The 52,442-nt window shown below is 39.1% G+C and overlaps 1 pseudogene; it reads right to left on the minus strand.

The window, feature by feature from the left end:
- Window positions 1-12,747: 12,747 nt before the first annotated feature.
- On the minus strand, window positions 12,748-48,499 carry LOC129368133 (cGMP-dependent protein kinase 1-like; annotated as a pseudogene).
- Between the last annotated feature and the right edge of the window lie 3,943 nt (window positions 48,500-52,442).

Here is a 52,442-nt window from a genome sequence, read left to right on the forward strand (position 1 = left end):
ATACTTCAAAGCACTTATATTTTATAAATAATTAGAGCATTCAGACATTTCAAAATAGCGAAGAATTCCTAATATTTTCACAAAAGGCCTTTGTTTACGAGCTGTTGCTAAGAGACGAACATGCTTTTTGGTAACGAATTGAAACAAGTTAACGTTTGTTTGTTTTTCTAAAATTTATGTACTCTCTTTTATCTTAGCTTTTAAGGAGTGCTTCAAAAGCGTTTATATTTTATAATAAACTACAGTGTTGACACATTTTAAAATAGCTAAAGAATTCCAATGTTCTTTCATCAATAACCATTATTTGTTGACGAGGTGTTGCTAAGAAACGAGCCTGTTTTCTTGTAACGAATTGAAACAAAGTTAACGTTTTTTTTTTTTTTTCGTAAAATTTACGTACTGTGAAGCTCTTGTATCTAAGCATTTAAGGAATACTTCAAAAGCACTTATATTTTATAAATAATTAGAGCATTCAGACATTTCATAATAGCGGAAGAATTCCTAGATATTTTCACAAAAGGCCTTTGTTTACAAGCTGTTGCTAGGAGACGAGCATGCTCTTTGGTAACGAATTGAAACGAAGTTAACGTTTGTTTTTTTTTTTCTAAAATTTATGTACTGTTCTTTTATCTTAGCTTTTAAGGAGTTCATCAAAAGCGCTTATACTTTATAATAAACTACAGTGTTGACACATTTTAAAATAGCTAAAGAATTCCAATGTTCTTTCATCAATAACCATTATTTGTTGACGAGGTGTTGCTAAGAAACGAGCCTGTTTTCTTGTAACGAATTGAAACAAAGTTACGTTTTTTTTTTTTTCGTAAAATTTACGTACTGTGAAGCTCTTGTATCTAAGCATTTAAGGAATACTTCAAAAGCACTTATATTTTATAATAATTAGAGCATTCAGACATTTCAAATAGCGGAAGAATTCCTAGATATTTTCACAAAAGGCCTTTGTTTACAAGCTGTTGCTAAGACGAACATGCTTTTTGGTAACGAATTGAAACGAAGTTAATTTTGTTTTTTCTAAAATTTATGTACTGTTCTTTTATCTTAGCTTTTAATGAGTGCTTCAAAAGCGTTTATATTTTATAATAAACTACAGTGTTGACACATTTTAAAATAGCAAAAGAATTCCAATGTTCTTTCATCAATAACCATTATTTGTTGAGGTGTTGCTAAGAAACGAGCCTGTTTTCTTGTAACGAATTGAAACAAAGTTAACGTTTTATTTTTTTTCCGTAAAATTTACGTACTGTGAAGCTCTTGTATCTAAGCATTTAAGGAATACTTCAAAAGCACTTATATTTTATAAATAATTAGAGCATTCAGACATTTCAAAATAGCGGAAGAATTCCTAGATATTTTCACAAAAGGCCTTTGTTTACAAGCTGTTGCTAGGAGACGAGCATGCTCTTTGGTAACGAATTGAAACAAAGTTAACGTTTGTTTGTTTTTTATAAAATTTACGTACTGTTCTTTTATCTTAGCTTTTAAGGAGTACTTCAAAAGCGCTTATATTTTATAATAAACTACAGTGTTGACTCATTTAAAATAGCTAAAGAATTCCAATGTTTTTCATCAATAACCATTATTTGTTGACGAGGTGTTGCTAAGAAACAAGCCTGTTTTCTTGTAACGAATTGAAACAAAGTTAACATTTTATTTTTTTTTCGTAAAATTTACGTACTGTGAAGCTTGTATCTAAGCATTTAAGGAATACTTCAAAAGCACTTATATTTTATAAATAATTAGAGCATTCAGACATTTCAAAATAGCAAAGAATTCCTAGATATTTTCACAAAGGCCTTTGTTTACGAGCTGTTGCTAAGACGAACATGCTTTTTGGTAACGAATTGAAACGAAGTTAACGTTTGTTTGTTTTTTCTAAAATTTACGTACTGTTCTTTTATCTTAGCTTTTAAGGAGTACTTCAAAGCGCTTATATTTTATAATAAACTACAGTGTTGACACATTTTAAATAGCTAAAGAATTCCAATGTTCTTTCATCAAAACCATTATTTGTTGACGAGGTGTTGCTAAGAAACGAGCCTGTTTTCTTGTAACGAATTGAAACAAAGTTAACGTTTTATTTTTTTTTCCGTAAAATTTACGTACTGTGAAGCTCTTGTATCTAAGCATTTAAGGAATACTTCAAAAGCACTTATATTTTTAAATAATTAGAGCATTCAGACATTTCAAAATAGCGAAGAATTCCTAATATTTTCACAAAAGGCCTTTGTTTACGAGCTGTTGCTAAGAGACGAACATGCTTTTTGGTAACGAATTGAAACAAGTTAACGTTTGTTTGTTTTTTCTAAAATTTACGTACTGTTCTTTTATCTTAGCTTTTAAGGAGTACTTCAAAAGCGTTATATTTTATAATAACTACAGTGTTGACACATTTTAAAATAGCTAAAGAATTCCAATGTTCACATCAATAACCATATTTGTTGACAGGTGTTGCTAAGACGAGCCTGTTTCTTGTAACGAATTGAAACAAAGTTAACGTTTATTTTTTTTCTAAAATTTACGTACTGTGAAGCTCTTGTATCTAAGCATTTAAGGAATACTTCAAAAGCACTTATATTTTATAAATAATTAGAGCATTCAGACATTTCAAATAGCGAAGAATTCCTAGATATTTTCACAAAAGGCCTTTGTTTACGAGCTGTTGCTAAGACGAACATGCTTTTTGTAACGAATTGAAACAAGTTAACGTTTGTTTTTTTTCTAAAATTTACGTACTGTTCTTTTATCTTAGCTTTTAAGGAGTACTTCAAAAGCGCTTATATTTATAATAATACAGTGTTGACACATTTTAATAGCTAAAGAATTCCAATGTTCTTTCATCAATAACCATTATTTGTTGACGAGGTGTTGCTAAGAAACGAGCCTGTTTTCTTGTAACGAATTGAAACAAAGTTAACGTTTTATTTTTTTCGTAAAATTTACGTACTGTGAAGCTCTTGTATCTAAGCATTTAAGGAATACTTCAAAAGCACTTATATTTTATAATAATTAGAGCATTCAGACATTTCAAAACGCTAAGAATTCCTGATATTTTCACAAAAGGCCTTTGTTTACGAGCTGTTGCTAAGAGACGAACATGCTTTTTGGTAACGAATTGAAACGAAGTTAACGTTTGTTTGTTTTTTCTAAAATTTACGTACTGTTCTTTATCTTAGCTTTTAAGGAGTACTTCAAAAGCGCTTTATATTTATAATAAACTACAGTGTTGACATTTTAAAATAGCAAAGAATTCCAATGTTCTTTCATCAATAACCATTATTTGTTGACGAGGTGTTGCTAAGAAACGAGCTGTTTTCTTGTAACGAATTGAAACAAAGTTAACGTTTTATTTTTTTCGTAAAATTTACGTACTGTGAAGCTCTTGTATCTAAGCATTTAAGGAATACTTCAAAAGCACTTATATTTTATAAATAATTAGAGCATTCAGACATTTCAAAAGCGAAGAATTCCTAGATAATTTCACAAAAGGCCTTTGTTTACAAGCTGTTGCTAAGAGACGATGCTTTTGGTAACGAATTGAAACAAAGTTAACGTTTGTTTGTTTTTTCTAAAATTTACGTACTGTTCTTTTATCTTAGCTTTTAAGGAGTACTTCAAAAGCGTTTATATTTTATAATAAACTACAGTGTTGACACATTTTAAAATAGCTAAAGAATTCCAATGTTCTTTCATCAATAACCATTATTTGTTGACAGGTGTTGCTAAGCGAGCCTGTTTCTTGTAACGAATTGAAACAAAGTTAACGTTTTATTTTTTTTCCGTAAAATTTACGTACTGTGAAGCTCTTGTATCTAAGCATTTAAGGAATACTTCAAAAGCACTTATATTTTATAAATAATTAGAGCATTCAGACATTTCAAATAGCGTAAGAATTCCTAGATATTTTCACAAAAGGCCTTTGTTTACGAGCTGTTGCTAAGAGACGACATGCTTTTTGGTAACGAATTGAAACGAAGTTAACGTTTGTTTGTTTTTCTAAAATTTACGTACTGTTCTTTTATCTTAGCTTTTAAGGAGTACTTCAAAAGCGCTTATACTTTATAATAACTACAGTGTGACACATTTTAAAATAGCTAAAGAATTCCAATGTTCTTTCATCAATAACCATTATTTTTTTACGAGGTTTTGCTAAGAAACGAGCCTGTTTTCTTGTAACGAATTGAAACAAAGTTAACGTTTTATTTTTTTTTCGTAAATTTACGTACTGTGAAGCTCTTGTATCTAAGCATTTAAGGAATACTTCAAAAGCACTTATATTTTATAATAATTAGAGCATTCAGACATTTCAAAACAGCGGAAGAATTCCTAGATATTTTCACAAAAGGCCTTTGTTTACGAGCTGTTGCTAAGAGACGAACATGCTTTTTGGTAACGAATTGAAACGAAGTTAACGTTTGTTTGTTTTTTCTAAATTTACGTACTGTTCTTTTATCTTAGCTTTTAAGGAGTACTTCAAAAGCGCTATATTTTATAATAAACTACAGTGTTGACACATTTTAAAATAGCAAAAGAATTCCAATGTTCTTTCATCAATAACCATTATTTGTTGACGAGGTGTTGCTAAGAAACGAGCCTGTTTTCTTGTAACGAATTGAAACAAAGTTAACGTTTTATTTATTATTTTCGTAAAATTTACGTACTGTGAAGCTCTTGTATCTAAGCATTTAAGGAATACTTCAAAAGCACTTATATTTTATAAATAATTAGAGCATTCAGACATTTCAAAATAGCGGAAGAATTCCTAGATATTTTCACAAAAGGCCTTTGTTTACAAGCTGTTGCTAAGAGACGAACATGCTTTTTGGTAACGAATTGAAACGAAGTTAACGTTTGTTTGTTTTTTATAAAATTTACGTACTGTTCTTTTATCTTAGCTTTTAAGGAGTACTTCAAAAGCACTTATATTTTATAATAAACTACAGTGTTGACACATTTTAAAATAGCAAAAGAATTCCAATGTTCTTTCATCAATAACCATTATTTGTTGACGAGGTGTTGCTAAGAAACGAGCCTGTTTTCTTGTAACGAATTGAAACAAAGTTAACGTTTTATTTATTATTTTCGTAAAATTTACGTACTGTGAAGCTCTTGTATCTAAGCATTTAAGGAATACTTCAAAAGCACTTATGTTTTATAAATAATTAGAGCATTCAGACATTTTAAAATAGCGGAAGAATTCCTAGATATTTTCACAAAAGGCCTTTGTTTACAAGCTGTTGCTAAGAGACGAACATGCTTTTTGGTAACGAATTGAAACGAAGTTAACGTTTGTTTGTTTTTTCTAAAATTTTTGTACTGTTCTTTTATCTTAGCTTTTAAGGAGTTCTTCAAAAGCGCTTATATTTTATAATAAACTACAGTGTTGATGTAACACTCACGACGTGTTAACAGTTAAAACAACAATAATAGGACCAGTGTTAGGTTCGGCTGCTGGAGTGGAAATTGAGCTAGTATATAAATGACCACAGACAAGGGAAAGTAAGTTTAACTGCCGGCTTATTATTAGTTGAAAAAGGGAAAAAAGAAAAAAAGAACAATAGACAATATAAATACAAACAATTGACAAACAATGACACAAAATCAATTCAAAATAATTTCCTGTTCTTCCAGAATAATCCCTGTTTGAACTTTTAAACCTAATGTTTGGTTTTAAGGGATGTTGTTTATTCAACCTAAATTATAGTTCTAATTTAGTTTGAACTAAGGAGGTTAATCTAATTAATTTTATTCTTTTGAAATCTATTTTAGGTGTTTAGTTTTATTTTAAGAGATTATGATATATAAATATATTTTTAATCTCCTATTTTAACTAACTCTGGTTTCTAATTTTACCCAACAAAAAAAATGTACAATCCACACCATTAATGTGCGTGAATACAATTCAAAAGGAAAAAATAAAACACAATAATAATAATCCAGTAAAACACTGAACAACTTGTGATCCAATCAGTCTTTCCTTATGGTGATCTTGAAGGAAGGGTTGATTCTGGTTCTCTGGATCCACTTTTCTGGGTTCCTGGGTCAACGGCTCGCCATCATAGTCCAATTCGGCAATTTGGCTCGGAGATTCCCGGTCCGGCTTGAGTAGGACTTCATAAAAAGGCCTGGTTTAATAACCACAAGCACAAAAGTTCCTTTTAACTTTTCTGTGTGTCGCGCAAAGCAACACACTAGCCAACTCGGCTCATTTGTTACATCAACGGCTTCCAACGTATACTAACGGAAATACGTTGCTCCGTTTTTTCCGTTTCAGTCAATAGATTAACTTCACAAATAACATTTATCACAGAAATAAAATACAGTCTTTCACTCACCAAGTCCAACAGACAACACTCTTAAAAAAAAACTCCTCCTCCAAAAATGAGGAAAAAGTTTCCAGCTGTTCGTAGCCTTGCTAATCGGCGGTTCGCTTTGATCTCCCTTAGCTTGGCACGACTCTTCACTCCTTCGCTCTCTCTCTCGGTCTGTCTCTCTCTCTCTCGGTCTGTCTCTCTCTCTCTCGGTCTGTCTCTCTCTCTCTCGGTCTGTCTCTCTCTCTCTCGGTCTGTCTCTCTCTCTCTCGGTCTGTCTCTCTCTCTCGGTCTGTCTCTCTCTCTCTCGGTCTGTCTCTCTCTCTCGGTCTGTCTCTCTCTCTCTCGGTCTGTCTCTCTCTCTCGGTCTGTCTCTCTCTCTCTCGGTCTGTCTCGCTCCCTTCCCCTAGCGCAGGGATGGGGCTAGTCACCTTGACTACACAGCCATGTGACCCTTCAGAATAAGATACTTTTTTCTTACACTTGACCGTTCTAACTGCTGACAAAATAAATGAACTTCACACAGTTTCAAATAAAACAAAATAAAATACATGAATATAAATTACACTGTCTGTAACTTTTATTTTATTCTTTTATTATTATTTATTTATTTGAAACTATTTTGCCCTATTTATTCTTTCCTATTTACGCATTTTATAATTATTTATTATGAAATAGTAATTAGTTAATTCGAATGAAGGCTATTTTAACCTGGGTTACATTGACACATTTTAAAATAGCTAGAGAATTCCAATGTTCTTTCATCAATAACCATTATTTGTTGACGAGGTGTTGCTAAGAAACGAGCCTGTTTTCTTGTAACGAATTGAAACAAAGTTAACGTTTTATTTCTTTTTCCGTAAAATTTACGTACTGTGAAGCTCTAGTATCTAAGCATTTAAGGAATACTTCAAAAGCACTTATATTTTATAAATAATTAGAGCATTCAGATATTTCAAAATAGCGGAAGAATTCCTAGATATTTTCACAAAAGGCCTTTGTTTACGAGCTGTTGCTAAGAGACGAACATGCTTTTTGGTAACGAATTGAAACGAAGTTAAAGTTTGTTTGTTTTTTCTAAAATTTATGTACTGTTCTTTTATCTTAGCTTTTAAGGAGTACTTCAAAAGCGCTTATATTTTATAATAAACTACAGTGTTGACACATTTTAAAATAGCTAAAGAATTCCAATGTTCTTTCATCAATAACCATTATTTGTTGACGAGGTGTTGCTAAGAAACGAGCCTTTTTCTTGTAACAAATTGAAACAAAGTTAACGTTTTATTATTTTTTTTGTAAAATTTACGTACTGTGAAGCTCTTGTATTTAAGCATTTAAGGAATACTTCAAAAGCACTTATGTTTTATAAATAGAGCATTCAAACATTTCATAATAGCGGAAGAATTCCTAGATATTTTCACAAAAGGCCTTTGTTTACGAGCTGTTGCTAAGAGACGAACATGCTTTTTTGGTAACGAATTGAAACGAAATTAACGTTTTTTTTTTTTCTAAAATTTATGTACTGTTCTTTTATCTTAGCTTTTAAGGAGTACTTCAAAAGCGCTTATATTTTATAATAAACTACAGTGTTGACACATTTTAAAATAGCAAAAGAATTCCAATGTTCTTTCATCAATAACCAATATTTGTTGACGAGGTGTTGCTAAGAAACAAGCTTGTTTTCTTGTAACGAATTGAAACAGAACATTTTTTTCCCGTAAGATTTACGTACTTTGAAGCTCTTGTATCTAAGCATTTAAGGAGTACTTCAAAAGCACTTATATTTTATAAATTAGAGTCTTTAGACATTTTAAATTAGCGTAAGAATTCCAATGTTCTTTGAACAATAAGCGTTATTTGTTGACGCGCTGTTGCTAGGGGACTATCGTAATTTCTGGTAATGAATTGAAACAAAGTAAACGTTTCCTTTTCTGCTGAAATTCATGTACAGTGATGCTCTTGTGTCTAAGAATTTCAGGAGTACTTCAAAAGCAATTATATTTTTTAAATAATTAGAGCATTCAGACATTTCAAAATAGCAGAAGAATTCCTAGATATTTTCACAAAAGGCCTTTGTTTACAAGCTGTTGCTAGGAGACGAGCATGCTTTTTGGTAACGAATTGAAACGAAGTTAACGTTTGTGTTTTTTTGTAAAATTTTCTTACTGTAAAGCTCTTGTGTCTAAGCATTTAAGTAGAATTAAAAAGCACTTGTATTTTATTAATAATTAGTGTTTTAAAATTTTAAAATTGCGGAAAAATTCCTATATTTTTTCAACAAATATGTTTACGAGCTGTTGCTAAGAGATGAGTTTTCTTGCAACAAATTGAAACAGTTTCTTTTACTGTTATATTTACCTACTGTAACGTTCTTGTGTCTTAGAAGATAAGTAGTATTTCAAAATCACTTATATTTTAATAGAGTATTGAGACATTTCACATGTTATTTATTAATTTATATCTAGTCGTCATGAACTTGTCACTCTTATATACATATACTACAAACTTTTTATTAATAACATAATAGCAATTTGACCTTGGTTATCAATAAGGTATATTCTATTTATGTCGTGGCACCAGAAAATGCGCTCATGTCTTAGCAACAGATTAACAGCAAACATTGTCATTTTAAAAAAAACACACGTTTCTTCTGCTCTTTTGAAATACTTATTATCTCATGCTACTTACGAATTGTACTGTTGGGAAATTTTGAAGAAAAGTGAAAATGTTTTTTTTTTTTTTTTTTGTCAATTGTGGTAAATATATTATAAAACAGGGATTCAACAGAGAAGTAAAAATCATCTACATATGCTTCGTGTCATTTCGTTACCAGAAAAAAGGCACTCATCTCTTTACACCAAATCAATATCAAGAATTATTGTTTCTAAACCATAAGTTATTTTGAAGTACTGCTTTTCTGTTTAGACACAAAAATTTATAATTGGTAAATTTTGTAAAGGTAAAAATTTAATGTTTACTTCGTGGCACTTGGTTACCAGAAAGCGCGCTCATCTCCTAGCAAATGTTAATAAAAACATAACATTTTCTCTGCTCTTTTTAAATTAAGAATTATGCAGATGGTGAATTTTGTAAAAAAGTGGAAATGTTTCTTTTATTTGTTTTGGGGGTTTTTATTCACTGGTGGTAAATATAAAACAGACAATCAACACAAAAGTAAAAATCTGATTTATTCTCCATGTTATATATTCATTGTGAAGAATTACAACCATGTTGACTAACATGGACTTATTCAATTCAGTGTGCTAAAATTTGTATTTAACCAAGATGCTTATATGTTAGCCTAAATGCTGTCAGTGGCACGTGAGGTATAACTAGCATGTTGTCTTACTTTGACTTGCTCCATTCCCTTAATTAATAAAAAATAATAGCTAAAATGTTTTGGGGGGGAGGGCAATGAAATGTTACGGTTCCTTATGCAATGGAATGCTAATATATTTGCTAATGTTAATGCATTGGCTCACTGACCTGAGAGAAGGAAATAGCTAAAATGCTTATTTTATGGAAAAGGCTAATATTAAGATAGAAGAGGGATATTTAGCTTGAAATATTTTATCTTATTTTAAAGGGCCACACTAAACTTATTTAACAGTGGTTGGGTTAAACTAGTCCTATATTGCCCAAAACAGGAATTACCTGATGTGAAAAATGCAATGCTCTGGCAGGCCCCAATAATGGCAAAAATTGTACATTTGCAAACACATCGATGGATAATTTACATATTAATCTAAATGGAAATTGTAGATTCGTTTTTCAGTTGGTTATATGGTGAGTAAAACTGATCTTTGATGTACTGATTCCAGACATGCATTCTGTCTTCAAATCTTTTACGTGCTTAACAGTTCTGAACATCTGATTTGTGCTTCTTTGTAGTGATAACTCAATAATGAGAAACTCCAGGTGGTCCTGTTTGCATGCTATGTTGTGACTGCTAGTCTTGGAGAATTAATACTACGTTCAGTTCACTGCAGATCAGCTGCTTACCAAGTGGCTAGCTTATGAAGTGATGCTTCACTCAATATTTAAATTCTGCAGATTTTAACTGTTTTCTGTTCACTTGTTAATATGAATTATGAATATGATTTGACTTTGTTGAGAAATAAGAATTGGCTTTAGTTTATTCTGGAACCTTTTATTTTTAAAACACAATTGTAAGATACAAGTATCAACAAATCATGCTTAAATATATTGAAACTATAGGAACATATTTCTTAAATATACAAATAAATCACCAATAAGCACAAAATACCTTCACTTAAATATACAAATTTTTTTCTTGTGGTCCCAAGCTAAACTTTAATGTTTCAGCATATCCTCACTGACATTGAGGAACATGTGGTTTTATTGTGTCAGTGCCTCTAAAACCTCATGCTGGCTGACTGAAACCACATAAAAGGAACCCATCTATTATAGTTGACTTTTATGAAAAAAATAAAAGTCGCAACATTTTGATTGTACTGATTGACCTCTACCACATCCTCTGGTGTTGCAAACCACGCACCGTTACCACTGTCATCATGCAGAGACGTCACGCCGCTGTTTGATTTACAAAAATGTTGCAGTAAAGTCTGACTGATGATACAAAAGCTTCATACAAAATACATACAGTGTTCACTCTTAAAAACAGCACAAAATACAGAGATCAGATATCCTCAATTGAGGAACGGAACATCAAATTGCACAATTGTTGAAACTATTTCAAATAAACTTTGTTAGCATGCAAAGCTCCTGCACGTAATCGCTTATTTTGCTGTAGCCACAGATTTTTCAACCATGATCTCAGGCTTAATGAAGAAAGTTGACTTTCAGTCCTCGTCTCATTTGAAGTGGGATTGTGTTTGACTTTCCTTTTAAAAAAAAAAAAACTGTAGAGTTTATTTAGTGGATGAATTAGGAACTAGTTGATCAGACAGAGAAAGAGAGAGAGAGCAAACCTTATCATCATTTGTGATCAATTTCAGAGAGTTCATTTCAATCTGCAGGAGAAATCTTGAGTTGTGTAAGGAAGCAATACGAGTTAAAGGTACAGCGTTTTGTAAACAAGGATATCTAGTGGCACAAAGTGAAAACTACAGCCAACCAAGTAGATTAAAGTGTCTACAGAATGGAAGAAGGATTCCAAGAGTTTAGTTCATTTCAGTTTGAAGTGAGAGGGCTGGTTGCTGTCACATAATCCACACATCACATTGAGGCACAACGGGCAAAAAAAAACTGATTTTAAAGTTTTCTCAGCACCATTAAAGATCTACAATAGCAACATTTACCCACCAGATGGTAGCAAAAACTGTAATTCATCTGAAATGCTTGAGAACCAACCTGTGGTTTTCTTTTCTTTAATAGTAAGATAATCTCAAGCGCAGCATGGACATTTTAGAGATTTGTTCACAAACAGGAGATCTTTGTGTGACATTAGACTTCCTTTCTGGAATTGTCTGAGTAAAGAGTGATGCATACAGGACTGCTTGTCAAATTCTGTAGATTTCAGAACGAGCAAGATTCAAATTATTGATACTGCCACAGGAGCAAGCATTCTCAAAAGAGATTGCTTCAAACTATTTTACACATGTACTGACCATGCATACCTCCCAAACAACCACCGGAACAGGAAGAGAGACGTGGAACTGCCTGTTTATGTTGGAATACTCAAGACACCTAATATCAGTTTCATGCTGCAACTCAAAGATTCATTGTGTAAAAACCAGCAAAGAGAGAAGTCTCAATGCAGAAACCTGTACTGCATCCTCAAATTTCTTTACTCTTTAGAAAGGAAGTTTTGACTGAAGGCATCAAGGTGGCTGTAAGGAAGTTATTCCTGCCACTATAGGCATCGTATATAAACTGGCCCTCAGTTAGAGAGCTGAATGTGGACTCACTGTTCAGCTACGTTTTGTTAATGCACAAACAGGCTCAGAGACTTTGGGCAGTGTTGTACTTTGGCAGGTTAATAATAAACACATTTTCAGAATTCTATTAAAATCACGTGATGCACCAAGTTTAAGTGTCAGAGCCCTAGAAAACCATTCTGATCTCCGTTCAGCTACCTTTCAATGATGAAGAAAGGAGTTTTTGTAAGAACAGTTTCACATAATCATTTCATTATTATAATAATTTTTTGTTGTTATTTTCACTCTCTTGTAACTGATGTGAAATCAGATCTGATCCAGTCAGTTTTTGCCATACATAGAAAAACAAAAATGCTTAACTCATCAATAAAGAGTACAGCTTATCTGACTTCTTTTCTACTTGGATTGAGTAATGCTCATTATTTTTTCTAATTCTAGGGAGTAAGAAATTCTATGTTCTGAATCTGAATGTTTAATTCCAATTTATTGAATTTAATATGTCAATTATAGATAAAGTAATGCAATTTAACCACAAAATAATATTAAAATAATAAAATATGTCAGTGTTCAAAACATTTATTTGTTTATTTATTAGAGTTGCTCAATTAAACTAATTACACCTCCCAGGAAAAGCAAGCTAAGCCTCGTTTATAACCCCAACCTTGTTGATAAAGAATTTAGAAGGGAAAAAGATCTCCAGATGAGAAGATTTAATGTGAATAACATCTTTCACATTTCAGAGGAAACAGACGGTGATTCTAGTTCTGTGAGCTTTCTGGTGGGATTTTTAAAAGCTGAAAGAGATGCTAGAAATCTGCACTTTTTGACACAAACTCAAGAATCACTATATTTGCAGCCGGTTCTCTTAATTTGCAGTAACAAAGTGGGTTCATAGAAGCCCTCTATGGTCCATGTGATGAAAGAACTTCCTCACAGTTCCTCTGCAGCCTAAACGACAACTCAGATTTCGAGATAATTTCAGCAGCCGTCTATTTGGCTCAACTGTTCATCATGTCCAGTGACTTCCAGAACCAGAAGCGAATCAAAAAAGTAAACCCTGGGAGGCTAACCCCCGGCTCTGGACACTGAGCTGCTTCGTCGTTCAACTCTTCTTGAATGAACAGAGCTGATCCGCTGCATCACTTCGATCTTCCAGAGAACCTGTCTCCATGTGCTTCTGACTACATTTGGCCCCCAGTTCATATTGAGCACAAACCCGCCATAGTTGGCTTCTTCACCTGGAGGGTCTTCAACTTTTAACACCGTCTCAAAGATGCAGACTCAGTTTAGAAGTCATAATCCCATCCTGAGGTGTCATCGGGCGGCGGCTCGTCTGTATCTTCTGGAAAACTGTCAAAGTTACTGGTGTCTATTGGAGAGGACACCTGGAAACAAAAGTACGACTCAAGACCAGGAAAAAAATAGTTCCCAAAAACACAGGCTCATTCGGAACATCAAGATTTCAACCCAAGTGGATATTGATTTCATCCTAACCTACCTTGGGTGTAATGGGTGGAGTTAGTGTTCCTTTCTTCAGTCCTTCCCAGTTGAATCCTTCAAACCACCTGAACACACAAACATTCAATTAATTTCCAAAAATCAAAAGCAAATGTTTTGCTCACTTACAAAATATTTAGCTCTCTTACTTGTGCTTTTGGATGTCCTTCACTCCATTTTTCAGATTTCCTAGTCTCTCCGATGGACTATCCCTGCAGACACAAGGAAGACATGACTAAATAGTTGATTTGGAGTAGGAGTTAGTTAATTATGCTTTAGAAAACAGTCCATGCTACCTGCAGAGCTTCTTGATGAGATTGGCAGCATTCTTGGTGATCTTCTTGGGAACTCAATCATGTCGATGCCTCTCAGTATGACGTTGTACGTTTTCATTGGATCTGGACCTGAGAACGGAGGACTGCAGACGCAAACAGACACCGTCGGACTCCGAACTGGTCATTTCATATTTTAACGACGTCGGGTGTAGGAATCCCTACCTGCCTGTCAGCAGCTCATACATCAGGATCCCAGAGACCAGTAGTCGGCCGACACGTCGTGACCCTTATTCAAAATGATCTCTGGAGCAACGTATTCCGGCGTCCCACAGAACGTCCATGTTTTCTTACAGAATCCAATCTTCTTTGCGAAACCAAAATCCACCTGTAAAAAGACAGTGCTTTTTATTTTCTTTTGTTGAACACTATCATGGAGTTCATTCAAAGGAAGCGGATAGTAATTTTGTTTCCTGCAACAGTAGTCACATGATTGGAGTTTCTTGGGACACAAAGATTTAGATTCACAGATCCAGCTAATTCGCCAAAAGCGGTCAGAGCTTTTGAACATGAGTCACAGGCAGAACCTGGTGGACGTACCAGCTTAGCATATCCTCGGCTGTCCAGGATCAGGTTCTCAGGTTTCAGGTCCCTGTAGATGATGCCTTTAGCATGCAAGTAAGCAAATGCTTCAACCACGCAGCCAGTGTAGAACCTAGTGGTGGAGTCATCAAACGAACCTCTGCAACCAACAGAGATACAGAAAATTATGAATGTGTTTGGAATTTGGAGACATTTTTATACCAATCAAATTCTTCGTCAACACATTCAAAGATTAATTTAAAATACAAACATAATTATAAGATTGCATAATAAAGACCCAATATGTGAAGAATATGTCTTGTTCTGTTTCTTCAAAGTTCAAATAAGTTAATGACATTTGTAATAATTTTGTTTCAGTAGATCCTGCCTATTTGTGGTTCAGAACTTCTGAATTCAAATATTTGTGGATTTTTTTTTTTTTTGTGGAACATTACTCCAAATTATTTGCTGAAAAAAACGCCTATTTCAGGGGTGCTATTATTATATATATATATACACACATAATTGTATTTATTTTTTCTGCTGATTGGTTGTACTCCCTGTAGCAGAGGTAAAATAGACTATTAGCTTCTGTGGTAGCAACAAGATAGCTTCTACTGTGCTTATTAATTTATATTAAGGTATATGTGGTGTTTGAATCATTACAACAGGCACTTCTAGACATTTAGAGACATTCTCAAGTATTCATGGATTTTAAATATACATTTTCACTATAAATTGTAATATTATCCAAAAAAAGACAAAACAAATTTTTTAATTATTTTTCCCGCATTTGCTCTGTAATTCATAGAGTAATTGTAAATAAGCTGAACTAATCTAACACCGATATCAATACTAAAGATCAATCTAATGCGCTCTCAAATAATAATTATGCACCATGTGTCATTACAAAAGCATTAGAGAACATTTTCTCAACATAAATAAGTGAATGATCTTATGCTCAAGAAGTACAAACGTATTAAATAATTTATTTTAATTAGTGAGTAATAATTGTGATGACAGTGAAGTTAAAGAAATCTTTAGTCACTCAGGTATCATCTTGGTGAGCAGCGTACCTGTCTCTCAGGATGGTCCACAGCTCTCCACCCAGACATGCCTCCAACAGCATGTATAAATATTTACTGTCTTTAAACGTCCGGTACAACCTGAACACCAAGAATAGAGTCACAGAGAGAACCTGACATGTCTGCAACTTTATTTACATCAGGACAAATAAACGTAGTCATGTCAAGTTTTTTAAAGCCGAAACCAGTGTGCTTTACTTTTGTCTTTTTTACATGAATTATTTTACGAATCATAAAAACGCAGTTTTCTGACCTGACAATGAAGTCTGAGTGTGCGTCGGTCATGATATGTTTCTCTGCACGGATGTGCTCCTGCTGCCTCGTGTCCACGATGTGACGCTTCTTGAGAATCTTCATGGCGAATGTTTTAGCCTCCTCGTTCTTCAGCTGCACCTACATAAAGACAGTATACGCAGCAGGGCAAGAAAGATCAATTACTACAAAATATTTGCTATGTGGCATCACAGTACAACTGGCAACCTGCAGAGAGTTGTGGGGGGTTTTTTACCCCGCTTTGTGCAATAAGCGATAATGACCAGCTGAACATCTATTTACTTTCCCTGCATGTGGTTCTTCTCTGATTTCTGCTTCTGGTTGAATGTGGCCTGCTTTTTTTATTATCATTATTATTATTCTTTTAGATTATACTGCCGTTTATTTTAGAAACTTTATAAGTGTTATGAAGTTAAAAACTCAGGAAATGTGCTTCTGGGGTGTCAGGTTCTACTGAGGAGTGTTAATGCTGTTAAGACTGCACTGTCTTCTTGTAGGTCATGACACAATCTATTCCTATTCCTGGACGGATTCTCCACTTCAGGATATCTGAGCTCTGACCCCAACCCGTGACGCCCCTATCATGCTAGCACCAACGGAAAAACTCTGGAAACTGGAGCCGGGTTTCCACTCAGAGGTTCCCTGCAAAGACAACTCCAACTATGCACTTTACTTTGGTTTTACTGACATGTTGGAAATTAAATAATTTTTTTTTTAATTAGAAAGAGAGGTGTTTTGACTAGTTGTATAAAATGTCTTTTATTATTTATTATTGTTTATATCTAAAAAAAATATATATATTGTGATGGCAGAGAAGAGCTCAAAATAGAAACATTTCTTGAAGATTTAAGGCCATGCTGATGCAAAGGGAGTAAGGGAACCTGCAGAGTCAGATTTTCAGTTACGGTGATGTCATTAGCAATCCATTTTGGGTCAGACAGGCAGTCTGGAGGTCAGAGTTCACCTTCTTACACTCTGGATGATTAAAAATACTTCAGGAGGACCCAGCCCTCCCCCCCAAGCCTGGAATCTAATCTGTTTTTGGGCAAACCCGCAGTAGGGCTTTCCCTTTAACCAACAGTCACCTCAAACCCCGCCTCCCGTCCGAGAGAAACCTAACACCTTGAGCCGCAGTGCGTCAAATGCCTCATCCCTCCATCCTCTCTGCTTCCCTCAACCCAACCCAGAACATCCCTAAGCCTGTTTTGGTCCAGGACTGCAGGTGTATGACCACTCAACCACATTTGGACTGGTTTCCAGTTACAGATGCTGACACTTTGCTAGAAACAGCGCAAATATCACACAACAGTTCATCTTATGTCTAAATTGAAAATGACTCAACAAATAATTAATGGTCCAAAATTTGTATCAAAGTCTAAACTGGTTCCTTATCCTTGAAGCATGTCTGAAACTTACTCATCACTGTTCAGAAACTGGCGTAGAACAGATAGTTTCTGGTTCATTATTCTGTTAGAACACTGACCTCTTAACTGGCGATCTATCCAGGATGTACAATGAGCAAGGACAATCAGGTATAGCCAATGGGTCAATGGATGGATGTTGACCTCTCAACATATTTAATTAAGGCCATAAACACTTCTGAGCTCCTGAGAATCACTGGCATTAACTAGAAAAACACATAGACATCAAGATGTACCAGCTCAACTCTTCCAAAGCCTCCAACTCCCAGAGTATCAATGATGTTGAAGTCATTGAGCTTTAGACTGGAGAAGAAGGCATTCTCTGCTTCGTACCTGAAAAGATAAACACACAATCATGTGGTGGGAATGTCTTTTTTAAGAAAAGGCTCATTGTGATGGAGAATACATGTGGATAAAACCTGTCCGGTTAATCAAAGACCCTGCTGTCCTACCTGCAGCATTTCACCACGCGAAAAAATGGAAACTTCTTGGAAGTGTGGATGGAGAAGGAAGTGATGGGGAAGGAGTGAGAGGGGGTGGAAGGAAGACTGGGGAGTCGTTCCCGCTGCCGCCTCGCTGGGACGGGAAGCAACTCTCTCATCTCCGAAACTATTTAGAATAAGGTCAGAATAAGGAATAAAATATTCTTCCTGACCCGAGAGGGTAAATCCGCCTTTAATCGGTCGATGAATATTTATGAATGGAACTTTCAGTTTCAGTCGTTACTCTACGAAAAAAATATGTTTTTATGTAAAAATGCAAAGACAAAAGTGGAGCAACTCTGGAACCTCACGAGAATGTTCGGCAGAGCGTCTGCAGCAGAGCCGTCTCAAACGATGAGCTCCACGTCCAGTTTACATGGTGTGAATAGTACCGATGGCAGCAGTGGATCAGCAGGGCTCTGCTGTGGAGGTACCGGCGTGGCGGTGAGGTTGCCGGGTCCTCCAGAGGTTTGTGCATCAAGATAGAGAAAGAGGCTGGTCCGGAAGTGAAGGAACTGCTGTCAGAATCCAGGAGCGTCTGAGAACAGCATCACCTCCAAGAAAATCACTTTTTTGTTTCTCTGACTGATACGAAGAGAACGAGAAGGTCTGAAGCAGAGCAGTTAAACCGAGGACGCTTTAAGGACTATAACCCTGACTGAGGAAAGGTTCTAAGAGGTTTGTCCTTTTGGTCAAATGAGCCTCAGGTCTGCAGCGGCTGGATCCTCCAGGCTGGAACAGCTACTGACAAGACGACCTGACTGGTGGGAGTTGCTGCTGCTAACGGGTATTTTTAGGAGGCGGAAACATTGCTCAGAGGTTCACCCGCTAAAGGAAGGTCAGATATTGAGGAGTGTCAGTTATTGAGGAGGCTGCAGCACAGACTGTCCCAAACTGAAATCTAGAGGACACCCAGGTTTTTTCTTCAGGGATTATCAGAGGCCCTCACACCTAGATGAGTGTTTCCATATCCATGGATCAGCTGTGGAGTTGTGTTCGTTCCTGCCTTCAGTGTGAATGAGGTTCTTTTATGTTTGCATGCAGCACAGGTGTTATACACCTGACATAACTGAGGACTGTTCGTCCTCCAGACTCCGACTTAACCAGGCCAATAACTGTAGCGTTATGTTCCAGCATCGCCATGTCTTCCCAGAATAACTCACTGTGAGCTGACAAACAACAAAAAATATTTTGCCACAATGGCAGCTCTAATCTCTTTGCACATGAGGGTCAAAAAGGGTTTAAGCCAAAGTTCTATATCTGAATCGTATCCAGCCACCGAATCAGGTCACCTGGTTCTCAACAGATCCTATGATCTGGCTGCTAACAACCAACAGCATATGAATTGTTCAGAATAAAATAAAAAGAAGAGTCTTTACATTTTCTGTCAAGTTGACATTCCAGCACACTTTGTGGATTACAGAGTGGATCACTTTGTCAGCATTTTAATTGTTGAAATTTATGACAGAACAATCAGGGAAAGACTAAAACTTGTATAAAATTACTTAGTAAGATCATTTACTGTGAAGCAAGACTCAAGGTACAACGACCTTTGGGCAGATGAGATCAAAAGTAGAGAAGTTTGGTCACAACGCATAGAACCACATTGAAAGAAAACCTTGATAGTGATGGTTGAGGTGTAATGAATGGGCTTTTTTCTAAGTGTTCCTATCTTTGAATTGACCAAGAACCACAACCAAACAACTCTAGAGTCAAATGTGAGGCTGTCTGTCTGAAACGTGAAGCTTGCCCAAACTCGGACAATGATCCCAAATACAGCAACAACTGCAGAATAGATAAACAAGAACAGAAACAACATATTGCAACGGTCTAGTCCAGTTTCTCAGTTCAGTCCTCGGGGACTACAGCCCTTTGTATGTTAGATGTGTCTCTGTTTTAGAACACCTGATTAAATGACTGCATGCCATTAAGTGGTGCAGAAGCCTGTTAGTGACCTACTTATTCAACCAGGTGTGTGGCAAAAGGGAAGGACCTGAAACACGCAGGCAGTGATCCCTCAGGCCTGGTATTGAGAAACACGGGGTCCAAACCTGAAACTAATGTAAACAGCGTGCTGGGACCTCTTATTCTATAAGAGACTAATAGAATAATCATATATCATATATCTTTTGAGAACGTTTCCTATATTTTCATGTCTGGACCAACAGACTGAAGCCTCTTTAGTTCTACATGCAGCTCCAGATTACTTCCTGCAAGCACTGGATTCGCGTTTCTGCAGAAACAGTAGCTGCTACTTGAACAGTCTAAAATTAGTTGGTGGCGGTAAGAAAGGGATTTGGACTTCACGGCACACGAAGGACACACAGGGATAAATCAAACAAGCAACTTCAAAACGCTTAAGCAAAGGGAAGAGATTCTATATCAAAACACAGCACAAGGAGATTTAGCATCGTTTCTGTAGCTTTATCCTTTTCATGTTCTTATCAAGCTCCGAGTGAAATTGTTTGCAGAAAAAAAAAAAAAAACTTTCATAAAAATTGCCCATATTGTCATATTGAACACTTTTTTCTGCAGTTAGGAGATATTTTTAACACCACAAACAAATCCCGCTAAAGATGAACACAAACTCTCCCTTCATGTCTGCGGGTCTCTCCGTCAGCTCGGGTCAACAGAAGTAACCCAAACCAAATTCAGGTTTCTGTATGGAGCAGAGTTCAGCTCAGAGCAGAGCACCAGAAGGGCAAACACACACTCAGGTTGCACACGCTGTTTACCGTTGCCACGGCGACAGCTGTGAATAACAGTCGAGCAGCCCGGTGTGCGAGTGTGTGCCATATCGACTCTATACCATAAGAGGAAACACGAGAGCGTCCGGCTGCACAGTGTCACATGACTGGCAGTCAGTTGACTCCTGACCGTTCATGCAGAATCTACTTGTTTACAGCAGCAGCTGAACCCTGATTGGATGAGTGTCCTCGCTCCACAAAACGCCTCTGATAGCTGTCCTTTCGCCACCTGGTAGAAGTCAGACTGAGTTATATCCCAACTGCTGTACAGATTGATTGAGATGAAGGCTCTCTAAATATTTAGCTGTGCCTGAAAAAATAAGCAGACGCTATCTAATTCAAAACCGGCATGAAGTACAGTTTTATTTTCCAAAAATGGGGTCAAAGTAGATATTAAAGGTATGTTTGGATATGTTCATTGATTCTGATGTTGGTCAGAACTCTAACAATCATTTTTATAGAGTTCAGTAAACACGCCAAAACAATAATCAAGCCTTCTGAATACAAAAAACAAAAACAAATCCACCTGTTGTTCTGGATCTATTTTTAAGGGAACGTCTCGATGTTTTTTATTGTTTTCTTTCCTGTTGTTTAGGTAGCAGAGACACACACACAACGGTCGACCCTTCAAAAGGCCCTGAGTGATGAAGTGGTTGAAGAATTTAAGGTGAAAAAAGATGCAAATTGTTGTTAATTTGCCCAGCAGATCTGGGTTGTTATTAATAACAGTATTAGAGATGTGTTTTTGATGTAGGGGACGCATTATTGACATGTTTTACTCTTTAGAGCAGAATGGATTCAATGCTAATTTTATATGTATCGCTCTGTAACAACCCCCCGGGGTTCCACTCTTTGCCTCCTCTGGGTTCTCAATGCCCACTTCACTTATGAAAGCTCAAATGAGCGCCACGATTAGGGATGAATGCACAGTCGGAGACAGTTTAATGAGGGGATCATCTTCACAAACACAAGAGGGTTGTTTCGGGAGAGAGGTTTCTGGTGCGGTAATGGAGCTGTAAATAAAACGTGTTGCTTCATCAAGTTTTTTTTTTTTAGAAAGCTCAGCTGAAAGCAGAGTGAAAACTTCCAGATAACGCTGTAGACCTGTCATTGTCTGACAGACGTACTTGGCTTTGGCTTCAGCGTCTTCGTAGACTTTATTTGAAACGTCATCCAGCCCACCAATCAGGTGCTTGAATGAGCTGAAGCGAGAGAGAGAGAGAAAGAGAAAAATTATATTAATTTCAATGATCTGAGAATGAACATGATGTTCGGTCCATTTCAGAAACATGCTAACAGGGCAGAGCTCCAGAACAATCTAGACAGGTTTTATTACTTACTTGAAGCAATTAGTATATGTCGTTTGCCCTGAAAGCCAGCAGAGGGCAGTATCAACTCAAGAAAGATGTGCCAGCTTTTTCCACTGTTCAAATCTTAACGTTTAGAAACTGGTCAGCTTTAAAGGAGCAACTTGAAAAGACTAATCTGAACCCAGGGCAGACAGACTTTGTGTCCAGGTCTGTTTGGTTCTGAAGCTACTGAGAAGACTCACTCTCTGTCGATAACCAGGCAGGTGACGGACTCAACAGCGATCACGTTGGCTGTTCTCACATCTTCCCTGTGAACACACACAGACACATGCATGTGCACAGCATTATTGGGGATTAAACCACCAGCCTAGCAGAGAACTGTATTCAGAGCAGTGGAGAGTCTATGACCACTGATAACCACTGAGATCAATTCAGATACGTTCAAAATTTTCCCCAAATCACAATTTTCGAAATATTACATCACAACAACAAACTTTTTCATCAACTTCAAAAATCTTTGTTTTCAAACTCAAGAAAACTTCAAAAACCAAAATGGAAAAGGTGTATGTAAAATATTCTGAAAACTGTGCAGCGCCTCATGCACATGGACATGAAGCCAGACAGCGAGCTGTCCATCAAACTCTTAATAAGACGTTGCGTCCAACAGGCTGACAGACGGACATGGAGGTGTTTGAACGGTCTGTTGTAGAGAAGGATGCTCGGATGACTTGATGGAGGTGAAAGGTGGAGTGACATTGGTTGTCTAGGGCAAAGTGGTCTTACCCCTGCAGCGCTCGCTCTCCGAACCAATCCCCTCTGCCGAGCTCCCTCAGGTGAATGGCCTCCTGATTGGCTGAATCCCCCTTAGTCACATTCACCTACCAGGAAGTGTGATCAATCAGAAGGCTTTCTTAAAGTAAATGATGACGTCACAGTCATTTAATAAGAGGAGAGGGGACTAACCTTCCCCTTGCTGATGATGAAGAAGGTGTCTCCTCGTGCTCCTTGCCGGATGATGTACTCTCCGACGTCATAGTGAGTCTGGACACAGAGCAAACTGTCTGATTGGACGATTCACAGCAGACGAAGGAGAGAAGATGAGTTAGATGACGGACTGACCTCCTCCATGACGTCTGCCAGCTTACTGAGGGTTTCCTCTGGAAGACCCTGGAAAGTTGGAACGCTGCGCAGAAAGAAATCCATTCTTAATTTATCTTCAATCGCAAATTCTGCATTTGAAGTGTTGGCGTTGCTTCAGTCGGTGTTTGTGGTTTCTGAATGCTCACTGAAAAATGTAATAAATATTAAATAGAACATTTCTAAAGCAGCCTGCACATCAGCGCGGAGGGAATGTTTTGCTTTGGAGAACTTTTTTCCTTCCGAAGCAATGAATTTTATGAATTAAGCTGGTTCTGCAGCCGCTGAATGTATCTGTGCGCGTGTTGATGAGATCATGCATGCCTTAAGGCAATCACCTCTTCAGGAAGTCCATGTACTCGGAGTGTTTGATGAGTCCGGTTCTCATCATGATGGTCTGAAAGCACTGCCGGTCGATGGCCCACAGCTTCACATGGATCAGAGCTGAAACACACATTCGAGCTGAAACACGGAGCTGCTGGTTCTGCATGCATCTGTTAAGAGTTGTGTGCATGCGGGCCTTTATGTTCATCTTCAAACTGTGTGTTAGCATCAGATGAGACCTGACATCGTGCCACGTTGTGCGTGCACAAAACACGCACAGGTCGTCATGGAAACCACACCCTCTGTGTGTGTGTGTGTGTGTCAGATGTTCATATCTGCAGTCCAGGTGTAATCAGGCGTTCAGGTTCTGTTTGTGACCAACAGACAAAGTTTAATGTGATCTGGGCTCCTTACTGTGAGCGCTGAGTTGATGTTGTTGCTTAGTAACAAATTTTAGTCTGCTTAACAGCAGGGGGCTTTTTTGTGCAACGAACAAACACCGGACCTTGGTTTCAAATCGCTCAACCTATTTAACGCGTCTGTGAACATTAGTTAGTTTTTGTTTGGTTTTTTGGTGATGGTAGCATATTTCAGGCTCCTGGTGACATCTTGAGCCTGAGAGATGCCGAAACTCATCAAACCTACGTCAGAAACATCAGCCGAAACAGAAATGCTGCAACAAGGAAGCCAAATTCATCACTGAGTAACATGGGTTTTATTTTCAAGTGACAAAATAACTAGAAAACCTTTGGGGAGGAAAACAAACAAGAGAATACTTTAACTTGATGTTGATTCCTAAAACTGACATCGGTTTCATCTTTGCTACTGAAACGATCTCTTTAAAACAATAAGAGATTGTCTTTGATTGAGTGTAGATGGTCTCCTTCTGCGATCTGAGCCCGAATCAAACGATGAGTCGGCCCGAAGTCCTTAAAAACGAATCAATCTCTGCAGAATCAAACTACAGACCGTGGTCTGAATGAAACCAAAATCACCCGACGACGAACCCTCTTGCACCTGTCTGTGACAGAGAGGATCATATTTCTCTGAGGGCTCTGCTCCACTGTGATGCGGGTTCAATTCCCCGCACAGCCGGAACCGAGAACAAGGGGGTCGGGAAATGACTGTGACTGAACCACAGCAGAATCTTCATCCTCCTGAGGAATCTGTGGTAGTTTCAGATTGTGGCACCGAGTCCCTTCATCTCGGAACTCTGTGAGGGAAACATCAAAACCTGACTGAAACAGGCAGGAGAGAAGGAAAGACAGGAAGACGTGGAGGACGGATGGAAAAGTAGGACAGAGGGAACACCATACAGATTAAACGAAAAACAGAATAAATTTAACAGGAGCGAATGGAGCAAAAGAACTGATAGTGATTTAGGAAAGAAATGGGATGAATAAAAGAAAAAGAGTGACAATAAAATAGGAAAACGTCAAGTTAAACCAAGGGGTAAAGACAACTCCAGGCTTAGGAACTGAAGGAAAGTCCTTACAAATTCACGAAAGGTGAGCCAAAACTTGTTACATCCCATAATCCTCAACAGGTCCACTGACAGACCTGGCTACCATGGTTACAATGCCTCCGTCTAAAGTTGCAGGCAGTTACTGTGGAGATGCAGGAATTCAGAAACTTCCTGCACTTTAATAATGTTTGTGTGAGAGAGACTGTAGTTCTTTTTTTTACAAAACACCGACACATTTTTTTCCATCCGCCACAGCAGTGAGGATGGTTTTCTGCTTCCCTGTCACTGTGAGGCCTCAAGGCTTCACACACACATGCATGCACGCACACACTCACTAACCTCTGAATGGTCACATTCAGAGGTTAAGTGAGTGTGTGCGTGCATGCGTGTGTGTGTGTGTGTGTGTGTGTGTGTGTGTGTGTGTGTGTGTGTGTGTGTGTGTGTGTGTGTGTGTGTGTGTGTGTGTGTGTGTGTGTGTGGAGGTCCAGAAAGCACAACGTTTGTGTGTAAGAACCCAAACTGTGTCTCTATGTGCTTATCGCAATGTAAGCGAGTGTGAAGGGAAGAGAAGCTCTGCTGGGTTATAAATAAACTCTGTGCGGACATGTGGGCGCTAAGTGAGGAGGTTTCTGTGGGGAAGAGCTCAAATCGACATCAAAATTATTTTCTGAAAGCCATAAGTGTATTTTTCGCTTTTAATAAAGACACTTTACAACTGGAACCTGGAAACAGTTGTAAAAAGTGAAAACAGGAACATCAAACTCAGATCATGTTCTTTTTTCTTTAAACTTCTAAAACCTTCTGGATGTTTGGAAGGATGTCGGATTCTGATGATGCTCCTGGATACACTGGTGAATTCTTGGTTGTTTTTTTTTTGCTGTTGTTGTTTTTTTTCATCCTGGATAGGTGACCAGTCCCACAAAGACAACACAGACACAGAACAATCAACCATAGATACACAAACTCATACCTAAGGACACTCATGATGGGCGCAATTTAGAGCCATCACAGTTTTGTTGAGGTTTTGTTTCTGACTTGGCTCATTGTCTTGATAGTTGCGACACCTAATGAAGACGGAAAGAAACCATCTGAGCTCAAACAAAGACGATCTCTGAGAGTGATGCATCACTCTGCGACGTCACTGTAAAACACCAGAGTCTCAGCAGCAGCAGCAGCCACGTGAAACATGATGTGTAATAAACTGATCTCAATTCCAGCAATTAACACCACCGTTGATCTCTGCAACATATTTTCTCCACACAAAGGTTTCCAAATGTTTTATGACTTGCAAATTAAACCAGTTGGCTCATCCATCTCCTTCTCTGGAAACTCTCTGTCTGAGCTGACTTTTTCTTCCAGTCTGAGTAATGTAGATTTGGACTTTAGAGGGAAGCTGGTGTATCTGGAGAGAACCCACGCATACATGGGGAGAAAATGCAAACTCCATGCAGAAAGACCCGACAGGCCAAGATTTAGAAATTTGCTCAGTGTTCTCTGATGGGCTAAGCAGAGCTCTTGGTATCTTTTAATCTCTGCCAGTTTTACATTTAAACAAAAAAGATGCAAAGTTTGAAAACCCCAGAAGAGACCAGACGGAGGCTCAGACACGTAATTTGTCGAGGTTTACGTCAGCGCAGTAGGTTTGAAGCATAATCAGATCTGATAATGAAATGAGAGCCGCATTAAGAAATGATTTAATGCAGCAGGCTCACTGTGTTAATGTGAGAAACAAGCAGAAAGCGTTTGAAAATGCAAACAAATCATGTAGAACCCAGCCCTGTTGCCAAGAGACGCACAGGTGCCAAAACGGGTTGGCCGGACCGGATGGTGTTGCTTGGCAACAGCTGCTTAGCGATCGCTCCACCAGGAAGAGCTGACAGGAAGTTGGACGTGCACACTTAGACACGGCGGTGCTGTCGGATGGTGTTCAGATTCGTTTCTTCAGCTGAACTCCGATCAGCTCCCTCTGGATGCCCGACTCTTCCGGTACCATGTTGGTGAAGAAAACACCAGCAGGGAAGTTGATTCCAGCAGCAAATCTAGGTTTTTTTTTTCTCTCTCTTTTAACTCGGAAACATTGGTTAGAGTCACATCAACTCAATGCTGCCAACTCACCCACAGTCTCTAAACAGTTTCTTTGGATTCCCTCCCTATACCAGAGAGAGAATCCAATTGAATCCCAGAAGAACGCTCAGGAAAACCTACCATCTGCCGACTCAGTAGTCAGTCTGAGGCCAGCGCTGCTAATTGGAAGTTTAAATTTAAGCCTACAGAGCTGGACAGAGCAATGCCCACGTTGTTTTAGTTTAACCTCCAGAGATGTTGGTCATGATACCCAGGCAAACATCTAATTTGATCAGCAACAGTCGACTGTCAGCTGGTTTCAGCGCAACAACAAAACAACACCGGGGGATCACTTCCATTTTCAATCCTGTTTATTTTCCCCCTGTTTTGGGTCGAGTTTTACAACATGAATTAAGCAGATCTGATCAGGCGCTTTTTTTTTCCACATGATCTCTCTGCTGATTTTCTTGGAGAAGAACAGCAGCAAGAATCGAAACCTAGATCAGTAGGTTGTTTTCTTTTTTATATATATTTTTATTGTTCCTGTTAATCTCCAACAGCATACTTACTTCTGACCGTGGCGGTCCGGGTGCAGTTGTAGAGGATGGCCAGCTCTCCGAAAACTTTCCCCGGTCCCATCGTGCACAGCTTCATTCCCTCTTTGGTCACCTCCACCTTCCCCTCTGGGTCAGACACACAGAAGAGAATCTGTCACCGTCAAACAAACATGTCTGTCCAGACGCATCACGGGAAATATAGACCTTTGGTAATTGTTGGTCTCAAGTCAGCATGCAGAAGCTTCCTCATTCTCGTGAAGAGTTGCAAGGAGGCAATGAGAGTTTACAGTCAAAACTAGAATTAGCTGCAGGTTGCTGTAGACAGGTCCTGACAGGTGATGTCCAATCAGAAGTCTTGTTACGTTTAAGGGAGAATGTTCTTAGCCCAGAGTTTTTCGTATTCGTGAGTCACTTTTCTTTGTGCGACACAGGGTGCTTGGCATTTGGACTTTGGCGTTTCCGACTGACACTAATGAAGATGGATGAATACAGCTGGGAACAGAAATGTCAGGGCAATCGACAACACAAACACACCTCATGATGCGGTCCTCTGTGTGAACTGAAGGTGTGTTAAGCAATATTCAGGGAACTGACGTAACCTTAAGACGCAGTGTGTTTGTGTTTAATCATTTCCTTTGACATTATCTGACATATAACACCAGCGGACCCAATCAATAAATCAAACTGCCAACTGATCAGCAGAACATCTCAGAGAAGATTAAGACTCGTACTTACAGGAAGATGGAGAAGCAGAGTTAAATTGACAGAGAAATTCTGATCCAAACTTGGTGTTTTTATTTGTCACTTGAAAGTCATAATTGTCTGGTAATATTTGAACTGACTGCATTCATGGTGCTCCATTAAATCTGAGACCTGAGATCTGGCAGAAGGTCAGAGGTGAGTCTCTGCCTCATGCAGAGTCCTGGTGTTCCTGCCTGATGGCAGGATGGAGCCAGCGATGAAAAGACGGATAAGGCTCCATTTGCAACAATGAGGGTGTTGCGCCAGCCTATCAAGGTCTATCATCTATTATCAAGAAAGAGCTGAGCCGGAAAATAAGGTTCTGGGTATTACTGTCCCATTTGCGTTTCAACCCTCCCCTATGGCCCTGAGATATGGATTAAGAGTTGAAGAACCACATCCAGGAAACAAGTAGCTGAAATTAATTCCTCTTTAATGAAGACTGAATCCTGCCTCAGGGATCAGAAGAGGAGCTCCGTCAAGGAGAGCAGAATCGTTTCTCCTTCACTTCAAAAGCAGTCAGCCCGCATGATCAATTTGATCAAAATTCTTCCTTACGGATACTTTCTAGATGTTGGCTCGCAAAGAGAAGATCCCAGTACAGACCCAGACTGTCAAACCACTCTAGTTTCTTGGGATCCCCCAAAGGAAGGAGCTCCATCTGAGAGAGGGACAAGTGAGTTGACATGCATGACCTTTAATCTATACAATCCCACTGCAGACAACTTGAGGGTAAAGCAATGATGGCTCAATAGATTATGGGAATATAAATGTGTTTATAAACCGTTCCTAGATTTGGGCTTTTCAGCATCTTTGTAATTATTATTAGCATTGGTGCAGTAATCTTAGTGTGCAATTCTTTGTCCACCAGAGGGCACTGTTGTCACAGCTAAGAAATGCTAAATCATAATGATTTGTAAGAAGAAGAGTTAACGCACCCCAGAAGTCGTATATGGGTTTTGATGTGAGACCAACAAAAACATTCAAATTAAGAAGTCGGAATTCCAACATGGCGGCGCTCGTAGATGTTGCTTGTTTAAAAACATCAGCTTAAGCTTTACTTTCCATAATCAAACCCCACTTTTAATTTCTGCAGTTTAAAGTTACAGGTGCTGCATGTAACACTGATTTTAGACACATTTTTACTTGTAAAACTGAGATGCTTCCAACTAATCTAATTACTCTTGATGTGAGAAACAGCCATATTGAAAACAAATCAGTTTCAATATCGGGGCAGTCCCAGTTTCCCATTAGGAAATGTAACTCTGTTGGGAATTCTGGTCGATTTTTAGACATTTATTTTCAGCTGGAAAGTTTGAATTTTGTTGTTCTTAGTAAAACTAGAATGTAGCACAAGGAACAGAACGTAAACAGAGTGAAGGTCTTGTCTACTCGGCAATCAGGAAGTTTGTCTTTCATATAATGTTTCAACTAGAACTGCTGAAGAGCATTTCATTGGAAAACTTTCAAAAAGGGGAATTAAACTTCAGAACAGAAGCTTTTTAAGTCCAGGAGCATGAATTAGTGAAATGTAATACAGATCAAAGAGAAAGACAGGAAGTCAGAGGGAGACTTCAAGTTTGATGTTTTTAGGGGAATTTTAGAAGAACTGTCTTTCGGCGCTGGCAACTGAAGCTTTAGTTGTACCGCCGGTGAGCTCCACCTCTCTGCCACAATAGAGGTTTAAGGTCTGGTTGTTTGTGTTGCTGCAGAAGAGCTGCAGCAGGTTTCCTCTCGCTCAACAGCAGATTCAGCTCAGATAAAAACGTGATGACTTATGGAACTTTTCCAAGAAGGAAATATAAAATAGTCTAAGCTGGGATTGTTGTTGTTGTTTTGTACCTGGTAGGAGAAAAATTATCTGCTTGGCTTCACACACACACACACACAACAAACAAACACACACACAAACAAACACACACACACACACAGAGCAATAATTAACCCTGCTGTGTCTCTAACACACAGCAGATGGAGACAATCGTTTTATTGAACAGGATAAACACACGCAGGATTTTTTGCCATAATCACAGGCTGTAGTGATCATCGCGCTGAAAAAGACACACATACACACGCATTCATCACAGGCTGTAGCTGAACCCTCATCGGATGCTTCAAGATCTGATTCAGATCCTCCAGTAGCTGAAGGACTAAAGAACCAAAGAAGAACAAGAGTCGGTAAATGGATCTGACTGGATCGTCTTTCAACATTTCTAACAGTCAGAACTGGGCTTTGGGAAACATAACAGCTATCATAACAGTGTGAATTTACAGTAACTACAGTTACAACAATCCTTGTTTGGTTGTCTGTGGAAGTGTTGAATGAGAATGAATTAACTGCTGCAGTTATCAGCCGTGATCGTGTTTGCTGTATGTTCATATTAGAAATATCAGACTGAGATTATTTTGGGTTTAACGGCTCAAACTGTGAACTGCCACTGTTTGTTTTGGTGCCCAGTGCCTCCGTCTCTTTAAGCCCAACTGTGACTGTGCACACAGTTGTCTGTGCATACAGAAAACTGTGTTTTCTGTGTGATTGAGAGTCTTCTGTTTATTTGAGTCTCATGATCCCAGAACAAAAATCTAACAGAACATGCAACTGCTTCTGCTGATTTCAGCCCAACATCGCAAAAAAAGAAGAAAAGAAATAGAAATAGAAAAGTGAGAGGTTTGGACTGCAGCCCTCCAGCTCTAAACTTTCTGCATAAACTGAATTATTTCACTAGAGGATGTGTTTCCACCAGGAAAGTCCGCTTAGGTTCTTTGTTTGTTTCAGACCACAAACATACTTTATATTTTTCTCTGCTTTTACATTGAGATTTTTTGCTTTCTTGTCCTATAAGTTGAAAACACAGCCATGTGGGTGACGATCGTTGCTCCCATTTGACAGAAAATACTTGCGGTGTCTTTGTTGTGCACAATTGTGTGTTTATTATGTCGTGATATCATTTTGAATGTAACAAGCAGCTCATGCAACGCTGATTCCAATTTTGCAACGCTGTCAGGAAAACGGAAGCTGCAAAAAGGAGACAACATGCAGAGAACATCAGATCAGGTACGGCTTTGGTTTAATCAGCAGTAGCATAGCAACTGCCGGCAATAATGGCTCATAAAGTCCAAAACTACATGTAGGCCGGTCTGTATTCACACCAGAAGTAAATCGCACCAGACTTTGTTTGAAAGCAGACTGGGATCCACTCAAAAACCGGGTCTCAGTCGGGTCGTTTGGTTAAACCAGATGAAAAATAGGACCGAAATCAGAATTTACAAGCAAACTAAAAAACAAAGAACAAACAGGAGTTCGAGCTTCTGTTTATGTTTCTTTTCAATTAAAAGCCACAGCCACAGTACTTTAACAGAAGGCAATTATCAGAAAAAAATCGACACAACGGTGCATGCTGTTAGTTGTAGCACTTGCGAGTGTTTCCCCTCGCTACGCCAGTCCACATCACTTTCTGTAACAGCTGTACAGCCAGTCAAATCTCTCAGTAATTGCCACACCGACTGAGAGTTTGACTTCTGCCAGGCTGAACTGAAATGTGCGCCCACACTTGTCCTGTTGCTGTTCTGTCACTCTGTCCACCTTCTCTATAGGAAAAAAAAAACAAAAAACATTCTGTGCAGTCTGATGTGAGATTTCAGCCACAGTGAACGCTGATACCTACAACCAACTACAACAAGGTCACTGTACACATAATTCTGGTCCAGTGGGAAGCTTGAAATATGAATGAACATGAATGAATTACACATTGTGTGAGAGGTTTCAAGCTTCATGTGCACATTCTGTGTTTTAACCACTTAAAACTTTTTTTTTTTATGTGATATTAGAAATACGTTAAAAGATGCAAATAAACAAAGTGTACGCTTCTGGCATCATCATGTCAGAAGCTGCACAGTGTAGGGTTAATACGTTGATTATTTATTTGGATTGAGAGATGTTAAAACGAGTGACGCTAAAACAAGGACCTTTGAGGGGTCTGGCTAAAATATATTCACAGACAAAGTTATTTATTTTCTTTATCTTTATAAAAAGATACAGGAAAACTCTTTGCTGTATAGTTTTGTGTTGTTCTTTCAGCAAATGGGCTTTTACTGTTGACAATTAACCAATTACCATATTAGTTGATGATTATGTCAATCATCAATTCATCACAATTAATTTGATTAATCATTTCAGCCCTATAGTCTGGTACTAAGCCAAACAGGTCTGACCCAAGACCTGCTTAACATCTTTTCCTCGATTAGACAAATTTGTTTTTAATGATTCAGCCAGAACTCGGATCCAGGTGAGTCACAGAAGCAGCTGCTGGATTCTGGCTTGACGTTTGAAACACAATGTGTTTTCTGCTCCAGAAATCCTAAAGCAGTGTGTGTGTGTGTGGGTGTGTGTGTGTGTGTGTGTGTGTGTGTGTGTGTGTGTGTGTGTGTGTGTGTGTGTGTGTGTGTGTGTGTGTGTGCGTGCGTGTGTGACATCTTGTGTGTGCATGTGTGTGTGTGTGTGTAATCGCTTATCCATGTAAGAACCCTCACTGCTTTCACATCGACAAACAAACACAGATCAGAGTGAGACCTCCTCCACTCATGTCTTTGTTCCTGTAATCACTGCAGGGAGAAAAGCACAGAGGCTGAGGCTTCTGGAGCTCATTACAGCAGCGGGAGAGCTTTCAGGACGACGGGCGACAGCAGTGAGCAGGGAACCGCTAAACGCTGCTTCTCGATAACTGGAGAGAAAATTAATTTCTGCTTTTGTCGCAGGTAACGGCCAGAGAGAATATCATCAGAACAAAGCAAAGAATCAGTTAACCTTCTCCAGATCTTAAAGGAAGAGGATGCGAGCGGCCGCTTCGCTGCTCTTCTTTTCTGTCTGAGAGAGAAAAATGCTGCTGCAAACTGTAAAACTCCCGAGGTTCTGTCAGGATTCTGCTGCTGGATTCCCTGATAACAGATTTGGAAATAATTCTGCAGCAAATAGCACATTCACAAAAGCAACAGTCGGGTGATTAAATATGTCAACATAATTACTCTGATTGGGTAACAGGATAATAAGGGAGAGAAACTCAGGGCAATAATGGGGTTAATTAAGGATGCAGGAAATCACTTTGGAAGCTATTTGTTTTATTTCTGTTACATTTTAGTGAAGCGCTACTAAATATTCAAGTAATAACCTAATAACAACTTAAGAGTATACTTATTCATAATAAAAATGAAATAAATAAAGCGCAGCGACATACAAGAAAAGGTTATCAGTCAACATTTCTGAAAATCTGTTATATTGACACGCTTTTTTGAAAAGAACATTAGAAAATCATTTCAATAGCGAAGCCATTTCCATTCCGAGATATTCCCAAATATTTAATTTAAAAAATATTCTTAATTTTATATCCAATGTGAAGTCACAGGATTCAGTCTTTTTATGAAGAAACTCTGTTACAGTAAATTGTTATTGTTTAGCTTCAAATTTATTGCCCACTTACAAATTATGTATAAAATACATATTTTCATTGTGCCTAGCTGGAATAGTTTTAATTGATTTGTTAATTTGATTTATTAGGGTTTTTTATTTAAAAAATCTGATGGCAGATAACATTATCACTGAACCACAAGTACATAAATATGCTTTTTTTTCTTACCTGTGATTAGTTGCATCCTTCGCAGAAATACAGTCACTACACAGCTATAGTTTTTTAAAAGGGATACGGTTCACTTTGATCAAATCCTGCTCTTATTGAAACTTAATCTCCGCTGCCTTAATCTGATATGAGATTAAGACAGATTAAGCTCAAAGACAGTAGCCCTGGATGTTATATGTTATCAGTTTCCTCCACTTTTCTCACATCTTTGCTGAGCTGTCATAGATTCCTTCATGTCTTCTAACTTTTTTTCTTCTGTCCACCAAGCAGCCTCTTGCCGTGACACAAAACGACGAACGGGTTATTTGACATGAACCGCGGATGAGTGACACTCTGTGTTTTCACGCTGTAACATTTCTTTCACCTAAAAGTTTTGAGTTTTTTAAATGTTTCTCCGGAGGACATTTTTACACTTAATTAAATTTAAACGTTATGGTTAGGTTTTTTTTTTTTTCTGATCGTTTTGAATGCATTTGATTTTTTTTTTTTTTTTTTGTCCATTCTCGCCGCTCTCCCTGCCTCACTGTTTTATTTTTGTTGTTGTTTTTTTTGCTTTCTGCTTTAGTTTTAAATAACTGATTCCAAATTTGACAATTTCCAAAAGTAAAATATGATTAGCCGACATGTTGCTAAGCAACCGCATTCACTACGAAGATCTGTGTGTGTGTTTGCGTGTGTGTGTCTGAGTGTGTGTGTGTGTGTGCGTGTGTGTGTGTGTGTGTGTGTGTGTTTGCGTGTGTGTGTGTCGTGTGTGTGTGTGTGTGTGTGTGTGTGTGTGGGTGTGTGTGTGTGTGCGTGTGTGTGTGTGTGTGTGTGTGTGTGTGTGTGTGTGTGTGTGTGACACATCATGAGACAAAACTGCTGCATCTGTTTCTTCTGCCAAACCACAAATAATGAGGATCATGTTTGTCATGTTTACACACTCACACACACGCGCACGCCCACTCCACAAAAAACTACCAGCCTCGTCTTTTTCGGGCTGGTTTTTCTTTTTTGGGATCACTTCCTCTTCCTGTGACAGAAGACAGACAAACAGAGCTCCACACACATAGATATAAAACATTCAAGAAAATCTGCCTGCTTGAACTTCAGACTCCTCTCTGAAACCAGTTCCTTTAACATTGATTGGATAATTATCTAATCTGGCTCTAATATAAAACCCGACAAAAAAGACGCCTCTCACATTGTGAGGGACGTTCTCTTAGACTCAGCGTGTGTGTTATTCACTCGGCAGCTTTTTTTTTTTTTTTTTCCTGGACATAAATGTCATTGGTTATTTTGCGCACCGCGCGCTGCCGCCTACCAACACGGGACCAGCCATCTGGAGGATTGTTGTCGGGTCTCGGTGTAGTCCAGCGCCACTAAGCCACAAAAGGTCTGAAAGGACCTGAAGACACAAGCAGACCTGCTGCCGCTCTGAAAAGGTCAGGTGGACTCTAATGAGGAGGTGGAGCTAAATTTATCCTCACCGCATCTTCACAATAGAACATGCCCAAGTGGGACCGAGGGAGGACGTTGCAACAGGAACCTTCTGTGGTCCGAATGTGTTCAAACAGTGTCTTCCCTCTGAAGAGATCCTCGCTGTTCTGTTGAGACGGCAACAGCACGCCGTCCATTCCTCCAGATGTGAGTCTTAGACGTCTCCAGGCTGCAGATTCAGTCCGGCGGCAGCATCAAGGCGCGCTTTCAGTGGGAGGATCACGTTACCGAACAGGATTCTTATGTAAAACGCTGACCTCAAATCCGGCTATAAATATAACAAACGAGCTGAGCGTAGTAACACAGAGCCGGAGAGGCTCCAGGTATGATCTCGGAGCCCCTCCCAGTCCTCGTCCCATCAGAAGGGAAACAGACCAACATGTGCAAAAGCTTCTGCTCGTATTGCAGACTCCACTTTTATCACAATACGTCTATCATAGATGTCATGTTAATAAAATCCATCCAGAGGTGGAGAGGAGCCTCACTGCAGCTGCTCTTTTATTTTGTTTTGAGTCTTTACCTCCTGGTCACAAGGACAGGACATACCATAGCTATAATTACGACTGCTCCAATCCACACAGATCACACAATCCGTCTGATTCCAACTCAAGAATATGACCAGTGAATCTGCGCACTATAAAACCAAGAGGAATCACGGTCTTGTCTAGTCGAATGCTCATTGTTGAGGGACAATGAAAGCAGATTCCAATAGTCCTTTCCACTCTGTTCTCTCTCACCGATCTTCTCGTCTGATCCCTGATGTCGTCCGTCTCAGTCTTAACCGGTTTCTGTAATCGTTGCCCACGACACGGTGCAGAGTCCCAACGAGGCTAGATCTAATTTTCCTACTCCTCACCCTGGTGCCAAAAATGTTCGTCGGGTTACAACAAAATACACTGTATGGCATATAATTGGTAACAATTCTTCAAAGACACTTATTTACGCGGCGTAAGGATGATTAAAGTTCATCAGCATTTTCTGATTTTTTTGTTAACTTATTTGGAATATTTGTTGAAAATATGCCAAAACATTGAGATTGGCCAAAGGATGATGAAGCTACACGAACTGCAGAGTCACTTTGAAATGAAATACGTGCAAACTGAAAACGTATTTTCACTTCTTAGTATGGATCCCTTACTTTTTTGTCTGTGCTTTTAAAACTGCTTTGGCGCTCCAAATCCTTTACGCTTCAGTCTCTGATCATCCGATCTTGATGTCTGGATTTAAAGGTGCTGACTCTGCTGTCCACCCACCAAGGGACACAAAGAACCAGATAGCAGAAATTATAAGAGACAATACCAGAATTATTGAAGCTGCTGTCCTCAAGATACTGGAAAATGTAATCATTTCTTATCGTCACTTTTTCAGGTCAACTTTCCTGAGTTTGACCTGAGTTAGGAGCCCAAACACTGCATCCGCCTGTGGATGAAAACTGCAGCAAACAGCCAAGCAAAGCATTATCTGATAAACCACAAATTCATAAAGTCTGTTGTCATGGACACAGCATTTCTCCTCCTAAATATTAACCGGAAGAAAGGGCAGCACCCATTGTTCAGCTCTGCACACAGGCAGCAGGAACTTACAGTGGACTTCTCACCACAGCGTTATATATTTCTAGAGCTATTCGTACGAATTAATCAGAGTTCCGACGTTCCCGCTACATTTGTTGTTTTAAACTGTATTTGTTTTTATCTATTTTATGTACAGCACTTTGTTTCAGCTGTGGTTGTTTTAAAGCGCTTTAGTCCTGTTGTTCTCGTTCTAAAAGTCTCTCGGTACAGGGAAAAATCAAAACTGACTGGCTGTGCATCGTCTCAGCTGGAAACGAAGACACATTTTGCATCCCTGCAGGAGAACAACGAGTCATTTGTTTCACTCTTCGTCTCTATCAACAGGCAAATGAGAGAAGTTTGGCACCAAACTTACAGCTGAAGGAAGAAAAACATAATTATATCTTGTTTCTGACACCATTGGCAGCTCAATAATAATAATAATAATAAATAAATAAAACTCTTTCCATTTTCAAAGCTGTACAAAGCGGACGACGCCACCAGATGAACTCGTGAGCGTTCAGCGTCACCAACAGAAAGCCAGCAGCAGTAAATGTTCAGCAGTGAGGAGTAAAACGACCTTTGAGATAAACTTCCTGCTTCAACCAGAGGCTCATTAAAGAGAAGGTTACTTTGCCTTTTGCAGGTCACACGGATTCATTAATTTTGCTGAATATTTCCCATGTCCCAAAACTCTGACGGAGCACTAAATGAACCTTCTCCGAACTTGTTTCACATTCAACCTCCGGTCCCTCGACAGCACAGGCAGCGAACAATGCAAACTATTCGGTCGCGAGTTTTTTTATGTCAAACATAAAATTGATCGTGTTTCACGTCCCAGATGAAGCTGTCCAAGACGTGTTAGAGACTGATCAGCACACTGAGCTAAGAAATGCGTAAGACGCTCGGCAGGTGTTGGATTTTTATTCTTCTCTAGATCGACGCAAAAGGATATGCAGGCAGAACGAGGTGGAAACAGAAGGAGGCACAAGGGAGGCACAAGAACATAAGCAAAGGCAGATGGAGGTAGAGACAACAGGATACAAAGAAGGTACAGATAGACGGAGGTACAAAGGAGAAACGAATTCAGGGTGAAACAACAAAACACTAATAGGTAGAGAGACAAATACAATAAATATATTAAAATTGAACCGTTTGGAGGAAAAGCCTTTTGTTCTTGTCTATAAAATCCATCTCAGATGACTCTTATAGACCGATTCCCATCTCGGAACCAGCTGCAGCCTGTGTTCTCGCTCTCACCTTCCATGACGAACACCAGAGAGCCTACATCTCCTTCCTTTATGATACAGGCGTCCTTCCCATAATCCACCGGGTACATACAGTCCACAATCTCCTGGATCTGAGAGAGCTCCAGGTTCTTCATGAAGTCATTGTCCAAGATGGCTTCCTTTATCAGCTCCTTGGACCTGCGAAGAAGAGGAGAGAGAAAAAAGTTTTATTAAAATATCTCCAAGACAGAGACAGGATAAGGTCAATCAATCAGTCAATTAATCAATCAATCAATCAATCAATCCATTCACTCATCCATCCAACCAACCAACCATTTCACAAATATTAGGCCTATGTCTAATCTTTTAGTGCTGGCACTAATTCTATTAGTCTTTTAGTGACCAGTTAAGGAATTTTAATCTGCCAATATTATTATCTCATCCTTTCTATCCTTCCTTAAAAATAAACATAATACCATAACAGCTGCGTCGAAGGTGGTTGACGACATAATTGCTCTTAACCAACAATAACTCCAACCCCTACATGTCTGCAACTCTTATGTCTGTGCTGGATCAAGGAGGTCTTCTCCCATCTGTTAACTTTCCAGGGCATCTCTTAGACTCCTGCTGCCTGATATCTGTGCTCAGTTTGCACAGAGAAATGTTGACTTTTTAATTCTTTCGCTCGCACAACTTGCTGTTCCTTTCTGTTCGTGTGCAGAAGCTTCTGTTCAGTCTGGCGCTCCGTCGCCCTGGAACTTACTTCAGGAAACTTTGAAATCGACTGAATTGATCCAAAATAAAAGCATTTGAGGCGGATAGACTGACTTTTCCCTGCTTCTCAAAGCTCAGCAATTTTCTATTAACTGTGTAACTTTCTGTGTTGTATTTGTTTGCTGCCTCTTGGCCAGGACTCCCTTGAAAAACAAGTTGTTTTTTTTCCTTTTTTTTTTAACTTAATGGGATTTTACCCAGGTAAAAAAAAACCGTTTTTTGAGTGACCCATAAAACTTAAAAATGTAGTAAAATACCTCAAAAGAAAAATGACTGAACTGGGACAAGTTCGTGTCAGAAAGTCAGGACTCAAAGTTTGGTCTTCAATCTGACTGTATCCTAAATTCTCCATATTGCCACAACTAAATAACTTCATATCTTTTCTCTAAAATTTACTTTTTTATAAATACGGCCTGGAAATATTTAGAATATTGTTTTAAGACATTGGCATGTCCTCCTAGACACTCAGGATTGTGTTTCTATTCTGTTCTGTCAAAGCCGGAGCTCATGAGGAACCTTCTTCTGAAACTCTCAGCGTTTAATTAACTCTCCTGTCTGCAGTTATCGTCACGCTTGTGTTTGACAGCGTAAGCATCTGCGGCAGGCGGCTTCAGCTCCGTCTCTTATCAAACGGCTGAAGTTATTTTCTGCAGGTTTGATCATTTGTCATCTCCGAGCCCGCGAACACTGAAGCCGCGGCGCCCTGATCAATGGCAGCCGGGTGGCGTAGAACAGACAGCCGATTCATCCAAACCGTCCTCCGGCTCAGATCGATCTTGCAAAAGGTGCGGCGCCTCCGGGCGAAGGAGGAATTATCGAGACCCATCGCTGATGAGAATCTCAGCGACTGTCAGGAGATGCTCTAGTTTCTGGGATACGATGTAAGTCGCAAAGCAGAGACGAAACGGATGTTTCAAGCAGATAACAAGTGATCACAAGAACCCGACCGTGTCTGCAACGTGTTTGACAAAACGTTGGACAGAGGAGGAGTTGTGAAATGTTTCAGATGTTTGGTGTTTGGTTAATTAACTGTGGATACAGCAGCATGCTTGATCTGCATATAAAGCAGAACCCGTGTACAAGGTTCAACATGATGCAGCAATTAGGACAGACATTAACTCTTGTGTTTGATGAAGACGTCTATCAGAATGACGCCTTAACTTTGCGAAATGCAGCTTTTAGCTGAATAATTGAACATTATGGCCCACACAAAAGCACTTAAGGTCACATTACAAAGGTCTGATGCCCTGTCCTTAACCTGTTCCTCTCACCATTGTAAATTGAAAGACACTCTCCATCGTGAAATCATGACTCATTATTTCCTGTTTTTTTGAATGAGTTCTGTCATGAAAAATGTCCCAGAATGCCTTTCACCATGAGGTATGCGTCACTTTAACCCCGAGTCTGACTTTATCGCAATCTGCACAACTTCTGTTTGCACGGGAGAAGGTTCTGACTGGAATTCAAAACTCAATAAGGCTCTGTGCGCTAAATCGATCACACTGGTACCTTGTGAAACCACCCAAAGTCAAAATACTGCCACTCTAAAAAAAAAAGAAAAAAGAGGAAAACGTCTTTCACATGCTGTTTTACAATGAAAATCACCAACAAATTTAGAAAAGGACACCAATATTTAAACAACAAAAAGCTGCTCTTCCAGCCCCTTTGTGTATGGAGAATGCCATTTCTTTTTGATTTAACTGTCTGAGCCGGTACGAATGAAATTGCTTTACATTTACATCTAAGATTCAATTGTCAAGCTCACTTTGTAAAAGTGCAAAGAGTCGCCTTCATTCTCCGATTGTTGGTTTACCATGGCTGCAGTGGGAGGCTATGAGGCTAATCTTTGCGTTTTAGCTCGATTTGTACCAAAATACCTATCAATAATAATTAACCAGTTATCAGTGATTGTTTTTCTTTTGTATGTTTGTGTTTTTTTTCTTTATCTTAGTCAACTGAACCAGATTCTACCATATCTGTACTGATTAGTGGAGCTGATGTTCTTAACAGGAAGTGGGGCCCCTAAATCACATCCTGCCCGAGGCTCCAGGTAGTCCCCTGTACATGCTATCTTCTTTACTGCCTCCCAACAGAGGCACTTAAACAGTGTCATCATTTCTTGTCTTTATGGCGCCATAGTTGCTTTGTTTTATTGTTGTTGCTTTATTGTCTCTTCCCAAGACGTCTGGTTTCGAATTTTTGCTGGACTCAGGTTTTTGGCTGTCTTTATTTTCTGAAAAGCAGTTAATTTCCACTTCTTCTTCTTCTCCTTTTCCCATAAACTCTGGGCCATCACTTGGTTGCTCATGTGAGCAGCTCTACCCTCTAGATGCAAATAATACCAAGCAGCTGAGCCGTCGTCGTCGTCGTCATACAGAAACTGAAGAGGAGGAGAAGGATGCCTCTCTCAGTCAGCAGAGCCAAAGGTTTTTCCTTCCTGTCGAGAGTGGAGGGCTCAGTTTTATTGAAATGGACTGAAAGAGACAAAGTGAGTGGAAGGAAGATGTTGAATGCTCCATAGATCATCACTGGCTGGCAGCTGCTGAATGATTTCCAGAAAAAAAATTTAAAAAAGGAAAGAAATCTGCAAAGATGTAAATAGCCCGCTCAGGATTTAATCCAAAAACACCTACAGTTCAGTCAGACTCACAAAGCGTTAAGTTGCTACAAATAAGTGACTTCAGTGTAAAGGAGCATTATTAGATTATTAAAGAGAAGAGAAATAGTTTTTTTCCTCTTTTTTTTTGGTTGTGAAATGCACATTTAAGCATCAGGCAGCTAAAATAACTACAATAGGAGAACTGTTTTACTGCAGAACCCTAAAATCAGTATTGATTAATTCATTTATTTATTTATTTGAAAACTGATTGGCGTCAACGTCAAACCATATGACGCCCAATCAAATTCACCTTTGACCTGGGATGTAAAGTGTCAATAAAAGACTCAGTTCTCCTTGATTTGTTGGAACAAGGGGTAGAATAATTAATTAATTGGTAAAACTAAAAAAAAAAGAGTGATTAGTGAGTGAAGCATGACGCAGCGTTTGATGACAACCACATGGTGCGACCCTATCGGTTGTGGCAAGTGGTGGTGGAGGCAACTGCGTTGCCCAAAGAGTTGCGGTGACGTAGGCGTTGCGCTCGTAGCTCGGTTCCGCTACAAGCAGCACGCTGACGGCTGCCTTAAATCCCAAGTTCATGGTGGATCAGTTCACTTTGTGACCCGTTCAGTTTTTGATAAAGCAGAACAAGAAATAGGCTACATTGAATACAAATCGTCCTCCAAGTTTCATTAGACCTACATATGAATAAGCGAGTAAATCGGGACCAAAGTTGAATATTTTCTCACAGATTTTCTTTAGAAACTTCTAACAGGAGAAGTTATGGCGTCACCTCCCGAATTCAATCAGCAGACCAAGCAAATGCAGTTGAGAAACATTTCATCTCCCATCGACGTTTGCAGCTGAAATATTTTTTCTGAACTGAGGCGACCAAGATTGATCCCTGCGGTGCGGGAGGAAACGTCGAGCGATATCGCTTTGTCGTTAACTTTGAGGTTTGGAGGGAGAGATGTGCATGGCGGCCTGCTTGATAAGCTCCGTTTTAATTCATCTGCAGAGGAAACGAGCTCTCGGAGATGAGCCGGAGCTGGGCGACAGGAAAACATTGCTTCTGTTTCTGCGCACCAACAGAACGGGACTCGGGAGGAAAATCAGCGAGATCTGGATGGAAGGTGGTGACGACGCGCTCGCCACTGTGACCAATGCGGTCGTTACTGCATTGGTCACAGAGGGAGGGGGAAGGTGTAAGGACAAGTGAAATAGATGGAGGGAGAAGAAGGTGACGAGTGTGAAAGAATAGAAACCGGAGGAACAAAACAACAGATGGGCGAGAGGGAAAAATGATGAAAGGAGAATTAAGAGAGTGGAAATAATTAGAGAGACAAAAAATAAGAAGAAGAAACTCAAAATGAAAAGGGAACTCAAAGCACAAAGAAAATAAATCTGAACAGAGATGATTTTGTAAAACTTGATCGACTAATACTGGCAGAGTGTTTTAACAGGTGGCAGGGGGCATTAGCTCATTACCATCTGCCAATCAGAGGCAGAAACACCAATAACATCTAAAGATCAGTAAAAACGTCACAACAGCGGATGAGATCACGTTTCTAGACTCTTTATCGGCATCAGGTCAACAGAAGAAGCTGAACTGGAAGACTGGAATGAGTTTTACTGCGTAAAAGTTTCAAGAATCTGACAGAGCAACAGGCGGTCTGCTGGATTCATGTGTGTTAGAATTGATCTGTAATTATTGCCGATCAATGAGAAGAAAATATCAGCATCAGGGGATGTTGACTGTAGAAGAGAGAGAAAAATGCAAAAAAAATGAAAAAAGAAAACTCACAGCCATGTTAAGGCAGATGTGTATTCTCAGTTTATGGTGAAAAATTATGAAAGATTTTGAATACCGATCAATTTTGTTACTTTATAAAAGAGAAAATAACATGCATATTTTAAGACGGGAGTGAAAATTAGCTGCTGAATTGAAGCCAGGTTGTAAGACGGGCTTGAAACGTTAAATACAGGCAGCCGTTGGAAAAAGATGAAATATAAAACTTTAGAAAGCTACTGAAACTCACACAGACAGGTTCAACGGTGAAGCTTAAATCTGGCTTTCAAAGGGGGAAAAAAAAAGGCTTTCAGGCTTTTTTGTCTTTGAAGGATCTACGAGTTGCACGCGAGGCCTCAGAAAGAGCTCCGATGATGTCAAGGTCGAATCCAACACAGGCCGAAACGTACTCGGCGAGAACGTTTTACTCGAGGAAGCAAAGAACAAGGCAGAAGTTTTTCTCTGTTCTTGGGCTGAGACGCTTCATAACTCACGAGCGTTCAAGAGCAGAACTCCTGTGAGGTCTTCACAGCCCTCCCACTGCAGCATTTGTTCACGTAGTAAACATGCCCACTTAAAAATTGGTGACCAACTGCACAAAAGCTGTCAGACAACACAGGCGCATGCAAAAAGTTCTGACCCGATGAGTCGAGCCAGAAACAGAATGATGTCGCTTTGCTCCTGCGTTTAAATTGCCTTTTATCCAGAAAAATGTACAGATGTTATGATCACCATCCTAATTCGAATGTGTGCAGTTTTGCCGATGAAATGGAAGAGTTGCATTAAAACTCTGCTTGCTCACATTAACTTCATCACCATCACAGTTTTATGTGTTTTGTTCTCTGACGTTGCAGTTTTATGTGTTTTGTTCACTGATCAGATGACACACTGTCATCTGATCAGTGTGTAGGAAATGAGTCTGAATCAGATTTCATACAATAAATAAATAAATAAAAAGGCTTAAACTGGCATGAGAACCAGTTGCAATGGGAATGTGATAAATTCTAAAGCTTTTTTCTTTCCAGAAACATGACAATATATAATATAGTTTATGGATCATATTCTCAATAATTCATAATTGAATTCATGGCAAACATTCAAGAGATCTATGTAGCCTATATAATTTTATGTTAAATTAAATTATATTAACATGCATTTTAAGTTGTATTAAGGTTCCTCAATGCTTAAGAATCTGAAATGTTTCACACTGTTGGCTGCTTGTTCTTCGATGAGTTCTGCCTGTGCTGCATATATGACAGAACAAAATAAACAAGAACAAAGATCTTCAAACAGATGGAGAAACATTAGCAAAATTTGATTCATGAAAAAAAAAAGTCCAAGATTTCTGTGCACTGCTCTCAGGAAGGAATCAAAGATCTTGTTTGTTTTCCATAACAAAGAAGCTCTTAATCCATAAAACAGAGAGCATTATGGGGATTACATCCGTATCCTGAAGTTTGTGGTTTTTTAACTCAAACACCTGATAGACGCCTCATGATCAAATGTGGGAGCCTTCAAAGCTGTTATAGTTCTTCTTGAATAATTTCAGCATTCTGCAGGAGATGATGGGTTCAAGGTGACGTTATTTCATTACAAAAAAAGCAAAAACCTGATATATCCTGTGGACCGAACTTAGACTGAAGAGCTAATTTCAAAGAAATAGACCAAATTCACTGACTCTGACTTTTTCACAATGTTCTACTTGATGTTTTTTTTCTCTTTTCTTATTTTTTGGATAAGAAAACAGAAGTTGGATTTATTTCTGTTTTGTGTCTCTCAGTAGGAGTCGCATGACGGCAGCGGGAGCGCGTTTAAAAATGGAAACGAGTGAATCTTGCTTGTATCTGGAAGGAGTTTCTACAGCTGCGAGAACCACAGCAGCTATTAACAAAGACCCACCATCAGGCCTCGCAGCAGGAACTGCAAACCTTCTGATTCCCACGTCGCTCTGCAGCTGGTGATCATTGCAAACTCTGGTGGATCACTTCAAACTCTGTCAGCAGTGAATCGGGGAACAGTTTCAGTGGATCATTAACTTATCTCTAGACACCATGAGAGCTGGTGGGAGTCCACAGCCCACACAAACACACACGCATACACACACATACACTCTCTCTCTCGTCTCCATTACTTTATATTTTCATATAACACACAGACACATGCGGGCGGGCTGCAGACTCGGAGAGGGAGATGGGAAACAAACCCTGTCATCTGCCTCCGTGTGTGGGAAGATAAAAACCAACGCGCTTGGTTGTTCTCGCCGCCGCAGACAGAAAAGCACGCCATTTAGCAGTCTGCAAAGAGCGGCTCTCTCGGCAGAACTTACCACCAAAGAGCCGGAGACGCTGACAAGTTAACAGGACCCTCAGAGATCCCAGTGGATCATCCTAATCATGATCCCGTTTAAGCCAACTGACAGAGACAAGACCGTCAAGAACAATCATGCACACGTTTCCTTCTGCACAGAAACCACATAAACATGCTGTATGTTTCTTTTTATGACCATATTCTGTTGCATGTTTCTTTAAATCTGACTAAGCTATTTTAATGACGCCACAATTTGCCTAAATTATCACCTTTTGTGACTTTCTATCTAGAATTTCTATCTTATTCTATTCTGTTCTGTTCATTAAAAGCACTGAGAGTCCAACCAAGCGGGCAAGTAATGTCATTATCAGACAGAGTTAAAATGCATTGCCCCAGAAATGTTATATTCTATTAAATAATGCATCTAAACTCTCCTTTCTGACTGCAACATTGCACAAATTACAGCTCAGGATATTGTGCAGCTCCACTACATGCAGAGACCCCAAACCCTGCTTCTATTTTCAGGGCAGCGGCATATCTTGCTATTTCTTATATGAACACATAGCAATAATAATATTACTCAAGTAAAAGAAAAAGATACAATGCAGCAAAATGACTCATATAAGTAAATTTTTATGGCTGACTCCATGGAGGGGGCAATGCCCCCCAACGCCCCCCAACACCTCCCAATGCCCGTCCATACCGCTTGGGCCTGGGAGCGTCAGGAACAACTCGCAAGATTTTTGCATGTTTGAAGTTCGACAACAGGATGCTGAACAGGAGATGCGTCTGTGCACAGGTGTGTGAGGAGAATACTCAGATTGGAAAATGAACTGAGCGTGTTTGAAACACCAAGCTGCACACGGGGCAGGTGTCTTAACAGACTCTTTCTCTCTCATTTCCCTCCATGAGGAATGGTCAGCCTGAGGCCCTGACCTCGGTCGACATCATGCGGTTTTTGTTCATCCGAAGGAGCGAAGGGCCGCCTGCTCGAGTCGTCGGCGCTATCTGATGCTGATCAGAGCTCGGCAGTCAGCCCCGAAACGGAGCTGAAAAGCTTCATTAACGCAGAACAGAGCAGATCCATTAGGGCTCGTTCCTGTCGCTAATGAGCAGCTGCAGCTGCAGGCCTCAAAACCGATCGCAAAGATTAACAAAGACCCTCAGAGTCACTCATTTAAGCCAGACTGACAAGCACTGAAAGCCTGTTCTCCGCTCAGGTAATGATTGGTTTTTATTTGACGGCGAAACAGCTGAACCCATCCTTGAACAGTCTGACATAAAACAGCTTTGAAACTTGCTGAAGGCACAGAACCGCCTGTCACAAAACCAGCCGAGAGAATAAAACTGTTGAAAAGAAAAATCAACAAAAAAAAAACCCACTGGTGTTCAGTGGGAGAGTCTTTCCTCTGGTCGTAAACTCTTATGAAGTCCAGCGTGTTCAACCCAGGCTTAAAACTAGCTGAGAAATAACATAAAAAAGCACAAAATCTTACAAAGTTTGGTTGAGTTTCTAGTGGAAATTATCTTAGTACAATTGTGATACAGACAAAACTAACTTACAAGTAACTTTTCTGCAAGATAAGAGCTTGTTTTCAGTCAGTAATTTCTGAATACTAATAAAAAGTACTAATTCCACTGGCAGCTTGTTTCGCTTATAACATAGCGAACTTGTCCTGTTGGAAGACCAAACGTCTACTGGTGCAACTCAGAACTTTATTTATCAATGTTAAATAATTATTCGCTAAAAAAACGTGCTGCACAAACGAGCAGAAAAGTTGCTTGTAAGTTAGTGTGTCTTATTTCAAGTGCATCAAGAATAACTTGGTAAGATTTTGTACTTTTTCAGTGCACTGCAGGATGTTCTGTTAACTTCCGGTTGCATGCAGAACTTTCTACACGTTCAACAGAAGCTTAAACCCGGCCGATGGGACGGAACGAGTTCTATGAGGTTTTCTGGAACTGCTGAAGGAGGTTCTGTTCAGTTCCCACATCTGCTACAGCCAATGTGGGAACTGAAACCAGCAGGAGGAAGTGAAGGACCTACTGTGGGCTCTTGGGGTAGAACGGCAGCGTGACGTGGCACAGCTCGCTGATGTCAAAGGCCGTGGGTTCGGCGGAGATGGCCTGCCTCTTGCTGCGCTGCTGGTCCGGCGGCAGCACCAGGTTCTTCTGCTGGGCCTGGACCTGCTGGGCCGTGGCGGGCCGGATCACCGAGCGGTACTTGTCCAGCTCGTTCTGCAGCCTCTGGATCAGCTCGTCCTTCTGGTCCAGCTCCAGCTCCAGCTCGTCGATCAGGGCGTCGCGCTGCCGCAGCTCCTCGATCTTCTCCTGCAGCGCGTACTGCAGGTCCCGCAGCGTTCCCATGGGTCCCCTCAGCCGGTCCCGGCAGGACGTCGGGTCCGAGGCTCAACGTCCGCCGCTGCCTGACCACTTTGGGATCTCCAGGTTCGCGGGAGAAGTCTCTGGGTTCCTCGTTTAGCTTGAAACCGTTGCCCTGCCAGCTCTTGTTTTGGCCCTCCCTGAGTTTTAGGATTCAGTTGTTGTGTGGGAACTTCTCTGTGTGAAACTCTCCTCCAGATTTTCCCAGGAACATCCAGAGGACAAAGCACTTTCAGGAACTTTCCAAATGTTTCTTTTGGCTTAAAACTTTTAAAACTCCAGAGTTCTTCACCCTTTACACCAGTCTCATCTTTTAAAAGTCTTTAACAACATTTTTCTTTGTCTTTTTCACTTGTCAGGGAACATGTGTTTGCTCTTGGTCCAAATCCATTCCATTTTGAAATGCCTGGGTGCCTTCGGGCAGTTCCCAAAGTTTCCCTTGTATATATTACATGTCTGGGAACGTTTGAAAGAGGAACAAATAAAAAGTGGACCAGTCCCACTATATGAATGCTTAAATTGTTCTTGTGGCGCTTTGAGGTTGGATGGAATCAGTGATTTTACACAAGGAAAAAAAAAAACTCTGGAAAGCAGATCAAATAACAGTAGATACTCCTGTGAGTCACACTTGATTACATCCAATCAAAACAAACCGCCTCATTTATTTGTTTTTGTTTAAAAAAAAAAAAAAAAAGGATATTTGGATCCAGGATTCCTCTGAATATGTGAAATAAATAAAACAACAACAACAACAACAAAAAAACTGAAGACGTGAGGAGAAATCCAGCGAACAACTAACACAAAGTTTCCAATCAGTCTGGGGAGAATGAGAATCCCTCAGGGCTGATCCGGGTTTATGTCCGCTGGGATATAAGGAACCAAACAGCCGCCGCTGGATTAAAGTGTGAAAACGGAGGCGCGGGGATCCAGTAGCGCACACTTCATTCCCGACACGCACACACACGCGCACACACACACAAAGAAAGAAAGAAAAAGACGCGCTCCAGTCGCACCTGGAAACAAGAGACAGGAAGCCAAGGGAAGACAAACGCCGGAAAACAGGAGCCGCGAGACCGGAGCGATGATCCACTTCCAGTGTGAATAGTTTAATCCGAAACAGTTGGAGCTTCAGTGGAGGTCGGAGCGGAAAGAGAGAGAGAGAGAGAGAGAGAGAGAGAGAGAGAGAGAGACTGCCTCCGCACCTTTTCATCACCTGTCCTACTGCTGCTAGTCACCTGTGCTGCTTCAGTTAAAGTTTTCTATGCACAGATGGAGGGGGGAAAAACTATCTAAATGTTCATCTTAAACCAACCAAAAATGTTTTTATTTATTTATTTATTTATTTATTTATTTATTTATTTATTTATTTATTTATTTATTTATTTATTTTGCAGGAATAAGCCGTGGCCACAGGGATGGATGTTCAGGAAAACAGATGAGATGACATGTTGATTAATAAGTTTCAAGAGGTGCGTTCACGTGCAAATTTAAAATGGATAACAACCGATGAACGACGCCCTTTTTCAAACTCATGAGACTTTAGCAAAAGTTAAAAATCTAACTGTTCTAAAAGTGTTTAAATTTGACAGTATATATTTCTATATATATAGCCTATATATATAGCTATATATTTTTTCATGTGAAATAAAAACAGGAGGTATAATAAATAAATAAATAAAAAAACAGAACCCGGTTCACGTTCAAAGTCTGATTCATCCTGTAAATCTCCTCCGAACTGCATTGAATAGACGTGTTGGACCGCAGATAAGGACGGGTCCAGTTCAGACCAGAACTGTGAGCCTGGTCCGTTCTCTCTATTTATATAAAGCTTCTGTGTTGGCATCAGTGTTTGTCCTGCTGTGTTCAGACTGTCAGCATGGCCCTGCAGCTGCTGCAGAGACATTTGAGGAAATTACAGCGAATCCACCCGAAAACAGACTTTTATTCCCTGATCTCACACAGAACATTATTATTATTATTATTATTATTATTATTATTATTATTATTATTATTATTATTATTATTATTATTGCTGCTTTTTGCTGCTAGGGATCATATTTCATAATGTTCTGATCAGAAAAGAGGCATCGCGGACGGATGCAAGACTGTAATCGGTGCTCGCCCTCTTCTGGAGACGTACTGTCATTGCAACCAGGAGACAAAATCTGGAAGAACTTTGTATTATTATTATTAATATTATTGTTTTTATTATTTTATTATTGTTGAACATGATGCTCATGGAACGAAACTGATTCAAACCGAACCTGTTGTCTACTCCCAACATCCTGTGTTTATCAGAAATTTAATTAAACTAAATTTGCTGATTTAGTCTGACTTTGGGGGCAGGTGGGTGAATTGATCTGAATCATTTATGAAAAATTAAATTGGCTTAGAAGTCATTGTCTTGGATTGCGGAAATGGACTAGAGTCTGCAACAAGCAAACTCCATGCAGGAAGACCTCCAGCCGCAATTTAAACCTGTCGCTTTAACTGCGCCAAAACCAATAATCTGTGTGATCTGCACACATTCGGATGACATGGGTCACTGCAGAGAAAAATGATTTATTTATTATTTTTGATAGGGATCTGCAAGCTTTATAATAATCCAAAGACTCATTCCTCTTCAGTCCAGGTAAATAAAACTTGTTAAAAGTCGCTAATGTTAAAAGACCTTTGGAAAAGACAACTACTATATATATATATATATATATATATATATATTATATATATATATAATATATATATATATATATATATATATAGTATAATGTTTTCTTAAAGAATGAAAAACTGACAATCTGTAGGTTTAAATAGGTTGAATATTGAAAATAATTGTCTATAAAACACTAACCAAGTTTTTCTTCTTTGTGTTTTGCTGCCATCTGTGGGCTGTTTTGTAGTAAAGCGTTAAGAAAGTGTGTTTTTCCTCAAATGAACAGGTCTTCTATGGAGGAATTTTCCTGCCATAATCCTTCTAGCGGGTGCCCGTGAGGCTACTATCGATTGTAGCAACCACTGGATGTAGGGAGAAACAACGACATCAGCTTTCTGCTCCATAAGCATCCGCCAGACGTGTGCCACTGATTGCAAACAGCCTCTGATCTTTGGCAGGTGATTGTTCGCCCAACCAACTCGCTCCCTCTAGAAGGAAACAAACGCCCCCAGTACAACACTTTCTTTCTATTGGCTGAGAGGTTGCCAGCCGACTGTTCCAAAAGCTGTTTCCAAAAGCAAGCAGAGAGTTCGAGCAGTCTGGGCGCGAGAAGTTTTGAGTGCAATCATTGTAAGTTTTGAGAAGAGGACTTGAAGTCCTCCATTCAAAATGAAAATGTAAGCAAAAGTGTTCAAAGTTTTGAACAAAAGACATGAATTGAAAGTCTTCTTAGTGTGCAGGGGGGGAAAGTTAAGGTTAAAGTTCATTCACGTCATGTGTGAACACGTCATTTTTCTCAGCATTTCAGAAATGACATGTATTTTAAAACTTATGTTAACATCCACATTTTGTGAAGAAATCAGTTTCTATAAACTGTTTCCTCCCACACAAGGGAAGCAAAGTTGTTATGTTCATGACATCAGTGGCGAGGGATGAAATGCCTGATAACACCATCACTTCTCACCTGATTCCTTATGGAATCTAAAATCATGCTTTAATCTCTTTTCCCAGTGAAGCATTTTGGATTACCTGTCTATACCTGTTTAACTTAAATTTGCAGCCTAAAGAAATATTAAAACAAATTTGACAGGATGGCATTCAGAATATTCAGACTTGTTTAACCTACCAGAACATTCATGGGGCATAATGCAACCATAATTAATTTTACGTCTAATTTTTTTTTTAATTGAGCTTTTCTATTTCTTCTTTTGATTTTGGCATTGTGTTTCACATTAGGCTGATTCATTGGACAGAGAATAGAATAGAATAGAATAGAATAGAATAGAATAGAATAGAATAGAATAGAATAGAATAGAATAGAATAGAATAGAATAGAATAGAATAGAATAGAGGGAAATTTCAGGTGTTAACAGCAGACATGTCATTTCAAAGATAAAGAATTAAGAATATATGACAAAAAACAAAGACATATATACTGTACAGTAAGAACAAGCTATTAACATGAAAATACTTTGCAGTTATCAGAAACAGGTACTCTGATCTCAGGAATGTGCAACTGAGAAGGATTTGTGGATTAAAAGAGAACAGACCATTTACAATATGTGAAAAATGAAAACTGTGCAAACAACATAAATGTTATTTAAAATTGGGAAAACTGCAAATACTAGCAAAGGATGACATCTATTGAATTTGTTGGGAGCAGTGGTGATTATAGTCTAACATCTGTTCAAATACTTAAAAAACAAACAAACAAAAAAGACATTAAGTCCACAACACTGGCTGACTCTTCAATTGTTTCATTCTATTCTTTTCTTTTTCTGCATCTCATTTCTTCGTTTTACACCGTTATTTGATCACAAATAAGAATATGAGCCGAGTAAATGATCGAAATGAATTATTACGACACAAAAAACAAGCGATGGAGCCAAAACATGCTTAAATGTAA

The sequence above is a fragment of the Poeciliopsis prolifica genome, unplaced genomic scaffold (genome assembly GCF_027474105.1).
Source record: "Poeciliopsis prolifica strain line A6 unplaced genomic scaffold, Auburn_PproV2 SCAFFOLD018, whole genome shotgun sequence".
Lineage (NCBI taxonomy): Eukaryota > Metazoa > Chordata > Actinopteri > Cyprinodontiformes > Poeciliidae > Poeciliopsis > Poeciliopsis prolifica.